This window comes from Eublepharis macularius, chromosome 18 (assembly GCF_028583425.1).
Source record: "Eublepharis macularius isolate TG4126 chromosome 18, MPM_Emac_v1.0, whole genome shotgun sequence".
Classification (NCBI taxonomy): domain Eukaryota; kingdom Metazoa; phylum Chordata; class Lepidosauria; order Squamata; family Eublepharidae; genus Eublepharis; species Eublepharis macularius.
The window spans coordinates 36,015,177-36,087,265 of record NC_072807.1 but is presented as its reverse complement, the minus strand read 5'-3'; the positions used below and the strand labels follow the sequence as shown (position 1 = coordinate 36,087,265).

The 72,089-nt window shown below is 46.3% G+C and overlaps 1 protein-coding gene across 1 annotated transcript; it reads left to right on the top strand.

The window, feature by feature from the left end:
- The first annotated feature begins 42,791 nt into the window (after positions 1-42,791).
- On the top strand, positions 42,792-51,323 carry ODF3L1 (outer dense fiber of sperm tails 3 like 1). The gene is made up of 4 exons (XM_055002210.1): positions 42,792-42,912; positions 43,092-43,202; positions 47,946-48,059; positions 50,839-51,323. Exons 1-4 carry the CDS (start codon positions 42,792-42,794, stop codon positions 51,321-51,323), a joined length of 831 nt encoding a protein of 276 aa, XP_054858185.1.
- Positions 51,324-72,089: the final 20,766 nt, after the last annotated feature.

Below are 72,089 nucleotides of genomic sequence, written 5' to 3'. Positions count from 1 at the left end.
AGCGCATCTATATGCTGATTTCTCACATCGGGTTTGTTGGTGGGAAGGAATCTCGTTTCGTTTATACAGCTTGTTGGCTACGGGCCCCAACTCTTTTATAAACAAGCGTATCATTTTATTAATGCCTCTTCTCTCCTTGCGTCTCATTAGCTTCTGTACCCCTTGTGGAGGAATGGGAATATTTTTTTTTGTATTTTTCTCTTTGAGAGGATAACCTGAGTGGGTTTGGACCTAGAAGTTGGGACATTTCTCCCAGCTCCATCAGTCAGGCTTGGAACCACACAATGGCTCAAGGCTGAAAATTCAGTATGAATGAGTTGATGGTTCCTTTCTATTTCTTGTTAGCATTTATTTATATTTTTTGTCCATGTTCTAAGATCTCTGTTTTTTTCTGGTGGTTCTGTGGATTTGTTTGCATTGTGTACGAAGGTTTGATATAAAATTCGTACCAAACAATGATCGGATCTATGTAAAATGCTGCTTTATTGAGGTATTGAGGTGCATGGGGAAAATGTGAGGAAAGAGGAAATAAAGAATCACAGGTTCAATTTGCACAAGGAAAAAGCAAACCCACAAACAGGGTTTTAAGATTGAACCTGGAAATCATGCCTGTGATTCGACTTCAAAGAAGGGAGTTTGCCAGAGGAATAAAAAGGGAGCATTTGTGGGGGGAAAATCTCTACAGTCTGAGCTTTGAATGAGGAGTACAGATGGGCACGAACCGAAATACGAACCAAAATTAAGCACTAACCTGGCTGGTTCATGGTTTGCGAACCACGGTTCATCAGATCCCTTTTCTGACGAAACACCATGAACGTTTAGGCTGGTTCGTTTGGTTCATTTTTTGGTTCATCACTGCAGACAGCCTGGCGCCAATCAATCCATTTCCTAGGCAATAGGGGATAGACTTCCTGCAGACCTTTTGCTGACCCGGAAGTGAACTTTTGCTGGCCTGGAAGTGACCTTCTACTGACCCAGAAGTGATGATTTTCTGTCCTGAATGTGACATTTTCATGAACCAAACGAACTGGTTCATGAACCAGGGGCAGGTTCATGAAAGTTCATGGTTCATGAAATTTGACATACCACAAACGTCCTAAAACGTTCAGTTTTTTTCTGGTTCGTGCCCATCTCTAATGTGGAGAGAAGAGAAGTCGACAGTGAGTTGGTTGGAACACTTTGGGTCCTGAATTATCCAGCAAGCTTCCATGGCAGAGTGGAGGATTCAAACTTAAGTGCCCCAGATTCCAGACTTCTCCTTCAACTACACCATACTGCTTGGGGAAGTGGAAAGTATGTTTATGTGGGCTGGGGGTATCAATAGAGCGAGTGGCATTCTTAATCCCTCCCCTGTCTCAGGATCTTCTAAAGGAACCCAAAGTCTAAAGAAGGCTATGGTGTAGCACCGTTTGATCTGTGATTAGATTTAGGTACCATTGGCTTTCCAAGTTCAAGCTCAATGTGGTCACCAAGAATCACACACGTTCTCTCCAGTGAATGGCTGCAACCACAAATGGAATGGATATAAATAGCTTTAACCACAAGCCGCCATGAATGTAAGCGAAGAATCATACAAAGAAACCACATCTCCCTTTGGAGACAGTCATAGTTACATCCTTTGCAAACCTGTTCAAATCTCATTGAATCCCAAGGACTCAACCAGCGGGGAATCCTGTACAAAATCCAGAAATGTTGGCCCCCTTCTAGGTCTCAGTCTGGTTTGCATTTACACAGCAAGGAACGTTTCTTCCTCTGACTGGGAGACTTGCATGGTATTTCTTGATGGGTGGGCCACACACTTTGCCAGAGGGAAAGTGGGAATCGGATTGCTGTAACGATTCCTCGGGTAGTAGGGAAAGCCAGTGTGGTAAACAAGATGGATGTCCTGGGCTCAGCTGTAGCTTCAAATGCCGAGACCTTTTGGTTACCTTGGCTAGTTTCTTCCTCTACTCCACAGGGTTGTTGTGAGGCTAAAACACTGTTCTGAGCCCCCCAGAAACAAAATGCAAGTACGTGATATGTCTAAGCTCTGCGACCATAATTTATATTTGATTGGGGTATATCAATCTGCATTAAATATTCTCTAATTTCAATATTCACTTTGAATGCAACACATTTGAGGCAGTGGAATTAATTACTGGGGGGAAAATACTCCTCCTGCTCAACAGTTGCAGTTTTCAGGGCTGTTTGGAAGACTTCTGAGATGTTTTCCTTCTTTGCCGTCACTGATCCTGACTTCATTTGCCTTCCCTGCATTTTCATCCCATTAGCTGCCACCACGACTCACTTATTTTCTTTATAAGCCCTTGTGACAAGTCGTGTCAGATGTGACATCATCACACCATTGGGAAAAATAATCATTTGGGAGGCCTCACTTAATAGGATGAAAGAATGATCCTGGTAAAGAAGGTCAAGGACAGTGAGGGCAAAGGAGGAGGAAAATGGTGCTGAGAAGAACAGCACTGAAACAATGCAACTTTGCTTGCAATGAGCTCAAAACTCTGTCAAAAACGGGAAGTACCGTTTGACCCTACCAAAATTAGATGTAGAGTCTTAGCTCTAAGAGTGAATGAGAGCAGGTAAAATACTTATACTAGTTTAGTGAGTGTGGGCAAGACATTCATTGTATGGTAATAAGCAAGCCAAATGAGCAAGCCCCTTGCATTTCAGTTGCCTGCCCCATATGCTTGTGAACCTTCAGGTGGGCCTGAAGATCTCCCAGAATTATAGTTGATTTCTAGACTAGAGGGATCAATTCCCCCGGAGGAAATGGGAGCTTTGGAGAGGGACTCTATGGCATCACGTCCCTGCTGAGCATCCTTCCTTCCCCAAACTGCACCCTTCCCAGGCTCTATTTCCAAATCTCCAGGAATTTTCCAACCCAGAGTTAGCATTCTCTTCTCTAATCTGCAAATGGCACCTGTCATGTGAGAGACACGTGCCATGGGGGGAAGGTTGCTGTGATGCCTAGAAGTTTGGGATGCTGGAGGAAGGCCCTTCCTGTACACACCACACCTCACCTCACACCACACCTCATTATTTCAAAATTATGTCCAAATTCTGCTGCATAGCCAGTTAACTAGAATTCCCTCCCTGCACACTCCTACCCTCCTGAAAGATTTCAGTAAAAAAATGTGGTATTTCAAAACCGTGTCCCTGTTTCAACACACATGTACATGAGCATGCAGACACATTACCAGCCTGTTACCATTCCACTTGTGTGTGTGTGTTATCCTAATAAGTAGCAGCAGACAACAACAGTCTATGCCTCCCTACCAACAGGTCCCCAGGGACCAGGAGAAACCACCCGGCCTTGTCCCACAGGAGCAACATCACTGGTAGGCTGGCTCTAGATCTCCTGGCATTTCGATCAGTCTCTCCTGCATGGGCTGGGAGTCCAGTGCCAATGCAGAGTTGCCAGCTGGCTGGGGTGGGGAGACAGAGAGAGAGAGAGAGAGAGAGAGAGAGAGAGAGAGAGAGAGAGAGAGAGAGAGAGAGAGAGAGAGAGAGAGAGAGAGAGAGAGAGAGCCAAGCTACAAGTGACAAATGACACTTGAATGGCAAGTGAACAGACTCATGTGTATTCCTCCATGTTCACTTGTGTTCCGCTTGCACTCCACTTGATCATGGAGAGAGAGAGAGAGAGAGAGAGAGAGAGAGAGAGAGAGAGAGAGAGAGAGAGAGAGAGAACTGGTGCACCTTTGATGAATTAATTTTTTTGGTTGGTTCTGCCCTTTCTTTCAGGGCTCATAGCTTTAACCTCACTAATCTCCACCCCTTGACCCCACTGGTTGTGTTCCTGGGTAGATGAGCTCAGGGCTGGAGTAGGGTTGTCATCTTGGGTTTGGGAAATTCCTGGAGATCTGGAGGCACTGCCTAGAGTTGCCAGCTCCAGGTTGGGAAATTCCGGGAGATTTCGTAGGTAGAGCCTAGGAAGGGTGTGGTTTGGGGAGGGGAGGGACCTCAGCAGGGCATAATGCCATAGAGTCCACCTTCCAGAGCAGCCATTTTCTCCAGGGGAACAGATCTCTATGGCCTGGAGATCAATTAATCTCCAGCCACCAGCTGGAGGATGGCAACTCAAGTACTGCCTGTGGAATGGGAAACTTGTGGAGGAATTGCCCCTAGAGTCTAAGGTATGCCATAAAGCCCGCTCCTCCAAAGCAGCCATTTAATCTAGGGGAATTTATCTCTGTAGTCTGGAGATCTGTTGTGATTCAGAGAGCACACTAGGCTCCACCTGGGGGTTGGCAAGCCCCTGCCAGATTTGAACCTTCCAAGTGTTGGCAACATTACCTGGTGCTTTCATCATAAGGTGTGTAATTCCTGGAACAGGCAAGTGATCAGTGAAAGTGGTGCAGAAGGGACTTGCCCGTCACTCGTTTAGACTCGAGAGAAGAGAGCTGCCCTGAAATCCCACCCCAGAAATAGCAATTTTCACTGATCACCAGACATTTGCTTCCGGGATGCCTTGAGAAAGGATGCAGCAGAAAAGAGCAAAAGTCCAGTAGCACCTATAATTTATAGGCTATAAGATTAACAAAATGTGTAGTAGGGTATGAGCTTTCACAAGCTAGCTCACTTCTTTGGATAGCTTCATGAGAGCTCCTACCCTGCCACAAATTTAGTCTTATAGCTGCTACTGGACTCTTGCTCTTTTCTATTGCTACAGAAAGACTAACACAGCTACCCATCTTGAGAAAGGTTGTTCAGTTCTCCAGGGACGAGCTCGAAGCCACAGCCCACACCTAAAATAATAAAATTTCCTTCTTTGTGCACCCTGCCCACAAACAAAAATCAGCAATCAGCGTTTGGGTCAAAAAAAAAGAAAGCCACAAACTTCTCCGCTCAGCTTTACAAATGACTCATTAGCCATCCGAGCTCTCTGTGGAAAGAGCATGAGTCACGGATGGTACTGCGTGCCAGGGAGGCTGCCCAACTTCACTTGGCACATGTGCTTGGAATGCCCCCTTTATTCTTTCTTCAGCTAGACATACATTGGTGGCCCCTCCCTTGTTCCCTCCCTGATCTTTGCTTCTCTACAGCCTCTCTCTTCTGAGAAAGAGGCAGCTTTTGGCTTTTGCTCTTGCTGTTCCTGCCTATCTGCAGGGCCACGGAGGACTGGTGATCTGCCACGGGGCTGTTCCCGGTGGGATTGCAAGCTGTTCTGGAAAAAAAAAAACTGCAAGAGAGTCCTTTGCCTTACAAGAGAGGAGAGATGGAAAATATGAAATCTCTTTAATTGCTGGATTAAAAATAATCTAGTCCCCTCCTCCAGTAGGAAAAAACATTTCTAAAAGAAGAGAAGGTACTGTAGACATTTGGGGAGGTCTGACCTATCTCCCTCAAGGAACAGCTGTGAAAGTGACTTAGGTCTCAACAAAATGCTTTCTCACCTTCCTTGGCCATAAGCACAGGCTTTTGTTTTCCTTCTGTAAGTCTATCCACCTGTCCAATCACCTTCTCATCAGGAGGTATGGTTGTAACTGAACTTGGCCCCATTTACCAAAGGCACTCCCCATTTTCTGGCATGGATGCAACATGACTGCTTACATTGGTGGTGCACCAGAAAAAACAGTTGCTCCATCATGGCTCAGAAAAACACCACCCCCATACAATTAGAGGGGCCAGTGTCCATGCCTCCTGGGTTTGGTTACCCCTTTCCAGGGCTCATTTCGAGGGGGAACGCACAGGAACGCAGTTCCAGCAGTTCCCCAAAGAGATCACATGGCAGGTGGCCCCGCCCACCGGACTCTCGGCCATTTTGGGCCCGTTTCTGCCTGTATTGGGGCTGAAACGGCCCAGATCAGGCCTCTGATGGGTGGTGGATCACTCTCCCACTCAGCAGCGGCCCAATCCTGACCATTTTGGGCCCCTTTTCGGCCATTTTCAGCCCCTATTTGCCATTTTGGGCCCAATTTCGGCCCTGAATGGCCAGGATCGGGTCGAAAACAGCCAGGATAGGTGATGTCAGGGGGTGTGGCATATGCAAGTCAGTCATGCTAATGACACACTTCCGGTGATATCAAGGGATGTGGCATAATTTAATGAGTTATGCTAATGGGCTCCTCCAGCTCTTTTTCTATGAAATGACCTCTGCCCCTTTCCCCCTAGTCTTAATTCCTCACCCCAAGAAATAGAGGAGTGAGAGGGCAAAAAGGCCTCCATAGTGACACTCTAGGAATTTCACCTACTCTCTACGTTCTTTAGTATAGATATTAAGGGGAATTCCTAGAATGTCATCTGGAAGTGACATCACATCCTCCTCAAACTCCACCCTCGCCAAGCACCACCCCCAAATCTCTGGTCTGATTCAGACAATCAATCTTTGTCTGATATGTCTTTTGTGCAGGGTTGCTGTCAGCAAAAAACAAAAAAAGGTGGCAGAATAGAGTGGGTGGGGCTCTGTGATTAGTGGTGCATGCTCTAAACTCAGTAGCGCATGAGCTGTGCGTTACTGGGGCTATGCCTATGTTTTCCGGCAACTTCCCAGATATGTCTCTATCCCTCTTGTGTCCTGAATTTTGTCTTTTGGAGATGCTTTGTTAAAACAACAAAGATTCTTGTGGCACTTTGAGGACTCCCATGAGTTTATTATGGTACACAGTTTCATGAGCCAGAGGGCACTTCATCGATGCCACAAAGTGTCAATGTAGGCATCGGAGTAAGGGTCTCTGGCTCATGAAAGTATTTGAAGCCAGGTTGGCATTGCTCCAAAAATTGCTCAGCTAGGGCAGGCAATCTATAAGAAGTGATCTGTACACAAAAATTAGGAGACAGTTTGTTCGTCATGCAGACCAGCCATAAATATATCTCGTATGGTGTATTTATTCCAGTCTGTTCTCCCTTGTTGATATTTGTGTGTGTTGGTTGGTTTAGCCTCATTAGTTCTGCTCAGTTAGTTCTATTTGTTATTTATAGTTGTGAATAATAATAATAATAAGAATATTCGATTTATATACCACTCTTCAGGCCAACTTAATGCCCACTCAGAGTGGTTTACAAAGTATGTCATTATTATCCCCACAACAAGCACCCTGTAAGGTGGGTGAGGCTGAGAGAGCTCTGAGAGAGCTGTGACTGACAAAGGGTCACTTAGCTGGCTTCAAGCAGAGGAGCAGGGAATCAAACCTGGTTGTCCAGGTTAGAGTCCCGCACTCTTGATCACTACACCAAACTGGCTCTAAACTGCATGAACTTGTTTGTCCTGAAACTGCTTGCTCCTATCCCTGTAACTCCTTGGTAATAAATGGATGTTGCATTGATAACAGTCGTCTCTGCTGTGTGGACCCAAGTGAGTCTCATATTCCTAACTTACAAGCTGAAGGGAACATTGCACCTAGTTCTACCCTCAGTCTTGGGTGGCCCAGGCTTGGCTTGTGATGGACTGTTAATCTTTCCTGCCACTGAAAGATGGCATGAGTCAAAACCTCATTTCCTTCCCGCGACTAAATTCAGACCTCTTTCTTTAATCAGCTTTGTTTCATGTTGCCAGCCAGCTAGCAGGCCGTGAGGCCAGCCAGAAACCGAGGGGGATACTTCTGAAGAGAGCCCGTTTGCCTCTTCGCGTGGCAGTTGAGTCTCCATCTTTGGAAAAAGGCCTACTGTTTCCATTGTTTCTGTCATGTTGGATTGACAAGGGGCAATTGGAAGGACAAATGAGATGCAACAATCAGCATTGGGATAAAAGGAAATGATATGCTTTGGCATGGCTTGGTATGAGAAAGGTTCTGATGGCCACAAATAACTGGTAGCGGAAGCCAGAACCATTTAGAAGGATCAGGGTGTTTTCAAGAGCTGGGATGGTTGTGCAACATGGGAGCTCTCCAGAAGCCAGCCATTGTATTTCCAAACTTTGGCACTTGGAGAAAGAGAACCGAAGCCTACAGAGTCTCCTCAAGCCAGTAACTTCCATGTTGGAATCACCCCAGGAAAAGAGGCAATCATAAGGAACACACGAAGCTGCCTTATTCTGAGCCAGACATTTGGTATACAAAGGCTAGACTGGCAGCAGCACTTCAGGTTATCAGTACACAAGTCTTCTAATGGGAAATGGCAGGGACTGACCCTGGACATCCTGTGCTCAAAGCAGTCACTCTCCCATTGAGCCAAAGCCTCTCCCTAAAAACAAACAGGAGTTTTGTGGTCCCTTAAAGACTAAAGTCTGGTACCATTTGAAGAGGTGGAGACCGAGAACTTTACAACAGGAGCAAAAACCCAACTGTATTAAAACACCGCTAAATTGTACAACACAGCACAGTGCAGATGCTTTTTAACAATGGCCGTTTCCACATGTCCTAAAAAGAGCACCCCACTCATCGAATTCTGGCGGCTTTTGCACGGGATTTCTGACATCTCCGTTTGCAAAACAGATGCAGGCAGTTTTTGCAGCGCCATGAAAACGGAAGCAAAACTGTCTACCTCCGTTTTCATAGATCCAGGGAAGTTAGCCGTGTTAGTCTGCAGTCGCTCACAAAATAGTAAAGAGTCCAGTAGCACCTTTAAGACTAACCAACTTTTTAGTAGCATAAGCTTTCAAGAACCAAGCTTATGCTAATAAAAAGTTGGTTAGTCTTAGAGCCAAGCTATAAGTGACGCCTGACACAGGTTGGACACTTGTCAGCTTCCCTCAAGTTTTGATGGGAAATGTAGGCATCCTGGTCTTGCAGCTGTAATAGAGAGCCAAGCTGTGAAACCAGATTGCCTACATTTCCCATCAAAACTTGAGGGAAGCTGACAAGTGTCCAACCTGTGTAAGGCGTCACTTGTAGCTTGGCTCTTAGAGCCTTGCTACAAGTGACATTTTACACGTGAAGGATAAAGGATCATTTTCGCAAGTCTTTCTGGGAACTGAAGTTCCTCTCCCCCACCCCTTTTCCTTCTGTTCCTTCCCCTCGCTGCCTGAAAAGACAGAGAGAGCCTACGGCAACATCAGCTTTTGCAAATCGTCTTGCTGGGGGGTGGGGAATGCTCTGGAGAAAGCTGAGAAAGTTGCAGCTGCCTGCCCCCAAAGATCATTGAGAGCAGGCTTGTGACTGGAGGAACGATTTGCAAAAGTTGCTCTTGCCGTAGGCTCTCTTTGTCTCTTCAGGCAGAGAGGGGAAGGAACAGAAGGAAAAGGGGTGGGGGAGAGGAACTTCAGTTCCCAGAAAGAGTTGCGAATATGATCCTTTATCCTTCACGTGTAAAATGTCACTTGTAGCAAGGCTCTTAAAGGTGCTATGGGACTCTTTACTATTTTGCATCTATTTTGGAAATGGAGACGTCAGAAATCCCACGAGAAAGCCGCCAGCATTCGGTGAGTGGGGGGCTTTTTTTAGGACGTGTGAAAACAGCCATTGTCGTGGTTATTTTGTAGTGCTAGTTAAAACTTTTACCCCCTCTTCTCCCACTTCTGGAAAAGCACACAGCTTCTAAACACAAGCTGACTTTCTTTAAACTGAAGCTGCTGTATCACAAATTCAAGATTAATTAATTAATTAATTTATTTATTTTCTTTGGATTTCTATTCCGCCCTCCCCACAAAGGGCTCAGGGCGGATTATAACATATTAAAACACTTCAATTTATACAGTTAAAACCATGAATAGATTGATTAAAAACATAGTATATTACAGCATATTTCACATATAAAAATATATATTCAGATATACATTTAGATGGCGGCAATCGATAGCAGCAGATACAACTCGACACAATAAGGTGGTGGACAACCTTTGCAGGGAGGGTTTCAGATTATATTTTCATCATTTCCTCCATTTTTCAGCTGGTGGAGGCCAGGCCTGACCTCAACCATATGCCTGGCGGAACATCTCTGTCTTACAGGCCTGGCAAAATGATAACACATCCTGCCAGGCCCTGATCTCAGTAGACAGAGAGTTCCACCAGGCTGGAGCCAGGACCGAAAAAGCCCTGGTTGAGGCTAGGTGGGCCTCCTTAAGCCTGCTTTAGTGTAAAAAAAAAAATGATTCCTTAGGTGGGGCTAATCAGTTGCCATTAGGCACCCAAAGATTCTACCCTGGCTATAGGCCTGCCTCAAAGCTCGGTTAAACACCTTGTCTAAGAACCAGGGCTTTTTTTCTGGGAAAAGAGGTGGTGGAACTCAGTGGGTTGCCCTCAGAGAAAATGGTCACATGGCTGGTGGCCCCGCCCCCTAATCTCCAGACGGAGGGGAGTGCCCTCCGTGCCGCTGAGTGGCGCGGAGGGCAATCTCAACTCCCCTCTGTCTGGAGATCAGGGGGCGGGGCCACCAGCCATGTGACTATTTTCAAGAGGTTCCAGAACTCTGTTCCCCTGCGTTCCTGCTGAAAAAAAGCCCTGCTAAGAACCACCTTTGAGAACTGTTTCAAGAGAAGCTTCCCTCTCTACAACCTCCTACATCTTGCATCTGGAGCACTTTCCAAATCCAAATGTTTGTTAAAGGATTGGCAACGTCTCCGAGTGCACTGTGCAGCTGTGCTAAGGAACCTTAGATGTGTGCAATGTGTCAACATCATGGGGCAACATTGTGCAATGGCAAGAGGATCCGAGCGTGGTTGACGTCAAGTGGGAAAGCGTCGAGTCCTTTTTACCAGAGAAAAGTGAAAAAAAAAAGTGAGTTATAGCAAGGGCTAAAAGAAATGTTTATTTAATGGGGTTCAGTTACAGGAGGGTAGATTTTGCCTTGAACGTTAAGAGAAACTTCTCAACAGTTAAAGCAGTTCAACCGTGTGTTGTTAAGTTCAACAACTAGTGTTGTTAAGAGAAAGACTCTGGATTTCTCTTGACTCGGTTTCTTCCCGAAATCCAATAGGCCTTACCCTCTTTTTAGGAATGTGGAATCTGTTTTTGGATCAATTCCATCCTGATCAAAATGAAAATCCAGAGAGAGGAGGGGCAGGAAGGGGGAGGGGTTCCGCAGAATTTCACTCTGTAGATGCTCAGAAGCATCTGTTGTCCCAAATCTTCCTGTCTTCCTGCTAGAGCACCATTCTCTGGTGTGTAACATAAAACAACCTCACGGATTTAAAGAGAGTAGAAAGAGTCAGCAGCTATATCTAAAAAAGTGTATTTCAGAAAAAGAACCCCCCCACCCCGTAACGATACTACATAGAGCCAATTCCCAGGGATGGGTTCCCCCTTGCTGGAGTTCACCAAGCAGAGGATAGACAGACGTCTGTCATCATGAAAGCTGTAGTTTTGGATTTTCTGCATTGGGCCCAGGGTCAGGCTTGCTTGAGACCCTGGAAATCCTCTTCCAATGCTGAGTGAAATGCTCCAAAGGTACGACTCCGTGTATGGCAGTTGCATGTGCTCTTCTGTCTAGAGATTCTTATTGTCACAGAAGGCCTCGTAAATGGTGGGACTTCCTGTGAGTTCTTTCAGGGATTTCTCAGACCTCAAATGTTTCCTGCACCAGCATTCTTGGCTGGGAGCCTGATATAAACATCCTGGGTCGGGTCAGGTCATCTCCGTCTTTGGACATGGTGTCCTCCACTCAGCACATCACTTATCCCAGCTGATTAGGCTGAGATCTGCCTCGTCCCTAAAGAAGGCGCCGTGATGAGGTTGCCATCTTTGAGTTGGGAAATTCCTAGAGATTTGGGGAAGGTAGGGGACTCAGCAGGGAGGTGATACCACAATACAGTCCACCTTCCAAAGCTGCTGTTTCCTGCCAGGGGAACTGACCTCTGTGGGCTGGAGATCGGTTATAATCCTGGGAGAATTCCAGCCCCTATCTGGAAGTTGTTGATCCAATAGCATGATAAATCCCAACAAGCAATTGGTGGACCCATCATGGCTTCCAGGTGGTTTTTTTGGGTCCCTGATACTTCACAGAAAAAAACAGGAACCCGACCGACCAACCATCGTCTGTCTGTCTGTCTGTCTGTCTGTCACTGAGGGCCAAGCTACACATGACGAATGACACTTGAACGGCAAGTGTATTTCTCCCTGTTCACTTGCCCTCCACTCAATCCACTTGCCGTTCAAGTGTCATTCGTCATGTGTAGCTTGGCCCTGAGATTCAAATCGGGTTACACAGTGCAAGTGAAATACAATATAATCAACAACGAGGGTATTTACTGAGCAAAGTTCAATGATGAACAATAGTTAGGACATTTAGTGAACAGATACAACAGGGTATGGTAGCAGAAAACTTGAAAACAAGCTTAGAGTTGAGCATCTTTCAGAAAGAATGCATAATTTACATGGCATGTCAAGCAACATGGAAACTTCTGGGCAGGGAGCAGCGGTCACTGTGTGTGAGTGTGTGTGGGGGGGAGGTAGTTGTGAATTTCCTGCATTGTGCAGGAGGTTGAACTAGATGACCTTGGAGGTGCCTTCCAACCCTATGATTCTATGATTCCCCAGTGGTGCACATCTGCATCAGCAGACAGTACCCAATAGCATAGCATATAGTCTCTGTCCCTACAAAAGCATCCCTCTGATTTTTTTATGGCACAGCCTTATAACATGGGCAGAAAGCCTACTTGAATAATTCAGTCTTGCATACTTTGCAGAAAGCCAGGAGAATGGGAGCTTTCCTGACACACATCCCGGAGTCGCGGTAAACGTTCGCTAAACTTCCGGACGTATAGCGTCTTTCTAGTGCGATTTCTGACTCATTGCACAATGAGTCAGAAATCGCGCTAGAAAGACGTTATACTTCCAGAAGTTTAGCAAATGTTTACTGCGATGCCAGGATGCGCCAGGATGTGTGGATTTGCCCTTTCTTATGACACTCTTCTCCTTATGTTAGGGTTGCAATCTTCACAAATTATGGGTTCCAATACTGAACATGCCCGGCTAGTGTAACGACTGTTTTCACTCGAGTGGAATATGCTTGTATCGATTTATTCACTTTTAAAAATGAACATTGTCCTGAGTGCATGTGCCCTTTTGCATATGAGCCCTTGGCTGATTTTGTGCCTATAAAAATGCATTCAATAATCACAGTAAACTCAGACGCCAAAAAACTTCTTATCCTAAGATTAACCCCAGTTCGGCCCCACTTAGCGGATGCAGTTCTGATACATTTTCTTGCCTTTTCCAAATATAGAAAGAGGTAAATATATTCCGGCTGGATTCCCACGATATCATGTTGATTCTCTATGATCCCCTCTCCTCTCTCCTGATTTCTTTCTCTCACTGTTTCCCATCAGCTGGAAGCTTTTTAGGATGCTTTAGAACTCTGGCCTGAAAACATGTGGAGCGCTGAGGGGGTGGGTGGGCGGAGGGGAAGGCATCCATAAATCATTTAGATTCTTCCGATGAGTACGAGAAGATGTAGCCAGTTCTACTTCCAATTGTTTGGCAAGGGTCTTCCCCTCTTTGGATCCTGGAAGGAGGTTCCCAGCTTTCGGGAGCCATAAGGCCCGTGCAAAGAAGCTCTTTGTTCCACAAAGGTGGCCATTGGGCTGTGCCTGCCTGCAAAGCTACCTTGACTGAAAACTCTGGCTGCAGCTACAAAAGCCGTGTTAATAGCTGAGCGCTCCGTTCGTTTGTCCAATCAGTAAGGAGGGAGGCAGACAATCCTATTTTAAGGGCTAAACTATCTAGTCAAAATGTCTTGATTTTAAATGCTAGTGCTGGTGGCACCTAGATCACAGCCATGGTAGAGGGGAAGGGAGCTAACATTCCCCCCCCCCCATGATGACCTTTTCTATTATTTTATTTATTTATTTATTCAATTTATATACCGCCCATCCCCAGGGGCTCTGGGCGGTGAACAGTTAAAATTGATAAAAACAAAAACTAAAATCAATATACAAATAATAAAACAAATTAACAAGGTGCAGTGGTGGGGAGAACCTTCCCCACCCCAAAGGTGGGAGGCCGACATGGCACCGCCCCCTTCAATCACCAAACGCCTGGCGGAACAGCTCTGTCTTACAGGCCCGGCGGAACGATAATATGTCCCGCTGGATGAATTATCAATCTCAAACTGAGGGCCAAGCTACATATGACGAATGACACTTGAACGGCAAGTGGATTGAGTGGAGGGCAATTGAACAGGGAGAAATACACTTGCTGTTCAAGTGTCATTCGTCATGTGTAGCTTGGCCCTGAGACTGCATGGCAAATGGTTAGAGTGCCAGACTGGGAAATAGGAGACCTTGATTCAAATGCCAGCTCAGCTATGAAGCTCACGGAGTGATCTTGGACTGGTTGCACTTGCTCTCTCAGTCTAACCTACCTCACAGGGTTGTTGTGAAATATGTACACAAGCTCCTTAGAAGAAGACTCAGTTAAACATATAGATAGTGGCTGCGGGGGAAGGGATGGAGGATAGAAAACCAGTGCAGAGGGAAAATGTTTACTTTGCTCCCTCCGTGCCGCAGTCTTGATCCGTATTGGTTCTCACACAGCTGCTTGTATCATTAAAAAGAAACATAGGAGACAAATCTAGTTTGGCCTTAAGAGAGGTGAAAATGAAGTCAAAAGAGTTTCACTTCCCTTGAGCACTCACGCACATTAATTTTGTTCCAACGCTGCCTCTGGTCAAATATGATCGGCAGGTTTTTAAAGCATACCTTCTAAACCTGTTAACCACATTTACCGGTGCCCCTTATTTCTCTATTTTTTCTCCATCCATCCACTTCTCTCTCTGTTCAAATTGTGATGGAAGAAAACAGAGTTGTCATGAATCACCGTTTAAGTCACAGAGATGATAATTGGAGATAATCACTGCCAATGCTGATTTTGGGGGGTGGCCTCAATACGCCTGAGGACAAAGAGAATCTCAGCGCCACTGCTGCAGGAGGCCCTTGGCTTGACTTGAGTTCTTGGCAAACACTCAGCCTTGCCAAACCCTAGATCCGGCCCTGTGCACCAAATACATAAACCTCTCTAACACGTCGAATGTTGAATGCCACCTTTAGTATGAATTTTCATCACTGAGAAGAGCATTTGACGTACGTGTGGCCTTGCTAGGAGTTGGAAGGGAGCGTGTGCGTTTCTTCATTTTAAATACGAGCTTGCAAAAGTTACAGGAGCAGAGGTTTAAAAGCTCCCCTCCCCACATGCTCAGCGTCTAATTCCATTTCGTAATGGGCAGCACGCCCAGCTCCTGAGCATAAATGTCGCCTGCTAATCTAAACAGGAGTCTCGCCGCCCCGCTTTGAATAACAGAAGCCTCCTGTGTAAAAAGCTGGCCGGGCTCTTTTAAAACATTCTTTCAAAGTATTCAGTGAGTTGCTGTTGCCTGGGGAGACATGAACTCCTTCCTTGTCTCTTCCTTAACGAGTATCATGATTGGATTAGGAAGTCTGTCAAGTGAGCTTCCCCACCCCAACAGAGCAATACAGGAGGCTGTGTGATCCTGCAAGATGTTGGGCGGGGGTCTTGAAGCAGGAACTCTGCCAGAGAGACCCAGACTCCCTCAACAGCACTTACAAGAGGAAGGAACTGCTGGCTTTCTCTGTGGCTCTTTGGCGCCACCATAGTAAATGGTGAGAGGGGGTATTGCAGTTGCCCTCAAAGGACCAAATGAAAGTTCTGACTTTTTCTGACAGCTTGGATTTCTAGGTGGAACAATTTGTGTACAGGGAGAGGGGTCTGGCCTGAGGCTGAGCTCACAAGAGATTGAGCCCACCTGCCTTCCAGCTTGCTTGGCTTCAGATTGATAGAGATGGGTAGCTCTGTCTGTCTGTCTGTCCGTAGCAGTAGAAAAGAGCAAGAGTTCAGTAGCACTTATAAGACTAGCAAAATTTGTGGTAGGGTATGTGCTTTCATGAGTCCCAGCTCCTTCACCTGAAGAAGTGAGCTGTGAATCACAAAAGCTCATACCCTTCCATAAATTTTATTAGTCTTATAGGTGCTATTGGACTCTGGCTGTTTTCTACTGACTTCAGATAATCAGCTATAACAACTCCATCACTTGTGTGTGATGATTTATGAGAGTCCTCCCCCCACCCCGTTTGGCCTTTTTTTTTTTTTGGTGAGGGTCACTTAACAGGACTTGGAAGCTTGCCATGGGTCTAGGAGGGCATAACCGACTTGACAATGTTGATAATTCACCTTAGAGTTTCAGGTCTGATGCTAGCAGAGGAGAAAAAACTTCCCCCTTGGAACTTTGCACTTGCCTAGTGTCTGCTTTAAAACAATGCTGCTGCTCTCGTGTAGTGGATCCAGGGAATGAGCTTTGGCTTGGCCACACCACATTTAAATCGAAAAGGAGACACTGGTGAGAAACTGCTGAGTCAGGATTCATCTGCAGATTTAATCTAACAGACTTGGGCTCAATAGGACACCGGGAGGGGATTGCTTCCTATAGATAGTAGCTGTTGCTCCTTACAGGTTCACGGATATCAGTCATCTGACTTGGCCAATTCATCATCGGTAGTTGGGTGTGGTCCATACCCACAGTGGCTGGGAAGGTTTCCTCTTTTGGATTGGCTCTTGCTGTCATCTGAATGTGTCACCATAATGCTTCAGAATGCTGCTCCTTCTCTCCTTCTTCTGCCTGTATTTTTGAGTAGGCATATAAATCTTTGCCAAATGAATGTAACCCTTCAGGCTTCTAAAGGTCTGTAAATATGGTTAATAGATGACCAGTTTATGCATTAATACCCTTAACACCCATTTACCACAAAGTTTAATTTAGTTTATTGGGTTGCATCCTGCCGATCCTTTCCACTAATGGAAGAGAGATGTGATTTTTATCAATTCCCACCTTCATGGAAATCAGTGGACTGCAGTGGGAGGGGAAAGCAGGGGATTTTTTATCAGTGGGCAGACCAAAAGTGGCCCATTATGGGTTCATGTTGTGGTCTGAAGAACGTGTGCTACAACTAGAGATGGGCACGAACTGAAATTCAAACCAAAATGAAGCACAAACCAGGCTGGTTCATGGTTCACGAACCATGGTTCGTCAGATTCCATTTCTGATGAACTGCCACGAACTTTAGGCTGGTTCATTTTGGTTCGGTTTTTGGTTCGTCACTGCAGACAGCCTGGTGCCAATCAATCAGTTTCCTAGGCAATAGGGGATGGACTTCCTGCAGACCTTCTGCTGACCCGGAAGTGAACTTCTGCTGGCCTGGAAGTGACCTTCTGCTGACCCAGAAGTGATGATTTTCTGACCTGGATGTGACGTTTTCATGAACCAAATGAACCGGTTCATGAGCCAGGGGCAGGTTCGTGAAAGTTCGTGGTTCATGGTTTGTGAAATTTGATGAACCACGAACCACATGGTTCAGTTTTTTTCTGGTTCATGCCCATCTCTAGCTACGGCAGACTGTTTTGGATGCCATATTATGGCCTTTTCCAATTGGTTTCTTATCTGCATCAGTTTTTCCTCTCCTTTACACACAGTATCATTTGACTGTTGTTGCTGTCCTGACCACCCCCTCAAGTTTTCTGAAGAAGTGGTCTAAAAAACAGTCAAAGCTCAGTGAAAAACTGGGAAAGCAATGACAGACCAACAATGCTGTGTATAAGGGAAGGCAAAACTAGATGTAGTTAAGAGGGAAAATGAGAGCAAAAACCTGATGTGGAAAAGTCCATAGTTGAAGTATCACTTAGCATTATCTTTGCTCAGCTGACTGAGATTTCCCCAAAATTCTTGGCCCCTGGCTTTGAGAACGACATAGCAACCCAACAGCTTTTGTTACTTTGCATGCTGAAGACCACATGGAAACGTGCTGCTACAAGAATCTTCCTGTATGAAGCTGAACTCATGGATCATAGCAGAACTTGCACTACAATTGTTGTTCTGATTGGAAAGGGAATCACTGAGTCGATCGGCCTCTCCTAGCTCCGGGGCCACATCTCGTTTCATCTCTTGCCATCCTGTGGTTTGAGCAAAGTCTGCGTCTGAAATTTTATCTCCTTTGCCGACAGGATATTCTGCAACATATGGTCAGGATGTCCTACTCGTATTAAAGGCAAGTTGGCACCCCCCCTCCACATCAGAAAGACATGAGAAACACTGACTGAATTTCATCTGTACGTGCTCTGCTAGATTGAACAGTCTGGTGCTAGTGCATATTTTGGAAATAATGCATGCGGTACTATAAAAATGTACAGTTGGTGCCAGAAGGAAGGGACTGTCACCCAGGCCAAAGAAATGTGCAACAGCATGTCTGATTTGATCTCTACCTAACGAGAAAAGGTCCTAATTAGATGGGAAGAGACAATTATACTCTCTGACTGTGCATGTGTTTTTTTTTCTATTTTACCTGCAAGACGCCGTAATGTCTAGTTGAGATGAATGAATATTGCACTGGAAAGGGACATGACTCAGTAATAGCCCATTTGCTTTGCCTTCAGAAGGTCCCAAATTCTGCACATGGTGTCTCCAGCTAAAAGGACCAGGCAGTAGATGTTGTGAAAGACCTCACCCCAAGACCCTGGAGAGCTGCTGCCAGTCAGAGTAGACAATATTGATCTTGACAGACCAAAGGACTGACTCAGTATAGCAGCTTCATGTGTGATGGCTTGGTGAAAAGTGATGTCTTCAGAATTCCAAGGTATATTAAAGAATAAAGCCATGAAATGTTGATGATGCCCTCTGAACTTATAAGAACTAATAAACTCAGAAGAGGGAAGCAGAAGAGAGGAACTTTTATATTGGTGACTATTTTTGTCTTTATGAAACAAACAAAACCTTTCCTTCTATTTCCCCACTAGGATTTATTAACTTTTTTAATATATAAACACGACTCACAGAGTTGAGTCTGGCCAGCGTTAAAGTCTTATGACTTTTGTTTTTAGAATGAGAAATCTTTCCAATTTCTTGGAAAACTGTAAAGAAGAAATAACGACCAGATGTATGATTTGGTGTGAGTGAGGTCACCCGGAAGATTTTTTGAGTTCCCTAGAAAGTTTGTACTCAGCCCCCCATTTCTTTGCAAAACATGCATAATATGCAAGTGGCAGTACTGCAGCCCAAGCTCTGCTTCCGACCTGAGTTCGATCCTGGCGGAAGCTGGGTTTGAGTAGCCAGCTCAAGGTTGACTCAGCCTTCCATCCTTCCGGGGTTGGTAAAATGAGTACCCAGTTTCCTGGGGGTAAAGTGTAGATGACTGGGGAAGACAATGACAAACCACACTGTAAAAAGTCTGCGACGTCCCTCCATGGGTCAGTAATGACTCGGTACTTGCACAGGAGGAATGCAAGTGTTAAATATAAATGATCGTGTTAAATAACATTCTTGGTTAATGAAGATACCCCCAAAAACATGACTACAGATGAAGGTCTAATATTCTCCGAGCCCTAGGTATTATGTAAAAACCATACTTCATCAACCAAGTACACATTAATTCCTCAGCTACAATGCTTCCATCAATTCAACATTATTTTTCAACAGAAAAATGAAATCCCTGCTAATTGGGCTCATTAAATAGATAGCAAACAAAATTATTAAAATCCACTTCTACGCAACTCATTCTGTTATTTTAAATGTCACAGCACACCAATCAAAAGAAATATTTCCCATCCATTCAAACAATTAACCAGTGATACAGCTCCCTAATTAAATTAATCCTGTTAATCCTTGTCAATCACACACACACATGCAAAATGATTATAATGTTGAGTTACCAGTTCCTTTATCCACACAAATGCAACAAAATTAGCTTATTTACTGAAGTGTTAATATATTGAATCAGTTGGGTCAAATATTAACTACTAATTCAGAATGCATTTCTAATATCTAACAAGTTACTTTCAACCGGATGCAGAGCTCAAAGACAATGCAGACCAAACTTGGATATCAGCGAATAGGCCACAAGTACCAATTGCATTACCAATTACCCATTTGTTTGACAGGAATTAGCAGCCAAATCAAATTCATTATACTTCCAGTACTCTTCGTCCATTTATCAAACTGAGAACACCTGATTTATGGTCTATGGATGGGGAAGGGAGAAGAAAACGCTGCATACAACTTGACAGCTTTTCCATTTGGGCTTCCTTCTTAGCTAGGATTGCAAATCTCCAGGCGGGGCTTAGCACTCTCCCACAATTACACCCGATTTCCATCTTACAGAGATCAGTTCTGCAGGAGGAAATAGAAGCTTCCAAGGGCAGATCCCACGGCATTACATCGCTGTTGAGCTCTTCCTCCAAACACCACAATTTGTGATTGCATTCTGTTTCTGTCCTCTTGCAAAATGGAAAGGACTGGAGGAAGGTCAGAGCGAAAATGTGAAACTGGAAAGGTGAATTCAGATCACTCTTTAGTCTCACCCTGGAGATACAAGGCACTGAAGCCTTCACCATTTCCACCTGCAGGGAGCAGCGGCTTGCAGAATGTGTGGTTATAGGAAGTCCTGGAAAATTGAGCAGGGGCTGCTTGCTATGATTAGAGATGGGCATGAACAGAAAAAAAATGAACATGATGTTCGTTGTTTGTCACCATCCACGAACAGGGACTCACGAACAACCATGAACATGGCCCTGTTCACGAACATGTTCGTGGTTGGCTGTTCGTGGGGGCCAGCAGGCTCTCCTCCAGCCATCATCCAAGTCAAGATACCTACTGCACCACTCCCAGAAACCTTACCTGAGCAGGCAGCAGGAAAAGTACCAATAATAAATAATAGCTTGGCCCAGAGCCTGGCAGCATCCCTGGAACTTGAAGGGGTAGACCCCTATCCCACCATACATAAAGAAAATTCAACCTCCAATGCACTCTCTCTATCAAAATGCCAGCAGCAACTCTCTCCCTCTCCACTGTCTGCAAATTAAGCCAGAGCTGGGAGCCCCCCTCCCCCCTGCTCTTTGCTCCCTTGTAACAAATTTGGAGCTCCACATTGAAAGGAAGACCTGCCTATCAAGATAAACTGGGCTTAGATTGAGGTTTCCAAGGCAACAGCAGGAGTTCAGACAGAGTTCAGACAATCCCTGCCTAAGTTGCCAAGGGAATTAATTGCAGGTGCCGGACTGTCTGGCTTGACAAACAGCAACAAACGAGGAGGCTTGCAATGACCACCTATTCATTTAGAATGGGGCCTCACGAACAGCTTGTTTGTGAACAGTAGATTGGGATGTTTGTGGCTTTTTTTTGTTCGTATTGCTGTTCGTGCCCATCTCTAGCTATGGTAACATTGCCGTCCATGCAGAAGAAGGGTCCACTCATAGAACCAATGGGAAGTTTCGATTAGGGAGCTGGACTAGGAACTGAGAGGCCTGGGGACAAATCCCTACTCAGCCCTGAAGCTTACCGGGTGATCTTGGGCTAGGCATACAGCTACCTTGCAGGGTTGTGGTGAGGATAAAATAGAGGATATCAATGGATGCTGGCCTGAGCATCTTGGAGGAAGGAGGGGATAGAAGATAGAAAAATGATAGATGATCAGACTAGCCCCAATTCCATCTACCACCTCTGCGGGAAGTGCAAGAATGTACCCTGTCAATCACAGAAATACCTAGCATCCGCCAAAACTTGATAGCGAGCCTCCTCTCTGTAGCAAAGAAGGTTATAGCCTCAGAATGGAAAGAACCTAACCCACTCTCACTAAATAAATGGTATAACTATGGGAACATTTAGCTCTTGAAAAGATCTCAGATAGTTTGGTAGATTCAGAACCTCATAAATCGGCTTCCAACTTCTTTAACAAGTGGTTTCCTTTAATTGAAAGAATGTCGTCCAACTCAGTTGAACCAAAGTACTGTAACAACCACATTCTTCATATGATATTATTGTATTACTAAATCTTTATTTTCTTCTCATCCATCTCTTTCTAGTTCGATATAGTATATAAATAAGAAACCTGTTATATTGCCATGTTGTTAGTTCATATTTATATATTTAATTTTTATTTAATTTTAAGTTTTATTTTACTTTTTATACATGACTCATATTTGTAACAATCACTTATTTGGTTAAATTTGTAATGTTCAGATGTTATTGTTAAATAAAATGGTTTTAAAGCTGGAGAAAAATACCCTGTCAATCACGGCAACATTTAGAAGCAGCTAGGCACTTATTATTGTTGTTGTTATTATTAATACTTGTTCCTATATGGAAGCGATGGCTTGGCTAAGAAGCAGCAAGCTTATTCTCCGCCTCTAAACCCACTGCAAATGTTTATTCTGAAACGGTAGAGGTGGTGGAGGGAACCCATGGCAAAACAATGACGAAACAGTGCAAAAGTATCTCAGAAAAGTGAAAGATCTCTATCAAGAGCTATCCTTAAAAATGAGCCCACCCCTGAGCATGTCAGAAAGCATGCGAGACCGCATGAAGCCAGCCTTCTGCTGTGGCCAAGACGGGCGAGGCTGCCGCTTCTTTGATTTACGATTGCCCTGGCAGAGAGAGAGGGCCAAGGATGAAAGAGAAAAGACAGAGCAGAGAGCATGAAATTTGAGCCAGACAGGATGGCAGGGCTATGGGTGCCAAAGCTCTGAGGTATGCCAAGCACCCGGGTGGGAAAACACAGACATCGCCCTATGGAAATCGGTCAGTGTTCCATGTTCCTGTTTGCCTGGCAAACTGCACTAACCCTCTGGGAATGAATGCGGCTCTATTCCGTCTGCCCGTTTGGTGTCCTGTCCAGGTGGTGCCACCTGATCTCAAGGAAAAGTACATTATGGTTTAGGGCATCTACAAAGCTCTGTGAGAGACACCTGGATATCCTGTTTCTTATGGGATGGGGATTGTGGATAAAACGGACAGCTAAACTCCCCATCGAGTCGAACGTTCTATGGATTTCAGAAACTAGAAAGCTTTAAACATTCTATCTGGGGAGCTGATCTGGGTTGCTGTTCATGTAGGGAACCTGATGAATCTTCCATTGCAAGATGAGCAGCCCTCTGTGCCTTCGGTTTCACAGTGTTCCCGTGGTTTCAGAGTTACCTTTTACCAGGGCTTTTTTTCTGGGAAAAGAGGTGGTGGAACTCAGTGGGTTGCCCTCAGAGAAAATGGTCACATGGCTGGTGGCCCCGCCCCCTGATCTCCAGACAGAGGGGAGTTTAGATTGCCCTCCGCGCCGCTTAGCGCAGCGTGGAGGGCAATCGAAACTCCCCTCTGTCTGGAGATCAGGGGGCGGGGCCACCAGCCATGTGACCATTTTCAAGAGGTTCCGGAACTCTGTTCCCCCGTGTTCCCCCTGAAAAAAAGCCCTGCCTTTTACACTTCTTTTGGGATTCTAATTTAGATTTGATTACCTTTTTACATTACTTGTTAGACAGAAACTCGGGATCCAGCTAAACATGATATTTGGGACCTGAGACCAGATCTCCGATGTGTAACTTAAGTGCAAAAAGCAGGCTGAACGGTCCTATTAAGCTTGGTAGGTGGGAGGGATTATTGATAAAGTGATATAAGCAACTTGGGTATATTCTGAATTCTGTCGCATTTTGCAACTGCATAACCCATCCCGATCAGAGTGAATGCAACTTAAGCACACTGAATGAGAGACCAGAAGCTGTGACCACTTGGTTGAAATTAGTGAACTGTCCCTCCTACTCCATGTGGCCTCCTGAGAGATGTGGCAGTCACAGCAGCAGCTACAACTGGCAGAGATCCCTTAAAAGGCTCTAGACAGCAGACTTAGCAACCATGTCCCTTGCTACTCCGTCCGCACATCTCTAGCATTCCTGGCCCCCTCCCTCCCCCTCCACTGTCTCTCCTGCTTTTCATTGCAGTGTTTCTTCACAGTCCCCTCTGTGAATAGCTTCATCTGGATGCAATTTCCCATCTCTCTGCCCTTTTCCTCAAGCCACCTTCCCTCTCTTCAGTTGCCTTTCTTCTCAAACTGATTCCCTATTCTGCATCTTTCCAGTAGCTTCCTTGAAAGTAACTCCATTCATTAACTCTCCTACAGCCTTGGATCCCCCTTCCTCCCAGTCCGAAGACTGTTCCACAAAGCAAGCGTGAGTTTTGAATCCCAGCCAAAATGACAACTTCCCCTCCTCTCAGAGAAGATGGACTACAAACTGCTCTGTTCCCTGAGCAACGGAATGTTCTGTGCCATCACGCCAGCTCAGCCAATCAGGCCCGGAGGGTTCCCCACCGCATGCAATACAATACAAATAGATTTACTGAATCCTCCCAGTGAATTCCCACTGTCAAAGAGTCATGGAGAACATTTAGAAGGGCAGAAAGACAAGGATGTTTTAACTAAGCAGGATGCTGAAGTCTTGCTCCATCAACACTGAAACACCCAATGAGCTCCTTTTAACGTCAGAGCCTTTAGCAGGTATTGGCTACACAGTTAGGTTTCCTCTATATAGTCATGTCAAGATCTAGGACCATGCTTATTTGAAACTATTGTTTGACATTCTCAGGAATCTGCTCGGGACCCACAGTGGGAAACTATGTGGTTGTGTAGCTGTGGCCATGTGCATTTCCAAACTGCCAGTGTTGGAGAAAATCCAGCAAGCATGTAGAGTTCCGAAGATCAGGCCGCGCAGACGCTAGAGTTGCAAAGGTGAAAAACCTGCTCGGCATACATAACGCTCGTGCTCTCGGTTTGTTATCAATGATGGTGTCGAGGGCTTATGAAAGTCCCTGTTGGGCCCTACTCTGGAAAAGGTGATGTACCTGTCCAAAAAGCTGAGCACAAAGAGAGGGAGAGAAGTTTGCTCTCCAACTGCACCCTCTGTGGAAACAGCTGGAACAGATGCCAACACACTTTCCCATTTGTTAGCACAGCTGCCTTGCTCTTCAAATTGCTCTTCCATCCCATGCATTCCTCTAAGTTATATCCCACCTTTCTCCCATCACACACTCAAGGGGTCCCACCTGCACTCCACAACTGCTCTCTCATCCTGACACTGACCATACTAAAATCTATTTAGCTAGCATCACACACCTTCAGACCCCACCCAGGGACTCTGAACAGGCAGCCAAAGAAACCACACTGAGTTCCACCGGTGGAGCAGATACAGAGGTTTGCTTGCAACTACTTCTATAAACTTAGGCAAGGACATCTTCTTTAGGATCCATGATGCCAACCCATCAGAAACAGAACTGATACTCATATTCTTCATACATCCTGCTTCATTTCCAAAAGAAGCTGTACCTGTCTACTGGAACTCCAGTCTGCTCCACCTTCAATACCTCCCAAACAAGAGTCTAGAAGATGCACTACTTCAATGGCACCTCACCTGGCTCCATTCTAGCATTTCAGAGGCTTGGACTGAAACCTGTGAGCATCTATGCTTTCTGCTGCTGCTCTCCCAACACAACACTGCAACTATTTCCTTTTTCTTGCTGGGCTTTGGGACAGTCTCCCAGTTCTTGTCCTAACAAAGTAGAAGCCTCTAGACTAACACTGCAGAAATCCACGCCGCCCTGTCCTTGTGCATGCGTCTTGCCCATGCTTCTCCTTGGCAAGATCTCCTTAAGTTTCTTTTCCATTCATCCTCCGCATGAAAAACAGGGCGAAACTTCCAAAGGCAAGAAGACTTACCCCCGGACTCTGGGTTTGCATGTAGCGGCAGGAGAAACGAGAACAGTAGCAGAAGCGCCGATGGCTTGAAAGGAAGGCCGGACCCCATGATGTTGCCTAGCATGGGATAGCAGTTCTGACCATTCCCTAGGCAATGAGACCGAATCAAGCAAATGAGGCAGGAGCTACAGACAGAGGCTGTCTGTTTTCAATTGAGGGTTCAGCTACTACTATATTTAATAAACTTGCTGCCGAGGGAGGGACATTCTGAATTTCCCCACCAGTCACAAACTAGGCTGGTTTAAAACAAGCTTCTCTCAGATTACAAGTCAGTTCCCCTTCTTAAAGGGCAAGCGCTCCCCCAACTCCCCCCCCCCCATCCATTTCCCTTTTTAAAATACCGTTCATTCTCTCCCCCTTCACTCCCTGTCATAACTGTTTTGGGCCCTGGCCAGGTCTCGAGCTGCTAGCAGACTGTTTGGATGTTTCTGTGTGAAGGGACAGGGAAGAATTTCTTGGACCAGAGGTAGCCAGCGTTTGGCTTAACTTTAGGAGGTGGGCCCAGGCGATGTTGCAATTCTTTTAAGATCCAGAGGCTCTCCAGTCCAAGCCCCTGGCCGTTCTCTTTCCCCACCTGTTATGGGATGAAACCGGACCATTGCAAACAGCGGCTTATGGGTTGTATAATACTATTTCTGAAAGTCTGACAAGCACGGCGAGTTTGGTGGCAGCAATACTGGCATGGGCTTCTGGACTGGCAGTCATGGTCCCCGGAGATACAGCAGCAGTAACGTTTGGAACAGGGACATGTACTCATGTAACGCAATGGGCACAAGCAGGTTTCCATGGGGAACCTGGGAGATGCTATGTAAAAGGGGCACAACAAAGGTTTGGATTTGCAGGATTTTGTTTTGAAAAGGGGGGGAAGGTCAAGTATTTTTCCGGACCAATGCTGTCCTTGCAAAGGGAATGAGGGAGGGGATTGAAATCTGTGAATATTTGCAAGGTTGGATGACTGTAGTTGCCAACCTCCAGGTACAGCCTGGAGTTCTCCTGCAATTACAATTATCTACAGATTACACAGATCAGTTCCCCAGGAGAAAAGGGCAGCTTTAGATAGCACACTCGATGGTAGAGTATAGTTTCTAGGTGAAACCTCTCTCCAAAATCCTCTCTCCCTGCACAGGCACCACCCCCAAATCTCCAGGAATTTCCCAGGCTGGAGTTGGCAACCCTAAATGAACACACTGCTTTCTTTTTTTATTAATCATTTTTTTTATTTTTACCAAGCAGATAAAGGGGTACAGAAAGGAAAAGGGGGACGAGAACAAAAATTACAAGAATTACAATTAAAAGAAAATTAAAGATATGCATTACAAGGACTATCAAAAATGCAATAATAACCATCTAGCCTTTAAAATATAGTTTTCAGATATATAACCGTACTAAAAAATGTTTCCTTTTTCCATTCTGATAGATCTCATTATTAGATCATCTATCAAATATTTTATGTTACATGTTAAGATATTTTTTCAACAATGTATCTATCCAAAAGATACGCTGATCCTATTAATCAACGTAGCTAACATATATATCCGTATCACACCCTGCTCTTTGAATCATGTTTTGATTACAAATTGCAAAGCGCACACCGAAATTCTCCAAAAAAGGTTCGTTGGATCACATGTTTAAAGTTGTTCTAAACTGCATCGCAAATATTTTGTGTTCATTCCTTTGCATGTTGTGGCTGTCCATGCCACTTACTCCCATCCACCCAGCCCACCCAACAGAAGAAAAATATTAATGGCCAACTGTCCAGCCATTGTGCTGAGAACCGTGAATAGCACACGTGCAAAATTATTCAAGACACTGGTTTTTTCTGTATTGAACACTGTTGCCCTCTTGGTCTTTTGAGGTCAGCGTAGTCTGCTCTGCCAGGCAGCATCTCTCTAGCGTTTCAGGTCACCTGCTACCTGTTCCATCTAACTGGAGATACCAGACATTGAATCTAGGGGTTTCGACGTGCAAAACAGACGTTCCACCAATGAGCCATGGCTCTTCCCCCATACCTGGCACTTTGAATCAAAGAACCACAAGCGCCTTGAGATAAGTTCATTTGATTTTCAAATACCCTATTTCTGAAAAACCCAATCCCCCATAAAAATCCATCTCAGTTCCAGTTATTTGGACACAGCCACAGCCGGCTTAGTGGGTGGACGGCCCTGGGATACCTTTGGGTATATACAGCTTCAGGGAAGTAGACCACCTCAAAGAAAGAGGCTGTTATGTCTGCATCGTTGGCCTCCGAGTGTATAGCACAAGGTTGTATTGTAGAACATCTGCTTTTGCAGCTGTACTCCCCCACAACGCAGTCAAACCAGATTGTTATCACAGCCTCAGTTTCAACAAGACTTGCCTTCTCCTCATTTGGCCAACTCCATTTATTGGGCTTTCTTTGCAGCGCCAAATCTTATTTGCTTTGCTTCCCATTGGAAAGGAATTGTTCGGCCTTCATGCAATTTTACCCCCTTTCTGTTGGAGTTCGCAACACTTCCTAGTTTAGCAGGAACAGCAAATTTAATGAATGTGTGTTGCTTATTCTCGCTTCCAGATCGTTAATAAAAACATTAGATAAATCTGGTGTACGCCTGGTTCTTGTAGACTTTTATGACTATGTCCCAATGGTTCAGTAAATTAATTACCTAATTCTATTAGGACGATGGGATATCATTTTACCCAGACTTGCTGATTTGGACAGATTCAATTTCACAAAATATTTTATTTCCGGCTTTTCTGGCTGCTAATTTACAGCTGGCACGAGGTTGCTTCTGAGTTTGCTTTTCTTCCTTTTTGTTCTTGATAAAAAAACAGACTGAAAAATTAACATTTGAATGATCAGCATAAGAGTACATAGTCAATCCAAAGGGCAACGATCAATGAAGGTAATGGTAGAGGTAGTACAGTGTAGTGGTTAGAGTACTGGACTAGGCTACACAGGTTCCAAGCCCCACTTTGCCATGAAGTTCACTGGATGACTTTGGGCTAGGGCTCACAACACTGTCTCTGCAGATGCCAAGAGATTTGAGGGAATGGTGCCTGGGAAGGGATGGAGTTTGAGAATGATGTGATGTCACTTCCGGGCCACTCTCTCTCTCTCCTCATCTCTCTACCATAGAAACTAGAGGAAATCCCTAGAGCATCTCTATGTGTGCACCATTTCCCCCATACTCCTCAGTATTTCAGGGGCAGTACCTTGGAGAGGTAATTCCTCACCCCAGGTGGGTAAATGGGAGTCCTGCTTTAGGCCATTCACAGCCTAATTTACGTGACAAGGTTGTTACGAGTGTAAAATGAGGTTTTTAAGAAGAGACTAGAGGGCTACCTAACAACAATACTGATTCTATGACTCAGTATGAATTTAGGCAGATCAGGAGAAGGAGGTCAGGAAGAGATGAGCCGGTGCTCGGCTCTCATGGCCCTTACATGCCCAGGGAAATGCCAGTGGCCACTTGGGGGCCAGGAAAGAGTTTTCCTTCAAGCCAGATTGGCAAGGGATCCTGGAGGCTTTTTGCCTTCCTCTGGACATAGAGCAGGATTACAGGGGTGGTGGTGGTTGGGTGGAGGTGAACAGGGTAGCTGCCCAGCGAAGCCTACCCCTGAAGCCAGACTTATATAACCCTGTCCTATTCTATCTCATTTCTCTTTCTTAAAGGGCTCTGTCATTCTAGCCTGTCCGTCGCAATTGCTTTTGGAGCAACAAAAGGCCTGAATAGCTCCAAACTACACGTGATGCCGAGTTAGCTATAGCTTTTTGCCGGAGGATATTAGTTAAAAATAAAAACCCAACCATGGAAACTTCTGTTGGAAGCTGAAGGGATTCTGAATGCAGGTCCCTCCTCCCCACCCCGCATACATGCTGAAAATAAAACCTCTCAAGGTGCTCTCTTTTTCTCTGAGAAAATGTTTACATTTGGAGAGAGAAATATATATACAGATATCTTTTCTTGGCGTGGGGGAAAATCAGGGTGAATGTGTTGGGGGTGATTTTTCAGCAGAATAAACAGATTAGGAAGGGCCTCTTCCTTGCATGTCTTCCTTTACAGCCTGCAGCCTCTATAGCTGTGTTTTAGTTTTTTAAAAATGTTGCCGTAAAACTATATACAGCTTTATGCATTGTGTGTATTGCTCTGCTCTACACTTGTTGAGAACTGATGGCTCGAAAACAATACTTGGCCTGGAGGTTGATTCCCCTTTCCTGCCCCATGTGCAAACATGTGACTCTCAGTTGCTGATCATTGCAGAGCAAGACTGGTCCTGAGCACAGCTTGTTCTACATTCATCGAGAATTTGATGCTGCAAGTAAACACATTGTGTTTGGAGAAGCCGTTCCAGTGCCATGGGGCAAAAAGATGCACCCCGCTCAAAGGAGGAGGGAGCTGGTGAAGACATTAGCCAACCCCAGAGCAGCTGAGTGTTGAAGCTGATGTAAGTATCTGGCTGCGCCTGGCGTAGACCTTTGGGTCTATTATGGAGTCCACAAGAGAACATTTCTCTTCCATCGTTTTCGTTTTGTGCTCATGAATTCGGGTTGAAAATTTCGGCCCTGTTCTAAATTGCTTTGAAGACTGAAACGTGACATCTCTGATGACTGTACACAACATACATGGCAACCATGATATCCCTGTCAGGATCCTGGTTTATACTTCCCCATTGTGACATCACCACAAAACCATGTGATAGTCACAGCAGCCCCATGTCCTTCTAATGAATGTAGGACAGGATGGAATTCTTTTCTTCCATGGCAACCAAAACTTGTCTCCTGAGAAGGATGCCTCATCTTACTTCATGGCAAAGCCACCTTAGAAGCAAACTGGTGTGTGTGTGTGTGTGTGTGTGTGTGTGTGTGAGAGAGAGAGAGAGAGAGAGAGAGAGAGAGAACTGTTCGGTGCAGAATTTTCGTAATCCTCCAATTTGCATTGCAAAAAGGGCCATTTTGTAGGAATTTTCAGTCTCGCTGGTTCAGAGAGTAATTAGAGACAATAGTTGGAATGTGTTAATGCCTATGGAGTTTAATTGATTTATTCTTCCTTACCCAAAAGAGCTTGGAGCAACTTGAAGACTTGCCATTTGAAGCAGCATCAGGGGGACTCTCCGTCACGTCTCGAGGAATTTTCCTTTCTTTTTTTAAAATTTTTTTCTTGTTCGTGTAAAATCCAGCCCAATGAAGAGTTCTGATGAACTCAAAAGCTTGCACACTGTTACGTGTCATTTGGTTGGTCCTAATAAAAGACACGGCATAGATTGTATTCTGGTTTTTTTTCTCCCCAGTTTGCAGGCTGGCGCTAAAAACATTTATGCCCATTTTTCTTAATCATTGTTCAAAGGTCGATGAAAATTCATCTGCCTTCCACGTCCAGATATCTTCCCATACTTATTCCCTGCCTTTGTTGTTCTGATCAAATGCTGTTGCACTGCCAATTTCTTTCTTAAAAAAAACAACAACAACTTGGAATGTCATTTCTGTACTTTTGAAAACCTTCACGGCTTTGATCTGATCCACATGCAGATATACATTAAAATATGCTGTTTAATAAAACTTTTCCAGAGCACAAATGCACACCCGTGCCTGGATTTTAATGGGAGAAGTCTAGAAACCTCGCCTCCCCCAATATTTTTTTGTGTTGCTGAAACTGGAGAGGTACACGATGGGATGCAGAAGCATGTTCAAAACTTGTTCCCACTTCTGCACAAGCGCTACACAGAATAATCTTTCACATTTTTTAATTTCGCCCTTTCTCCACGGAGCTTAGATCGCTGGGCATGCAGCCTCACTCCTCAATTTTATCCTTGCAACATCCCTGGGATGTAGGTTAGGCTGAGTGGGAGGGACTAGCCCAGGATTTGTGGCTGAGTTAGGTTTTGAATACGGGGTTTCCCACTCCGAACCCAGCACTCAAAGCACTACACTGTACTGGCTATCACCATACTATAAGTGTGGCCCTTATTGTGACTAGAGATGGGGATGAACAGAAAAAAAAAAGCACCAACATGATGTTCGTTGTTCGTTGTTATCCACGAACAGGGACTCATGAACAACCACGAACATGGCCCTGTTCACGAACATGTTTGTGGTTGGCTGTTCGTGGGGGCCAGCAGGCTGTTCTCCAGCTGTCATCCAAGTCAAGATCCCTACTGCACCACTCCCAGAAACCTGACCTGAGCAGGCACCAGGAAAGGCACAAGTAATAAATAATAGCTTGGCCCAGAGCCTGGCAGCAGCCCTGGAACCTGAAGGGGTAGATCCATATCTCACCACACACAAAGAAAATTCAAGTTCCAATGCACTCTCTATATCAAAATGCCAACAGCCGCTGTCTCTCTCTCTCTCCAAAGCCAGAGCTGGGAGCCCCCCTCCCCCCTGGTCTTTGCTCCCTTGTTGTAACAAATTTGGAGCTCCACATTGAAAGGAAGACCTGCCTATCAAGCTAAATTGGGCTTAGATTGGGGTTTCCAGGGCAACAGCAGGAGTTCAGACAGAGTTCAGACAATCCCTGCCTCTGGTTGCCAAGGGAATTGATTGCAGGTGCCAGACTGTCTGGCTTGACGAACAGCAACGAATGTGGGTTGCAATGCCCACCTGTTCATTTAGAATGGGGCCTCACAAACAGCTTGTTCATGAACAGCAGATTGGGCTGTTTGTGGCTTTTTTTTGTTCGTATTGCTGTTCGTGCCCATCTCTAGTTGTGACTCTCTCAACACCACACTAGTCCTCATGAGGATGCTATTATTGCAAGTGTCCATCTCTCGTGAGCACACTGATTGAGCCAAGATTCTGGGAAACATTCATCCTAGATCTGCCCATCAAAGCAGCAGCATTTGATCAGCTGAAAGGATTTGGGTCCTTTTTCAGACAGCCCAAAGGATTCGATTTGTAATCCTGATGACATTGAACTTGGGCAAGGGCTCTGCAGAAGAACAAAAAGACTGGAGCCACAGGGAGAGAGAAAAGTCAGCTGCTAGTTTTGATAGGCTTTGAGGTAGGTAAAAATACATTTTCATTAGCTAAGGGCAGCTGCTGCCTTTTAAAGTGTTGGAAACACTTGTTAATCGGATGTTGCTAACAAAATGGACAATGGCACAGAGGAATTACAGTATAAATCCCTTCCTTAATTAACTTTCCTTATCAAGCCCCTTGGTCAGCAGAAGTTACTTAGTTCCTTCTGTGAACTGATATCATGCCAGAATTAGGTGTTACATCAGACCGAGTGATGCTTTAAAAACAGCAGCCCCAAGTCTCTTCCTCCTTCCTTCCCCTCGTGATAGAGAACTGTCTGTGCAAGAGCCCATGAACACATTCCCATGTGGTCAGAAGCCTTCAGGTGACAGTAGCAGTGTGACACTTGCTACGGCTAGCCCCAGAAAGCTCCTTCCGAGTCATTTGTAGGCCCGCTGTCTGCCAGTATTTCGCTTCTTGCAGTGTCTGAGAAGAACAAGAAAATGGAAGCAAAAAAAACGTCCCCAGGTGCCTGTAGCAGCTATTGGGTCTGACAGCTGCTCTGGTCACCTGGAGGCTTCTGATCATTTGAAAGATAGCAGCATGAACTGGTTCAAAGATCCAAGCCCCATTCCTTGTTAGGGTGCCCAGATGCCGTAGAAGAAAGAACCTGTACCCTTTACTGACTGTGTAGAAGAGTAGATTACTGCCGGTTCTGCTCTAACTGCAATTCCACACAGTTATTCAGTGACCAGGAACCCTGTCTTTCCTGACATGTATTTAATCCATGGCCCACAAGTTTAAACCTGGATTCCCTCCAGGCACCTATGTGGACACCGTGCCTGCCTCTCCTCAGCCTTCATCAGCCGGTGGTTACTGCAGCATATATACCCATCGTTCTTACTTCAGTTCCTGACTGAGTACCATTTCTTGTGCTCCTTTTCCTTAGAAGAGAGAGGATGATAAGCAGAACAACTGTGTGGTCTGCTATCAACACCCAGCGCGGCTGAATAGGCTTCCAAAAAATTATTAAATCCCATACGGCACCATCAAGGGAAAAGGGCAGTGCTGCCTACCACGAGCCCCTGGCAACCTGTTCCAGCATTCCAGGCAGAGACAGATTGCGGCTACTGCCACAGCAGCGAACTACACCCAGCTGACGTTGCTGAGTCACTACTTAGTCATGCTTAGCAAGTTTCCTCTGCCGCTGCTGGCTCTGCCTTGCCTTTTATGAGAAAAGCAGCTGGAAAGGCCTCCCGGGAGTCAACCAGGCCGGCTTGCTCCAGCAGTTGGGAGGCGCCCCGTACCTTTGAAGGGTCACTTTTCAAAGGCACACTGTGTATCTCCCGTGCGGCCAAATGCTTGGACAGACAAACGCCAAAGAGAGGGCTGCTCACTCTCAACACACACCAATGCATCCACGTCACAGTATCTATCAAACGGGAGGGGTGTGTGTGCATCTTTTGACCCTGAAGGAATGCACATCTCCTTGTACAGCCACAAGCTGTCACATGTGGTCACTTGCACCTGATTGAGGGGCCACAAACTTCATGGCGAACATGTTCAATGTCATTAGGTTGATGTGCAAAAGGTTCGGGACAGATACGGCTTCACTCAACAAGCAATTAAATTGCGGAGTCCTCCGCCAGTGGACATAGTGATGGCCGCCAGTAGAAAGGGCTTGCACAAGGGGGTTGGCTCCAGTTGCCTCCTGCCACCGTGCATTCCAATAGATTCTGACAGTGACCTCTAGGGGAGAAGCCACGGGTCAGTGGCCGAGCATCGGCTCTGCATGCAGAAGGTCCCAAGTTCAATCCTGGGCATCTTCTTTTAAAAGGCTCAGGTGTTGATAATGAGACAAATTTTCCCAGAAGATAGATCCAGAGGAGTTAGCCGTGTTAGTCTGTAGTAGCAAAATCAAAAAGAGTCCAGTAGCACCTTTAAGACTAACCAATTTTATTGTAGCATACGTTTTCGAGAATTACAGTTCTGTGATTCTCAAAAGCTTATGCTACAATAAAATTGGTTAGTCTTAAAGGTGCTACTGGACTCTTTTTGATTTCCCTGGAGAGCAGCTGCCAGTCAGAGCAGACAATACGGACCTTGAGGGACGAAGGGTCTGACTCAGTGCAAGGTGTCCTTGTGTGCTCATGTGACCGTGATGGCTCCACGTATCATCGTGAGCATTCGCACGGTGCACCTCTGCCTGCATTTCTTTCTCCTCCTCCCGTATCAGACAAAAGCAGTCTCTTTTGGAGCGCTGAGTAGCACATCCCTTCCATCATACGAGTCTCCCAGCACCTGATTAATCCCGCGCCGTAACAGAGCAGTCTCTCTTCGTTAAGACAGAGGGGTCATTACAGGATGCATCTGCAACAGTTTAGGAAACCAAATGGATCCTGGAATTCCTCAACGGAGAACAAGCCAGGATACTGAGGCGTGCCAGGTGGCCTCCCATTCAGACTCAGAGCCGATCCAGGGCCTGCAGTCCTTTCTTTACAACAGATCTCTTTGTCCTCCTGTCTGTCAGTCACTCACATTTTTACCCCACCCTTTCTCCAGGCAGTGTGGTCCTCTGTTTAAACCTCACACCAACCCTGCGAGGCAGGTTAAACTGAGAATAGGGCTGCTAACTCCAGCCTAGGAACTTCCCAGAGATTTGGGGGCATTGCCTGTGGAGGGTGGAAGCTGGGGAGGGATTTCATCTAGAATTTGGCCCTCTGAAGTTGCCACTTCTTCCAGGGGAACTGATCTTTGTAGTCTGGATATCAGGCCCTGCATGGAGGTTGGCAGCCCTAGCTGAGAGCCACTGGCTCAAGGTCACCTGGCAGATTTCATGGTTGAAGAGGTGGGGAGGGGGAACTACAAGAAATGAGACTGATTGACCATGGATGCTGAATTTTATGCTTTCAACCCACGCCTTGGGCTCAGACAAACTGTGAGCGACGAAGCCAGCACTTCAAATCTCACAGCAGCTATGAGCTCCCTTGGCAGCCTTAAGCCTCTCTCTCTCTCTCTCTCTCTCTCTCTCTCTTCCTCTCTCAGAGCTCCTGCATGTGTCCTTGCATGACACACTCAAGACACACAGCCTTCCCAGCAGACATCTGCAATATACCACCAATGCCCACATTACCTGAGTGGGTGTGCGCTCTATGACAGAAATGCATGCTCTCAAAAACCAAGCCTGAATCAGGTTGACTTCCCCCCACCCCCGGCTTGCATTCTTCTGGCAGCGGACACAAATCTGGTTGGGCTAGTAACATTCAGGAGACGAGCTTCAACTCAATGAATTTTGGGAGAGGGATTCTTGCAAGGGATAGAACAAAGTTTGCTCAGCATGCGCCCCCCCTCCCTTGACCGAGATGTCATTGGAGGGTCTCAGCCGGCCTTGAGAAACTCAGAAGACGTCTTTTGCTGGCAGATTTGTTTGCCTTGCGAAGCTGAGCGTTTGTTTTTCTTTCCAGCTCAACATCTGGATCGATGTGGGGGGAAGAGTAAACTGTGGTGGCTCCACGCTGCAGAGGAGCCTTTCCGGTTTGACTGAGGCCTCCCAACCGGCCTCGCCCTTAAAAAGGACGTTGGCAGACAGCCCTCCAAACCTTTGCTGCTCCCCTTTTCCGAATTCAGAGATTCACAAAATTTATTCGTCGTATCAACCACTTTCTATACACTGGAGGTGTTTAGCGTCCTAGAAACTGCAAGGTTTCAATGTATTCTGATTCTTTCCGCCTATCCGGCTTCCTTCTGATGGAGACAACGTGAGACATTACTTGACTCCTCAGGCCCAGCCTTACCTATTCCTCAGGCAGCACGTGTGATGCCTGGGCCCTACACAATGGCCTTCCCCAAACTTACATCCAATAAAGACTTAACACCCCTTTCTTTCACTGGAGGAACTCCTCGCTTCCTCTAAAGGTGAGAGGCACCAGGGACAGCAGTTTTCAGCTTTCCCTTGGTTAACGGAGCATCGGTACCTTTGTACAACAACTCCACTTACAAATAGGCAAGCGGAGAGGAGACAGTGGCCCTCCAAGGTAACCGATGTGCTGCCCCACATCTTGCCCTCTTCAAGAGGCCCTTCACCCCAAAGTGATTTGCCAACTCAGTATAGATCCACACATTGTCTAATTATTCCCTTCCTGGATGTCTCTGTGCGGCCAAGGCAAGGTGAGTGGTTATGATAGCACAATCAAAAAGAGTTCAGTAGCACCTTTAAGACTAACCAATTTTATTGTAGCATAAGCTTTCGAGAATCACAGTTCTCTTCGTCAGATGCATGGAGGGCCAAAAGAAACTGGTCAGATATAGAGGCGGAGAGGGGAGGGCGGGGTAGATGCAAACATCTCCTTCTGATATGGAGATCAGTTTGCTTCTGTAAAGGTTCAGAGGAGTTAGCCGTGTTAGTCTGTAGTAGCAAAATCAAAAAGAGTCCAGTAGCACCTCCAAGACCAACCAATTCCACTGCAGCACAAGCCTTCGAGAATCACAGCTCTCCCCGCCAGATGCTTCTGATGAAGAGAACTGTGGTCCTCGAAAGCCCACGTCAGGTGCCACTGGACTCTCCCTGACCCCGCCTCTGTAAAGGAAATCAGTTACCTGTGATAATGAGATAACCATTCATAGTCCCTATTCAGTCCCAGCTTGACAGAGTCAAATTTACATATGAATTCCAATTCAGCAGCTTCCCGTTGGATTTTGTTTTTGAAAGGTTTCTGTTGAACTACAGCGACCTTTAAGTGTATGATAGCACACAGAGCAAACAGTGCCAAGGGCCTCCTTCATCCCTTTGCCCACCACCAACCTCTCTGCTCCCTTCTTGCATGCCCCCCACCTGCCTCTCCATCCTCCTACCAGCTGCACTCACAGCTGCCCTCACTGCCTGCAGCTGGGTGTGTGGGTGGCAGCTTGCTTGCAGGAGAGCAGGTGCAAGAAGCATAGATAGGCAGATGTCAGAGGAAGTACATGGGCAAGGAACCAGTGGCAGTGGGCCCCATGCAAAGCCCTGCTCCCCAAGAGCTGCCCCGTATCTGATGGTATGCTGATGCTGACTTTGATAGTACATAGGGTTGCCAGGTCCCTCTATCCTCTCAGTGGGTGGATAGGGACCTGGAATTTACCCTTGCGTGTGTGCTCCGGCGACGGTATGATGACATCACTTCTGGAAGTGACATCATTGCGCCGGCTGCGGGAGTGCTCCTGTGCTCCGATTTGGCTGGTTTGGGGCCAAATCGGAGCGCAGGGATGCTCCTGCGGCCAGCGCGAGGGGTAGGAGCGCGCACACACTGGGAGTTTGCCCTCTCCCGCTGATCACTCAGCAATCAGTGGATAAGGGGGCAAATCCCCAGGAGTTTACCCGCCACCGGCGGGCACCTGGTATCCGTAATAGTAAAGCATTTTGCCTTGTGTGGATCCAGAAGTTGGTTGAAGGCAAATTGTCTTGGGGGCCAGGGTGTTTTGCTGGGGAACTGAGGTGGCCAGGTTTGGGGGATGGAAGGAGCTGTGGTGGAGGGGCCCATAACCCTCTGCAGCCCCCTGACCCCACCACACCTTTGAAAGTAGGTTTACCATTTGCTCAGTTTGCCAGTGGCAAACTGCCTTCTTTCTCTGTCCCTTGATAATGTGAGGAACAAGAGGAAAAATGGAAGGGTGTCAATGATGACGCTCTATGAATTTCCCCATGACTCTATGGTACACAGAGGGGATTCCTAGACCAGCACCTGGAAGTGACTTTGCATTCATTGACCCTCCACCTGGAAGTGGCATCTTATCCTCCATGCCACTCTAGGCATTTCCCCAATCTCTATGGTAAAGATTCCCCACAGGTACCACCCTCAAAACCTCACAACATTTGCTGGCGCAGGACTGGCAACCCTATTTGAGGACTGCCTCTCTGTAGGGTTCTGCCTGTCCCTTTCCTCCAGAGAAACATGAGAGCAAACCCCGAGCCAATGCTCTTGGTCAAGAATAGTCTGCCAAACATCCATTTTTAGGCACTTCTCAAGGCCTTGCAGTTTCCTGGCCGCCGCTGTTACAAACTATTTTGAGGGCTAGCTATTTACATCAGGCTACAATCTTCCCCTAGATGACCGTAAAAGGGATTTGGGGGTGGATAGCCCATATAAATATACATTTTTTTTTCTTTCTGCCGTCCCTAACCGTCAGGACATTACAGCCTCTGCATAAAGCATCCATTCCCTTGAGGTCTGGGATGCTTTAGACTGATGAGCAAACCCGTGCTTGAGGTGCCAACTTCGGGTTATAACCTACTCCATTCAGGTGGCAATTGAGGCCCAGTTCTATCTGTTGCAATGGTTTATATATTTTTTTTCCTCACTGAGAAGGTAAAACAGTCTCTGGTCTGCCAGTAGGACTCACTAGATAGGAATGATGTAAAGAAAATTGGCAGCAAATCGTATATACAAAGATCTGTCTTATACCAACTGCATTAACTCCGTCCCAGTGTGTTTCTGAGCCTGACAGAAAGGGCTAATCTTAACCTTTGGAGCTTGAAAGAAGGCCCTGGAGGGAACTCCTCCTCTTGTGTTTGCTTGCTTAGTTTCTGAGGTAATCCAGGGAGAGCTTGCTGTGCGGGGAATGCTAAGGTTGCCAACTCCAGGTTGAATAATTCCTGGGGATTTGGGGGTGGCGCCTGGAGAGGGCAGGGCTTGGGGAGGAGAGGGTGTCAGGAGGATCTCAGACGGGTGTAATGCCATAGAGTCTACCCTACAAAGCAGCCATTTTCTCCAGGATTTGGGTTCAGAACCACTTTAAAGATCAACTAGATTTCTAGACTATGAGCTTTCAAGAGTCGAATCTAAGATCTCTAAGGTGCTGCTGGACACAAATCTTACTCTTTTTCTACAGTAGCAGAAAACAGCAAGAGTCCAGTAGCACCTGTAAGACTAACAACATTTGTGGTAGAGCATGAGGTGTCTGAAGAAGTGAGGTGTGGCTCACAAAAGCTCATACCCTACCACATATTTTGTTAGTCTTATAGATGCTACTGGACTAGGGGTGCCATCCCCTGCTCCCACCTCCCCCCTTGCTTGGCCAGCAGGGGGGGGGTGCGCTTCCCGGGGCGTGCCCACGGGCGGCGCGGCATACTCCCACGCCCACAGTGGCCCGATTCAGACCGAATTGTGCCCTGCAGCTGGCCCATCTTGGGCCAAATTGTGCCCCGCAGCAGGCCCATTCAGCCCCTTGGTGAGCACGAGAATGCTCCCAGGCCACCCTTTGACCCTCGTGATGATGTCATCACGCAAGCCAGGAGCAAACCCCCCCCACACAAATGCAATGAGGAAAGTGCTAAGTTCCCATCTTCCACCGGGAGAGTCAGGGGACCTGGCAATCCTATACTGGACTCTTGCTCTTTTCTACTTCTACTAACACAGCAACTCATCTTGATCTTCTTCTGCAGAGACTGCTACCCACCTGAAATCGTTTTCTCCCAGGGAACTGATCCCTGTAGTCTGGTAATTCCGGGAGATCTCCAGGCTCCATCTGGAGATTGGCAACTGTATGCGTGCCTTCCCAGCTGCCACTCCCAAATTGTTGGCACACTCTGCCCCACGGGTTATGTGTTTGTGACCTCCCAACTACAGGCCTTCTAAAGACAGTTACAGACCTTTGTATTTCAGAAGGCTTTTAAAAATTTAATTCCAATACTGGTTTTAAATTATGGATTTGCAATTTGGTTGTGATCTTTTGTCTTTACGATTCCACAACTGTAATTATTCTGTGCTGGGAATGGCTGCCTTGGGAACTGCTTGAGCCAGAAAGGCAGCCTATAAATGAACTAAAAAAAATTATTCTGAAGGCAAGGGCCTCTGGAACTATTTGGCATCTGGATGAGAGGACACCTGTGGACAATGCTGTGTATGCCCCGGAGGAAGGGAAGGTGTCGTGTACTGATGGTTGCTAAAAATTGAATATTGCACGGTATACATGCAAGCATTGGGGATGCAATGCGAGGCGTACCTTTGAAAATTCCGCGTGGTGTTCTGAGAACAAACATTTCAGGGGCAAGAAAGCCCTGACATTAGACACACACCACAGACACCTTTCATTATATTCTCGCCACATCCATAGCAATCTGGAAATAAACACTGCTTCTTCCAAATCGACATCATTGTCTCCTTGGCAACCTCGGAGCCAACTGGAACTTTAGAAGCCGTTGACATTCCAAAAAAGGAGACAGAAAAGCAGTTCGAGGAACGTTTTGCAGAGGAGTCGGGGGGCCGGTTTGAAATTTGCCTCCGCTGCTCCCCGGCCTGGTGGAGCAGAAAAGCGGCAGCACAGGTGACTGATGGAAAGGAGTTGGGGTTAAATGGACAGCAATGAAAATGAGCTAATTTCATGTCGCTCAGATTGAGGGGTGGGGTGGGGGAAGAGTATCTCATTCAAGGGCTAGCCATCCCCTTACCTCATTTTAATGTCACTACCACGGCCCTCCAGGAACCCGAAACTGCTTCCTTCCCTTAGGAAGGATGGGGCAGCATGGGGGAGTGGTTACAGCACCATATTAGGATTTAGGAGACCGAGGCCCATATCTCCACTCTGCCATAAAAGCTTAATGGGAGGCCTTGTATCAGCCTCTCTCTCTCTCTCTCTCTCTCTCTCTCTCTCTCTCTCTTTCCCTTACCTACCTCACAGGGTTGTTGTGAGAACAAAATGGGGAAGGGAGAATGCTTCAAGTGTGCTACTTAAACTCCTTAGAGGAAGGGCGGGGTGAAGCTATACATGTGAACCTTGCTTAGTTCATCTCTGTTCACATTCATTTATTTTGGTCCATCGTTTTGCTTCTCTGCTTTTCACTCTTGGTTTTGTTGGTAAGTTTGTAAGAGTACAGGCATTGTACAGTTTCTGTTATGACTCCAGGCATGGTGGCGAAAAGGAGCTGCTCGGATCCAGAGAAGAACTAGAGCGTAAGAGCTGACGCCCTGAAAACAGTCGATCCAGCAAGATTCCCCACCTTGCTGAAGGCTTAAATAGGCTGAGGGACAAGCTACACATGACGAATGACACTTGAATGGCAAGTGTATTTCTCCCTGTTCACTTGCCCTCCACTCAATCCACTTGCCGTTCAAGTGTCATTCGTCATGTGTAGCTTGGCCCTGAGACTCACCCTGATGGGGCTGACTTGGGGGCAAGAGTCCTGCAAAGGATTACAGTCACTAGCGCTATGGTCATAGATCCAGAAGAGTTAGCCGTGTTAGTCTGTAGTCGCAAAATAGTAAAGACTAACCAACTTTTTTGTAGCATAAGCTTTCGAGAACCACAGCTCTCTTTGTCAGATGCATCTGATGAAGAGAGCTGTGGTTCTCAAAAGCTTATGCTATGATAAAGTTGGTTAGTCTTAAAGGTGCTACTGGACTCTTTATCATTTAGCATTATGGTGTAGCTCCAGAGCTGTAGGGCGGGACGCAAGCCTGCCAGTGTGTCTCCTGGCACTGCTTGTGTCTGGGCTCGTTGTCCCTGCTGCTCTTGCAGATGCACAGCCTGGAGGGTTGGTGGTTCCGCTCTTAGCCTGTCTGCTGGATCTCCTGGTGGTGAATTCTCAATGGCAGGCTCAGGAACTGGGGACTCTAGGGCTTCCAGTGGCAAGGGTTTGAATGCCGGCTCTTGGGGCATGGCTTTGGGAGCTGTAGTGTTAGGGGAACTCCATGTTGCTGGGCCTCAGGATCTGCCTCAGACAGGAGCCCTGCCTCTTCCTGGAGCAAATCTGGGTCTTCCTCTGAGTCTAGGGGTTGCCAGCCTCCAGGTGGTGGTTGGAGATCTCCCGGAATTACAACTGATCTCCAGGCCATAGAGATCAGTTCCCCCGGAGAAAATGGCTGCTTAGGAGGGTGAAATCTATGGCATTATACCCAACTGAAGCTCCTCCCCTCCCCAAACCCCACCCTCTACAGGCTCCACCCCCACAATCTCCAGGGATGTCCCAACCTGGAGCTGGCAATCCTATCTGAGTCCAAGCCTGGCTTGGTAGGGGTCATGTCAGTTACTGTATGCTGTCCGTAGGGCATTTAGATGCACACTATAATTTTAAAGCCCCAATTTATGTATTACATTGGTTTATTGAGGCAGAAAGATATTGAAAAAGGCCTACATTTTAGAATGGAACCCAACATAGAGAAACACGGGTTTAGTTCACACAAAAGAGGAGTAAAATAGAAAGTGGAATGGACAGGCACAAATGAATCTACAAAGACAGGAGCAAAGAGCAAAGAGCGGTGGATCAAAAAATATCAATATACATATCAAAATCAAAGAAAGAAGAAAATGTGCTCATTGCAAGTGTGCGCGCACATGTGTTTTCTAAACTATACACTCCTGATCACTTTTGGGTTTGCCCTGTGTCTTAACACCCCAGTCTTGCAAGTGCTCTTGACTTAAAATGTGTTTCAACTGACATATTCCTAGGGCTTCTAGTGGCGCACTATAGTGGCCCCTTCTTGCAGTGACACTGCATTCACCCCAATGGCGACTGCCAGATGGAAAAGTCCTAAGAAAATGGGATATCCCCACATTCTCCCAAAGCTTCCAGCTGCAGCATCGACAGGCAACAGACAGTATGCATCCATCAGTGCCAAATTTAAAGGTGAGTGGTATGTTGTGGAGATGGGTAGAAAGATCAGAATCCCCGGAATAAGAGAATACCTGAGAACATGCCATATGCAGTATTTACATAGGCTGTGTAACCTATAGCCACGCACATATCCTCGAAGGGAATGCCCAAAATGTTTTCATTGAGTCTTTGCTGTTCTTATCCCGTTTCAGGTCCAGGGCCTGGGAAATACGGCCGGCAGCCTTGTACCGGCATTAAGGATCATGACTTCACCAAGTTTGCCGAACCAGCCTTCACAATGCGTGTCAGATCCTCGGAAAGATGTAAGGGCAAGAAGGGAGAAAGGGTTGTGCGATGCCATTTCTGGGCTGGAGGTGGAGACTCGCGGCTTTGACGGTGGGCACAGATGGGTAGCTGTGTTATTCTGCACCAGCAAAACAAAACAGGAGTCCAGAAGCACATGAAAAGCTAACACCCTATAGTTCGGTATAAGGCAGTGTAAGCAAAAGTGGCATTAAGTGACTGTGGGATGGGATTGGCTTGGGAAAAAAAGTGATTGAAATAAAACTGTGTTGACCTGAGAAAGGGTAACCAAACATCTGAATTCTCAAGAGATTCCAGAGGTGAGGGATCATGGTATGTGTGGAGCTTGGTGCCATTAAATGAGCAAAATCTATCACTCCTAAGAAAGACTGAAATAAGGTCTATGGATCTCTTTCAAACCTCCATTCTGGCTGTATTGTATAGGTCTAACCCCACAGTGAACCATGTAAGACGGGCAGCCCTATGACAATTTTTGGCGCAAGGAATGATGCTATGTTGTCGAAGGCTTTCACGGCCGGAGAACGATGGTTGTTGTGGATTTTCCGGGCGTGGTCTTGGCATTGTAGTTCCTGACGTTTCGCCAGCAGCTGTGACTGTCATCTTCAGAGGTGTAGCAGCAAGAGACAGAGATCTCTCAGTGTCACAGTGTGGAGAAGATGTTGGCAGGTAATTTAGAACCTCCTCAGGATACAGTGAAGCCTCCCTCCATTAGCATTCCACACCCTGGGAAACTCTTAAAGGATGACTCAGCCCAAACCCACCTTCCTGAGTAGATATAAATACCTGCCAACATCTTCTCCACACTGTGACACTGAGAGATCTCTGTCTTTTGGTGCTAGTCCTCTGAAGATGCCAGTCACAGCTGCTGGTGAAACATCAGGAACTACAATGCCAAGACCACGGTGATACAGCCCGGAAAACCCACAACAACCAATGATACTCATTTTTTTCTGTACTTTTCTTTGTTGGGTTTTACCAAAATGTTTGAGAAGCATTAGTGCGCTAAGAAGATCCAATCAAGGGGATTTTTGGAGTGGGCTCCTTGCCCAAGTTATAATGTTCCAGCCTTGAACTTCTCATTAGGTAGAAATACAGATTGATCCCTGGGAACTCCAGCTAAAACCAATCTCAGGTCACAGGTATTTGGGGAAAATTAGCCAGCACAGCAAGTTCGCGGCAGCACCAGTAGACTCACAGACATTCTAGCACAAGAACAGGTATATCGAGTAGAAATACATGTTCTGTCTAGAAGTATACAAGAGATTTAAAGGAATGAAGCAGGAGCTATCTCAATGCACATAGGAAACACTTTGAAATGGACATCAAACAATTCCTAGTAGGGTGAACGGTCACCAGACGTTGACCTGTATAAGCGATGCCAACACTGTTACCAAAGAGATCTGCAACCCCGGTATGCATTGCATTTCATAGCTTCTTTGAAAGATATGCTTCTTTGAAATGTATGCTCTTATGAAAGATATGTTGCCTTCTACATTCCACCCGGCGTGTTACAAGAGAAGCACAGAAGGTATTCTTTGAAGCCTTCTGTGTTTTCCTTCAACCGTCCAGAACTGGGAATGAAGAAGTGCATCAGATTATGGTTGAATTGGGGGCGGGGGGAACATGCTGGGTTGACTCGAAGAGGGCTCATAACAGAGGCTCACGTGGTTCTGTTGTGCAAGATCTTTTGAACGCCTATCACATGCCTTATCAATTTTGGCATCTTAAGCTACTAAAACATTTTGGCGATAAGCTGAAGCAAAAAGCAGATAGCCATTATCTTCAGCAGTGGCATGGTTAGAAGCAGCTATAGGTTGAGCTTTCGACAGAAAGAAGCTGGTATCCAAAACATGGCGTCTTCCATTGTCATGAAATTGTAAACGTGTCTTAGGGCTAAAGCCACTGAAATACCAAAGATCTATGGCTAAGTTCTTCCATGTTTGTTTTTAAAAGGTCATTAGCAGCCCCGGGGATTTATTTATTTAGATATTTATACTCTGCTTTTCTCCCCAAAGTGGCTTACATCATCGTTCTCCCTTCCTTTATTTTATCCTCACAACAACGACCCCTGTGCAGAAGGCTAGGCTGAGAGTGTGCGACTGGCCCAAAATCACTCAGTGAGCTTTCATGGCAGAGCGGGGATTCAAACCTGGGCTCCTCAGATCTTAGCCCTAAGGGTAAATCACAACACCAATGGCTCATCATCCTCACCCTGAGCCTGTTCGTGGGGAGGGTGGACTAAAAATCAAATCAAATCAAATCAAATCAAATCAAATCAAATCAAATCAAATCAAATCAAATCAAATCAAATCAAATCAAATCAAATCAATCAATCAATCAATCAATCAATCAATCAATCTGGATATTCTGAGAAAGGGAATGTCTCCTGGGAAGAACCAGGGTTTTAACCCTTTCCTCCTAGCCCTCAAATAACCCTTTTCTATTGTGTATTATTATTGTTGTTATTAACAACAACAACAACAATTGCACATATACACAGTTCTTCTAGACAGATTAGTGCCCCACTCAGAGCGGTGAACAAAATCAGTGTTTTTCTTATCCCTAAAATTCAGCTGGGGCTGATTGGAGTGGCATACCCAAGGCCACCTGCTGAGCTCATGGCAGTAGTGGGATTTGAACCAGCAGAGTGGTGATTCACAACCCAATCACTTAACCACTATGCCTCAGCAGAAAAAGATGGGTGCAAGTATTTGAACCTGACTTCCCACCTATGTAGCTAATTGCACCTTGGGAGGGGCTATTTAAACAGTGGAAGCCCCATAGGAGGAAACGGGAAGTCTGCCCTGGCGAAAGGGGTGCTAAAAGGGTTTTATCATTGCCTCATGTTGCCAATTATGCTCTGACAAATGGACCTGTGAAGTCATGCTAGTATCCCCAACTTGGTCTCATAAAGAAAAGCTTCACCAGTAACAAAACGGTCTCGAGTTTATTGATTTCATTTTTCCTGCGGCCGAGACGATAACCACCAGAAGTTAGGAACTGGAGTCTCCCAGGACCATTACAGTATTTAACTGGGCTCCGGTTTTGTCCCTGGGACTCTCCGCGAAACATTTTGTTCCTTCTGTAGTGGTCAGCTGCTCTTCAGATGATGCAAATATATCTCGGTCTCTACTTCGGGCAACTCAGACTTTCTTCTTTCCATCAAAAGTTCCTGAACAATAAGTTCCAGCCACGCTGCTCTTGAAGATAACTCCTATCTGCATCCTTCTTCAGCTTATCACCAGAATGTTTCAATCACGTTTTAATTTCAAGATGCTAAATTTGACAGGAATGCGATATGTCTTCAAAACCACTTTTGTAGATCTCGGACAACAGGCCCACATCAGTGCCTGCTGGTTCTTCATCCATCCGGCGCACTTCTTCCTTCTTGATTATGGGCTGCTTAGCAAAAACACAGATGGCTGAAAAGGCTTTATGTGCCTCTCTCGCACTTTGCCACGCAGAACGCTCCATATCTTTTGAAGAAGTTGCTTCTGCTTTTTCCTCGTTTGTTGGGTGGCCTGTTGCATGGTAATGAAATCCACATCATTTTTATGGCTCAACATCTGGAGATCTGTCACATATGTTGCTAATGTTTTGACATCCATTTCAAAGTTTTCCTTTGCTTTTCTAAATAACTTCTGCTTCTGCTTCACCCCTTCCATGTTCTTTGTATTCTTTTAGGGGAAAGCATGCATTTGTTCAAATGCACCAGTTCCAGTGCTAAGTGTACAGGAATGGTGGTCGCCTTGTAATAGGTTGAACTGTGTTTGTGGAACCAAGTGTTGGCACTGATATTTTGGGTGCTGACGTGCCTTTTGAACAAACTAACGGTACTGCTGTGACATGGAACAAAGGAGGTGTCCTTAAGGAGGGAGCCCCAGGTTATGTGGGAATCACATGTGGACCCCTCCAGGAAAACTACTTTGAGGAAGGGCTTCTAAATAGAGATGGGCATGAACCAGGAAAATCCCGAACTGTGCAGTTCGTGGTTTGTCTCATTTCATGAACCACAAACTTTCACGAACTTGCCTTGGTTTGCGAACCAGTTCGTTTGGTTTGTGAAAACGTCACTTATGGGTGAGCAGAAGGTCTGCAGAAAGCCCATTCCCTCTGCTGCCTAGGAAACTGATTGATTGGCACGAGGCTGTCTGTAGTGATGAACCGAAAAATGAACCAAACGAACCGGCCTAAAGTTCGTGGTGGTTTGTCAGAAATGGGCTCTGACGAACTGCTGGTTCACGAACCACGAACCGACCCAGTTCATGACGAACTTTGGTTCATATTTCAGTTCGCGCCCATCTCTAGTTCTAAATAGAAGTAATAGGGTAGAGGGCTTGTTGACCATTTCCTCCATGTTGGTCATTTCTTTGCTCCAGTTCACTCCCCAAAGTGACCCTACAACCCTTCCATAGACCTCAATATGTGTGTTTGACCAAGTTTTGAATTATGTGTGTGTTTGTGGGAAGCTACCAAAGGGAAAGATTTGGCATGGACAGAGACTGGGTAAACGCCCTCTTCCTCTTCTCTGCTCAGACCTGCTCCCAGAACCTACTTTTCTTCTTGAAAAACAGCAAGGGTACTTCCATTACACATTTTCACCTAGCTGTAGCTAGCCCCTAGGAGACTGCTCTCAGCCATCATAATGGGGCATGCAGGGGAATGCAGTTGTTATAAGTACAGTAAAGAACATGAAAAGCTATGCCACAGCTCAGACGGATACTTCTTTTTTCTTTTACAAGTGATCTCTATAACGGAGAGCCCCGGTCCCTGTTACTACGTGGACCCTAGCATTTCTTACTTGGGAATATGGAGGCCGATATCCTACCGCATGGCGAAAGAGTCAAAGAGCACAAGTAAGTACAGGGGCAGAGTGAACAATAGTCGTCAACCCTGTGGTGGTTAGGATGGGTTTGGGTCCAGGGTATGGATCATTTTTGGAAAAGAGTTGATCTTCTAGATCCTGTAAAAGTACAAGGGGCTTGTTGTCCATTGCTTGGAATCCTTCCTGTATGTGAAGGGGCCAAGCCCATGAAGGCCCCGCAATGCGGCTCCTGTTGAGAACCAGAAAGGAGTAACAGAAGCAGGGGATGGCAACTTATTTATTTATTTATTTATATTCCACCCTCCCCATGCCATCAGGCTCAGGGTGGATTACAACCATATACAATTAAAACACATTAAATAATTGATACCAGTTAAAACCATAAAACAATCAAAGTTACACAGTTAAAAATACACATATATATATACACATAATCATAACGGCACAGCAACCAGCTGACCGACCTTCACCCATCTCTACAGCATCATACTGGGGACGCTTTGCTAGATGGAGGTACTGCTAGTAGGAAGGGCATATTCTGCAATCTACCAGCCAGGGGGCTCCGCCTAGTACCGCCCATACGCCTGGTGGAACAGCTCCATCTTACAGGCCCGGCAAAAGTATAACAGATCCTGCCGGGCCCTGGTCTCGTTAGACAGAGCGTTCCACCAGGCTGGGGCCAGGACTGAGAAGTCACATCATCTCGTCCATTTATGTGATGTGAGAAGACCAGGATGAAAAATTCTGGTGCTCGAAAGCTGCACAGTGGCAAAACCTGACCCCCTGCTGGAAAGCTAGGAAGTTGTGGAGCAGCAGAGGGTCCTGCTGTACAGCATTCGAGCACCAGCGGGATGGAATTGCGTCTCTTTTCAAGATTAGGACATCTGGGTGGCTAATCTTAACAGGCTGCTTGGCTTGGAGCATCTCCTTACTATGCAGAAAGTTCCAAGTTCAGTTCCTGGCATCGAAAGGTCCCATGGAACAGGTTTTGGGAAAGTCCATTCTCTGACTGAGATCCTCGTGAGCCACTGCCAATTAGAGCAGGTAGCACTAAACTACCTGTGCCGATAGCCTGAGTGTGCATAAGGCAGTTTCATGTGCGCTTCTATGTCATTGATTCCTTCTGCTCACCTCCATTGGATTTCTCCAAGGCAGAGCGATCACGTCATCTTAAATGATTTCTTTCCACCAGACCAAAGAGCAAGCACAGTTGCAGCATTAGGGGTCTTCATCGCAGCTGGGTAGATCTACAAATAAAGCTGTGAAGCTTAGCTAAATTCAAGTGGAAGGCAGAGATGTGGCGGGTTGTTGGGAGCCGACTCCTGTTTGGCCGATCAATCTGGAACGCCTTGGTTTCCCGAAGCGAAGGGACCCTGGGCTGTTGACGGTGTGACTGCCTGAATGAACAGGCAGTAAAGCCACTGAAATAACATCAGGGAAAACAAGAGGGTTATGTTGCTTTAAAGCCATAATCTAGAAAGTGCCTCAGAGGCGATGTTTGGAATTAATGCTAAGAGACGGCGAATTACTGTTAAGATCTCATTGAGGAGTTTAATGGAGGGAGCTCTAACTGAACGGGAGAGGCACTCTGTTGAAAACGACTGCAAGGTAAGAATCCTAGAGGACAGATAGAACGGGAGGGCTTCCACCTCTCAGAGGACACAGCTAGCCCCTCTTCTATGATAAGACCTGTTGTGCCGATTTTGGGGTTCTTTCCTGGTGGAGAGAAGCAAGCAATTTTCTTGAATAATGACCTGAATTGCTGAGCACATCATTACAGTACTGGCAAATAATGCAGTATTGTATTATTCACCTCCGGGATTTCCCAGTTCGTACATGAAAATCCAAGAGATGAATGAGGACAAGAGAGTACAGTATCCAACAATTCATGGGTTCAACCCAGCATGTTCGACCCTATGTTTCTCAGGGAAGCCCCTTGAAGACCTGTAGGAGAGCTGTGGCTCATTGGCACAGCACACGCTTTGTTTAAGGAAAGCCTCAAGTTCCATTCTTGGGCCCTCCAGTGAAAGCATTTCTAAGCAAGCAGGTGTTCCAAAAGACCCTTCTCTGCTGGAAGAGAGGCCCAATGCCAGTCAAAGTATCTCAGCTGCTTCAATTCGCTTTGACCCAGAGAGGAAAAGCCAGTGGCATTGTTAGGAAAACCAAACCTTTCCTTAGGAGGAAGTGTGGCTCCACGGGGGAAGAAATAATGAGGCCCGAAGACCTCACCAGTCAGGGAGCTGCCTGCTAATGTAGAAGGGGAGGGAGGAACTCAGGCAAAACTCCAACCCTACACATTTGAAATCAGCCTACTGTAGGAAAAGGGATGGAGAGAACCTCTGGAACTGTAGCATACACAAAACCCTGACTTCCTAATATAGCCTCCTGTGATGAAGAGGACACCAGAGGGTTGCGCAATATATGTGCGCGGCTGTGATGCTTTTTATATTTTTATGCTGTCCTGTTGATTTCATTCTTGGTTGTGATCTGCTCTGAGCCTGCTTGCAGGGTGAGCGGAATATAAATTGAAATAAGTAAATAAATAAGTAGCAAGGAAAGAGCAAGATCTGGGTCCAGTAGCACCTCAAAGACCAACTAGATTTCCAAGGGAGGAGCTTTTGAGAGCCAAAGCTACCTTTGTTATCTGAGGAAGGGAAACTTGACTCTCGAAAGCTCTGACCTTGGAAATCTAGTTGATCTTTAAGGTGCTATTGGACCCGGATCTTGCTCTTTGGCTGCTGACCCACGCAGCTATCCACCTGAAACTAGCAAGGGAAGGTAATCTCTCTCTGTCTGTTCTTGGCTTGCAGGTGAGATACCAACACCAGCTCCAAATGAGTATTATGTGGAGAAAATACACCCTCTGGAAGAGCCCAATGCACCAGCGTACACCATAGGTTTCCGCACACGCTATTGGGAGAGCAGCCCGTATCCTGCCCCTAACAGATACACCCTCCCGGCGACACTAGGACCCCAGTTACCTGTCAAAGAATCTGCACCCTGCCTCTCCATGGCTTCCAGAGCTTGCACGTGGGGCCACGCTACAGACCGGGTGAAAGGGCCCGGCCCGGCGATGCACACCTTGCCCCATCCGGATTTTTACCTACACTGCCAACCGTCCTACAGCCTATCCCAAAGGTTTTCAAAATCCACCAAGGAGTATACGCCAGGCCCCCCGCACTACAATGCAGACCAGGTCACCTTACACAAACCCACAGCTCCACGTTTCAGTCTCGGGATCCGCCACTCTGAATACACTCTTGGGACCCCCACGGCCTGTATAATCAAAGACTGAGTAACCAGACCCCAACTTGTCCCCTGAGACCTCATTTCACTGGAGCCTCCCGCAAACACGCCCTTGGGCTCCATGGTTTACCTTGAAAGAGACTTGTTCCCTTGGACAGGGTTTGTTGCCTGCCAAGATGGAGTTCCCAGATGACTCAATGGCTCTTGGCTCCAAACGGATTCCCTTGGCCCTGCCTGGTTGTGGCTTGGCATGTCCCCAGGGCAAAGTCTTCATTCCATTCTTCTGACGTACCCCGCTAATACGTTTTTAAAATAATAGTTTTTGACACCTCCTATTGGAAACAGCTTCTGAACTGCAAGAAGTCTGAGACGGACTTTTTGGAAATGGCACGTCACGCTACTGAACGAAATGACAATAAAACCCAAATGCTTTTCTGAATAAATGGAATGATGTCTGTATTTTGCTGCCCTCCTGTTTGGGGAGTGGCTGTGGCTCAGTGGTAGAGCATTTCTTTTCGTGAAGAATGCTCCAAGTTCAATCCACAATATCTGTAGTTGATACGGGGGTATTCCGTATAGGGATAGGCTGTGTGACTGCACTCTGAGGGAACCCGATTCAATCTCACATAATTCTTTTTCGCTGCCCCAAATATTCTGTTATGCGCAGTTTATTGATTCGTCCTCTTTTTCCTGTGCAGAGGGATTTTTTGGATAAGGATCTAAAATTTCTCTTAGCTGACAAGAGTCCAGCAATAACTCTATCCGTTGCTGAATTCCTGGCTTATGTGTGGAAGTCAAGGGTAACATTTTATAAAGCCCCCTATGACTGTGCTGTATCCTGAGATAATTTTGCTGTCTGGGGACACGATTGTGCTCTCACTCTTATGGATTCTAAACACTGAAACTAAGAAAACTATTTTGCTTATTACTTTTGAAGTATTATGTTCTACCAACAAATTTTACCTCAGCCATTTCATCCCGACTGACCATATTCTATCCCTGCCTGTTCAATGAAGTAGCTGTTTCTTTTGAGAGTTATTCAATCTTCAGTGGCATTTCATGAAAAGAAGACGACTCCTACGTTTCCCCTATCAAGTTTCTGGGCTAGGCTAAGAAGCCAAAAATATGACTGCTTATCGGGGTGGGACAATAAGAACTTTCAAACATAAACAGAGACATGGTACTTGATGCTGCTCAGCCACAATGAGCAAACTTGGATTTTGGCAGGAACATCTGCCTCAGAGTGGGGGAGTGAATTTATTCCACAACATTTCTCCTGTTTTGTCTGTATTATTTATGCCAATAAAGGTTGCTGTGGCTGTGAATATCTGTAGTTAAACAGGTGACAGGTGGTTTGGAAGACCTCTCTCTGAGTTGCTGCCAGGCTGAGTAGGCAATCCCAACCCCGATAGACCAAGAGTCTGACACTGCATTAGGCAGCTTCATGTGTTCCTGTGCAACTGGAGAATACAGAACCGGTCAGAATGACAAGGGGATTGATGCATAATCTTTGGGCCACTTTACAGAATGACTGGACCAAACATTTGCTGACCCTGCACTGGGCAGGGGGTTGGGCTAGATGGTCTGTATGGCCCCTTCCAACTCTATTATTTGAGAAGATGATGCTGGACTAGATAGGCCATTGGGTCTGACCCAAACAGGATGTTCTCATGTTATCACTTTCACCAAATTTGCCGTCGTACATATTTAGAATAGCTAGTGCGCTTCACACCTATCCTCTTATCGTTCAAGTTCAGCATCTTCACAGGATGGTATGAAGCCTCATTTCAGGATAGTAGAGAGTCCAGTAGCACCTTTAAGACTAATCAACTTGATTGTGGCATAAGCTTTTGAGAACCACAGCTCTCTTCGTCTCATGCATCTGACGAAGAGAGCTGTGGTTCTCGAAAGCTTATGCCACCATAAAGTTGGTTAGTCTTAAAGGTGCTACTGGACTCTTTGCTATTTTGCAACTACAGACTAACACGACTAACTCCTCTAGATCTATGACTTATTTCAGGAGACACAGTTTTTGCGATCTGGACAATGAAGACTAGCTATCAGCCCCTCTGCTCCATTCGTTTCATTCCCTGCCAACGGCAGTAACTCTTTAAATAGTCCTTAAGGGTATTTAAATTTTTTTAGAGTTAGCGCAAATCTGCCCGTGCCCTAATCTTTAGAAAGAGCAGCAAGAGAAACTGGTTATTGCTGTTTTTGTGGCTCGTGGTGGGAAGAAAATTTGATTTTTCTCTGCCCTTGCTGCTCCACTGTTCCCCAGAGACACTCTTGGTGGTTTTTGAGCAATCGATTACAAGCAACAAAACCCTCAGATTTCTTTTTTTTCACAAAACTTGTCTCTGGTTCATGTCTACAGCTGAAACATGGCCGTGGGATGGAAGGGAGAAAAGACAGCCCCTTGAGGGTAAGTGAGCTTCAGCCATGTAATAGCAGGTATCCTCCACCCGGTGGCAGCACTACACTGCATTTCCCACATATCTCCCAGCAATGGCCGCCTCGAGCGCATTATGCTTCTTGCAAACTTTAGGTGGCGGCAATTCAGTAACACAGAAGGGGAAGGGGGAGGACACTAGAATCTGTGGCAACTATTGCATGCCACAGCCAAGCAAGAAAGAGGGCTATGTAGCTTACGCATCACATATGTTATGTGTGCACACGCATGGCCAAAGCATACATTCTTGAGGCCCATTAAAAACATGTAACATGCCCCATTGCTGTTCTATGACATGCCCATAACTTTATGTGCCACAAATGATAACCAGATCTATGTACATTTCTGGAATATCTTCAATAGACCTTCAACCAATGTATCCTGGAACAGTGTAGGCATCTCTCCCATTCTTGGGTCTTGTGCACATGGAGACATGCCTCTCTCGATGTACTGAATCGCCACACTCCTGGCAGCAATGTTCCATACAGCAACATGCGCCATTTCCTGGCAGATGTTCAATTTTATGAAAAGTTGATGCCCCAGAGCAATTCATGAGCAATGTCAGAGTTGGTCTCAATATTTACTGGGAAGGGTTAGCTGTATCTTATCAGATGGTTGTGTTTGACTTCACCATTCATCGCCACTTGCACTCTATATAGTAACATGGATGCACTTATTTCCTAGGTGGTTAGATCTTCTAGCTAAAGAGAAGAATGGCTTGGAGTGTATGTAGTATGAGCAGAAACGACAGCCACCAGACTCATCTGGGGGCCAGATTGCGGTCTTCAGGCATGGAGAGGGATGGAGCATGGCGGCCGCTATGTTGCCTGCTCGCCCAGCATCCTCTGGGTGGGCCCGTGGCCCAATCAGTTTAAAGTTCCCTGGCCGTCCTATCAGGAACGGCCAGGGGAGAGCTGGCAGGGGGTGGGGTCTGGTTCCGGACCTCAGGGAGGCAGTTCTCCCTCAGGTCCGGCAGCTAGATATATATTAGCTCTCGGCCCCGCTCCCCGGCACTTTGCTCTCGGTCAGCGACACCCACCCACCTCTCCCTTGTTTCATGCTGTTGTTTTTTCCTTTGTCAAAACTTGTTGGGCAGTTTGTCATTGGACTGGATCCTTTTTGGGGGGAAGCAGGGCCTGCGTGCCCAGTCTCCCCATTAAGGGTGAGTTATGGAGGTGCAGGCCCAGCTCAGGGGCTGCCGGGGCATACTCACTCCCAGGTGGCAGGGGAATCACGCAGGGGTGTACACCCAGGTGATCTCCCCCCCTCAATGTCACTCCTCGGTTTCCCCCCTCAGCTGTGGTCTGGGGAGGGTGAGGGGTCATCGGTTGGCAGGTGGGTCAGCCGATGTTTTGGGGTCTGACCCACATGCATCGCCAATGCTCCTTAAAGCTGTACTCAATAAAGTTGTGGCCAATTTGATACTCCAGCTTGGTGTGGGTTTGAGTTTGTGGCCTGCCGTCCCTTTCCCTGCCCTCAGTTGCCATCCCTTTCCCTGCCGTCAGGCTGCAACTATGCTACACAGACAGAGACTTTCACACCTCCCTCCTCCTCGAGGGGGCTACAATGAGAGGAGGGACCAGATGGAAAGTGCTCCCCCCCCCGCTGGTTCCATGAGCGAAAGTCCCTCCTATGAAGAAATCTAGGATCCAAGCAAAAGAGAGAGAGAGCAATCATGAGAAAACTTCTGGATTTACAGACTTAAAACAGCATGAGGCCTTATTTTGGAGGGCAAGGCGTAAGTTGTTATGGAGTCTTCCAGTTTCCTCTTGCTCACGTCACTCTCTCGGGGATTCTATCCTTCCTGTTCCAAAAACTGCCACCTCAGCTCAGAGAACTCCATTGGAAGCCCAAGTGTTACAGAAGAAGACTGGAGACAAACCCATGTTTAAGTGAGGACTTTTAAACCTGTCTGCTTATTAACATACATCTCATGGGAACACCAGTCTGAGAACACATCCGTCCTGTGCGGTGCCAGCTGCACTGGGTCCCAGTGGAGTTCCGGATCCATTTCAAGGTGTTAATCTTGTTGTTCCAAGCCCTTCATGGACTGTGACTGGCATATCTGCGGGCAGGGCTTTTTTTTAGGGAAAAAGAGGTGGTGGATCTCTCTATTATTGCATGTGAGTGCGCAAAGCGTGCGCATGCTGCCAGAAACACACGATGATGTCACTTCCAGGGGGCCTTTCCATGTGGGGCGGCTGAGGGGGAGAGCGTGCTGCCGAGCTGCTCCTTCACTGCCACTTACAGCCAGAGACGGTGGTGGCACCTCAGGAAGGAAGGTAAAGAAAGGGAAGAAGAAAAGACATGGGAAGAGAAAGGGAGGGAGGGAAAGAAAGAGGGAAGCAAGGAAAGAAGGAAAGAAAGAGAAAGGGAGGGAGGGAGGAAAGGAAAGCCGGAGAAGCAGGTGACCCGGGAGAAGCTCCACCTGGGGAGATGGCCCACGGGTCTTGGGGTGCCAGGGGCGGAGCCACCAGTCACATGATCTATTTTCAGAGGTGCCGGATCTCAGATCCTGGGAGATCCTGTTGAAAAAAAGCCCTGCCTCTCCCATTATGCCCCCTGCATTGTGTTGTGCTCTGCAGACAAGCAACTCCTGGTGGTCCCTGGCCCAAAGGATATCCGTCTGGCCTCCACCAGGGCCAGGGCTTCTTCTGCCCTGGCCCTGGCCTGCTGGAACGCTCTCCCACTGGAGATCCGGGCCCTGTGAGACCTGTCACAGTTCCGCCGGGCCTTTGGCTGAGGACCAGCGGGTGTTCTTTCCCCTTCAATCTAAGACCACCACCTTTTTCGTGACTGCCCTCAGCCATGTGTTATGCCCATATGTTATGGCTCATATGTGGACACCCAACTGCCTATTTAAGTAGCCATATATAGAAGGTGCCTGGACTATTTTCATGACTGTTTTAAATTATTACTGATTTTATAGTTTTTATGATTAACTTTTGTATTGCATGTATGTTGTGAGCTGCCCTGAGCCCCACTTGTGGGGAGGGCGGGGTATAAATCAAATCAATCAATAAAAATATACTTCTGCCCATCACCTGCTTTGAGCTCCCCCATTAGGTGATGAGGAGAAAGCCTTCCTTTTGCTCTACAAAAATCTTGAAGTAAATGAGTGTGTGTGTGTGGGGGGGGCGTGAAGTAAGGGGGGGAAGCTATTACGTCAAAGTTCACTGCATAGCCTGCCCTTTATTGTCAACTTTTTAAATGATGTAGGATCAAGCTAAATGTGCAGGTTTTAAAAGAATCCAGACTCAGCTCTTTAAAAACCCTGCGCGATCAGCTTGACCTGTAGAATATGCCTTGAAAAGCAAATGCCATTACTTGAGATTACTTGGATTTACACAATCATACAAATGAAAGTGATCCTCCTCCTTAAAAATATTATTTATCACGACATTTGTATCCACTCTTTCTCTAAGGAGTTCCGAGCGATGCGCCTTATGCTCCCCCTTTCCTCCATATTATCTTCACAACAACCCTGTAAGGTAGCTTAAGGCATAAAACCAATGACTGGCCCAGGGTCGCTCAGGGCGCTTCATGGCTTAATCGAAGATTTGAATCCACTCAGGGGTCATTTTGTAGAAAAAGTGCTGGAGGAACTAATTAGCATAACTCATTAGCATAACTCATTAGCATAACTCATAGCATAAGCCACACCCCTTGACATCACTGGAAGTGTGTCATTAGCATAACTGATTTGCATACGCCACACACCTGTCCTGGCTGTTTTGGACCCAATCCTGGCCATTCAGGGACGAAATTGTGCCCAAAATGCCAAAAAGGGGCTGAAAATGGCCCCAAAGGGGCCCAAAATGGTCAGGATTGGACCACTGCTGAGTGGGAGAGTGATTCACCACCCGTCAGAGGCCCGATCCAGGTCTTTTCGGCCCCAATCCAGGCTGAAACGGGCCCAAAATGGCCGAGAGCCAGGTGGGCGGGGCCACCTGACATGTGACCTCTCTGGGGAACTGCTAGAACTGTGTTCCTGTGCGTTCCCCCTCGAAATGAGCCCTAAATCCACTAACCATTATATCACAATGACCCTCCTCCATATTTTGATGTGGTATAGAACCAGAAGAAAAAGCCTCCAAGATTTGCCAGTTGTTCTGCTATGATCTGTGATATCCAACAGAGCCTCAAGGACGTATGTTGCCATACAGAATGTCCTCTTTTCCCAATAAAGAGGAAGCACTCAAAAGTGGAGGTCACACAAAGATTCATATTCTGATGCTCATCTCTGTGGAAACGGTTGATAAAATGCCACGGAGAGTTAAAGGATATGCTGCTATGATATCAATACAATTGTATAGATATCCTTTCAAATCTACTGCCTGAAATCAATCCCACACAGTCCTGTAGCTGCATAGCTACAGTAGTAAAGAGCAAACTAACAGTAAGAGTCTAAACAATGCATTGGACAGGGGAAAAGATACTGGCAAAACAAGCTTCTCTCCCTTTCTTTGGCATCTGGGTTAGGCAGTATAGTAGTTTGGGGGAGGGTTAAGCCCTTTCACTTATTTTTAATTTTCAGATTTTTCTGCAAACCTGAGGGCTGCCCCTGGGTTTGTACAAATACCGCCCCCTTTTGTACACGGCCACATGATGTGCAGGGCCGGTGCCAGAGGTTTTGGCGCCCGCGGCGGCGTGTGCGCGCGGGCGCGCCACGGACTGCGTGATGACGTCATTGCAGACGTCATCACACGCCGCAGGGGGGCTGGGCGGCGTGTGGAGGACCGCCGAGCGCAGAAGCTGCGAGCTGCTGCTGGAGCGGCGTGCGGAGGCTGCTCCGTGCGCCGCCCCAGCAGCAGCTCACGGCTTCTACGCCCGGCTGGGGCGGAGGAGCACGCAACGGAGCCAGCCAGCCCCGTGCTTCCACCGCCGCCGCCCCCACACGCCCCAGCCGGGAGCAGAAGCTGCGAGCCGCTGCTGGGGCGGTGCGTGGAGGCTGCGCCCGGCTGGGAAGTGTGGCGGCGGCAGCGGGGCTCAAGCGGCGCACAGAGGCTGCGCCCGGCTGGGGTGTGTGGCAGCGGTCGTGGCAGCAAGGGGCTGGCTGACTGGCTGCAGCAGTAGCTGCAGCCAAGTCATGCCAGCTTCGCTGCACGCGTCTCCACCCCCCAACACCCCTTCCAGCGCCCCTCCAGTGCCCGCGCGCCCGAGGCCACCGCCTACCTGGCCTCCATGGGCGCGCCGGCCCTGATGATGTGGATTCTTTGATCTGCATTTGGAAGCTCTGTTCAGAACTAGTTATGTAGATGTGTTATGCTGACATGGATGTGCTTTCCAAGAAATGTCTTTCCAAAATGCTCAGATTTGTTGTGGGGAGTCATCTTTCAATAGTATTCAATGTTTGGACTGCCCACCACTTTGAACTTGCTTGGAAAGGGGTAGAAGAATGCTACAAGTAGAAGCGTTACTCTAAAGTCTGCCATAAAATACCGACCGTGCAGTCGAAGATTTAAATGGGTGACGGTGATTGACTGCATGGAGCAGATGTTGTCTGTGAAGTGACCTTGCCCTTTAAACACTTTGGGCTTGATCCATGCTCTGTGGTTATGGCTGTGCCTCGTTGCTTGGCAAAGGGCCCTTTGTGCCATGTTTAAATGCCACAAGTTATTACTGTGACAGTCATTTTCTATATAGGCAGCAGATGTGGGCGTAATGGCAACCATCCGTCAACAGTGTGGTGAGAAGGGAAAGGAGGGGAAGAGTGAAGGGGACCAGAATGAAAGCTGATGGGTGTTGGGGGGACACGACAATCAAAATGCGCACCCCCTCTCCCAGTTAAGGGCATATGAATGTAACATTTGAGGGGTTTGGATTTTTTCCCCTACATTGTTAGTCCTCATTTTGCTCTAGTTGGTTACTGGTGTTCATTCTTTCTGTTTGCATTGTTTTGATGCCGTATATGACGTTTGCCGTTTATAAACAATGGGTACCAAAATAATGTTTCAACAGGAGAAATTTAATGCAAGGAAACAGAATACAGGGCAAAAGTAGACTCATGGATTCTATGTGCGCAATGGAGATTGTAATGGGAATTCCTGAGTCGAAAAGGCAGCAATGTTTGCCGGCGTCCTTGCCTCCCAAGGAGTTGACCTTCTCTGTTCTCCCTAGCCCCCTTCTTACAGTTGTCTGTTCACATCTCTCTCCCCCATTTTCAGTCCTCTCCATGTATACAGTAGAGATATGTGCAGAAACTTTATTGGGGTCCACCTCATTTTGTGCATTAAAACTTCTGTTTATGTTCTTGGGTCAAGCAATTTTGCAGCCGTTTCCATTTTTCTCAACAGACTATCTCTGGGCTTACATTTCCTTTTCATCCCAGTCTTCCCCCTCAAAGCAACCCCTCCTATAATTTTTACAACAACCCTGTGAGGTAGTTGGTGCTGAGAAAGAATGATTGGCCCGAGCTTCCGTGAGGACAGGATCCTGCATCTCTGATTCTCTGACTGTGACGTCACTGGAGTAAACAAAACAGGGTACACGTCCATGAAATTTGTGCAGATTGAAAGAAATTGAACACATCTTTTTGGGGGAGGGAGATTATGTAGCAGGAGGCATTAAATCACCAGGTCCACTTGTTACCTAGGAGGCAGAGGGGGAAATGTTTGGATGTCTTTTCACTGTGTGTACCAAAGCAAATGGTTGTGCAAGGAAACATATTAGACATTATTTTATAAAGTTAAAGCAGCAGCATTGGTAGCCGTGATTGCCGGGGAAGGAAAAGCAACACTGTGGGGTGATGGGGGAAAAGAAAGGCCAAATTCTCAAAGGCAAGGGAGGAAGAAAAGGAAATCTTAGAGGGAAGGAAATGGAATTGATTCGGGATGAACTGAATTGTGACATGACATGATCCAGCTACTGGATTGTCATATCCGGTGTGGGTGTGTATGTGTGTTAAGTATAGTACAGGCAAGAGGATTACTTGAATCTCTGTTTCACACCTTGCTGCTGGTGGTGGGGAGAATGCAGTGTGATTTCATGGTTTATTTTAACCGATCTCCAGTCAGGGAGGAGGGTGGAGGTACTGTTGTCTTCTCCCCAACCCCCTTTCTCCTTGCCCAAGGAATGTTACTTAATATTCTTAACTAAAAACAAATATTTACTTCATTTGGGCCTCATCTCTCTCCCAGTGAGCCCCGAACTGATTTATGGCATTCTCCTCTCTTCCATTTTATCCCCACAAGAACTTTGTGAGGTAGGTTAGGCTGAGAGACAGTGACTGGCCCAAAGGTCGCCCAACAACTTTCCATGGCAGAATAAGGATTTGAATCTGGGTCTCGCAGATACTTGTCTGATTATCTCACACTCGGATGTTTCGAACAACTAAGACCTACCATGCAAAACCTTCCAGTCTGATATTTTCAGCCACTTTTTTTCAGAAAAGATCTTTTTTCCATTCATCGCTGGCCCAAGCTGCTATGCCCAACTGTCTACAGGAATGAAGGCTGGGGTTTTGGTTTGTTCAGCCATGTCCACCTTGCTTCTTCGTTGGTATCTTTGCTCTCTAATGTTCCAGCTTGTATTTATTTTTCTGATTGCTCCTTAGAGGGCAGCTAGTTTTAACATGCAGAAATAAATATATATCTCTCCTGATTTATGACGCCGCTTCCAATTTTATTTTACTTTGTAGCCTTCTGCGAATTCTTTACACCTGAGCAGTTTTAAAAGGCCATTTCGCCAAGGCTCCAAGCCATACAATTCACTTCTCTATGACAGGGAACCCGGCTGCTTGGCACACAAATGTATATGTGCTCCCTTTCTCTCACTCTTTATGGCACACATAAACACCATATGCACACACAATGCACGTAAGCAAATAAGCAAAACTCTTTTGGATTGGGACCCATGTCCATCTAATCCAACAGGTCTGGCTCCAGGGATTGGCAGACCGGGACATCAGTGGAGGACCGCAGTTGGGTGGATGACCCACCCATGGCCAGAGATGCTGGTCAATCTCCCATTTCCCAATAGGTGTAAGCTGTCGGCCCGGCCGCCACCATCTTTAATAGCTATTTAATATAGCTACCTGTGATATAAAATTACAAGACCCCTGGATTAAAATGGCAGTTGGGATTGCAGCCAGGGGAAATTCCAGCTAGCAGTTGCTGAGTCCCACCCCAGGAGATCCAGGCATGGATGGAATGCTGCATGTGAATGCAGAGCGACTAGCAGTGATTAGTTTACAGTCTCCCCATCTCTGAAAGGAATCCAGAGCAACAAAGGTCTCACAGAGTCACCCCACTTAACACATTCCTTTTCCTCCTTCCGTGATGAGCTCTCCTGCCCATGCTTGAGGAGCAAATCAATTGGCATTCATAAGTATTTATAATTCGTTCCTGGGAAGGTACATTCCCCAACTAAATTCATCAACTTGGCTCCGGTGGACTCCATTAACAAACTGCCCCTTTTGTGCAGAGAGATTTTGCATTCTCTTTCACACGCCTCAGCTGCTAGCAATCAAGGTAATCAAACCTTTTGTTACTCCCAGGAACTGACCATTGGAGTTTTTGTTCCAATGGCTAGGTGGGCTCTCCCACCTCAGGGCACGTTTTACCCTATAAGAGTAGTGTCCTTGTCCCATTCAAATCATGCACATCGGATCCAAAGTGCTGCTCCCTTAAGGTTATCCTGAGCCTCTCGCTCTCCTGGCTGAGAATGCTGGCGTTTGAAACTCTCCCTCTGAAGACTTCCCTGCTCTCTGGATAGGTAATTATTGCCTTGCAATCCCTCAAACCTATTCCACCTTCACCGCTGCTTTTCCTAGGCCTCTTGTGTGTTTGTATGTAATCTTGTATGCGTGTATATGAATTTGCCCCTTGAATAAAATTACCCTTTAATTAAGAACACTGGCTTCATGCGCATCCTTGGGACAGGACCCCGTAAATTATTGGTGGAGATCCCATGGTTACCGCCTCTTGCATAGCCGTCCGTCTTGCTGCTAATTCCCCCACACTCTATTACTCACAAGGAGACCAGTTCAGGTAACATAGGAGGCCAGGAAAAAGTGGAGGAAATTGGTGGAATCCCTAGCTCTTTGGCCTAAGGGCAATAGTCTGTCTGTTAACCCACACTGGATTTATTTGGAAATGGTGGGGACTGGGTCAGATTTATTTAACTAATTTATTTTCATTTCTTTATGTTATTTGTAGACCTCATTTCTCACTAGGACTCAAGAGACATGGAGTAAGTCTGTACAATCACCAGGATGGTCTATCTGATAAATAGTGCAATAGGATTTGGACTGTAAAAGTCTTGAACTGATCAGAAATCTGTAGATGAACCAGAGCAAAGCATAAGGATTAAGCTGATGCATTCAATGATGCAAAAATTACACAGTAGGATCCCAATTACAGCAACAGTTAACAAAAGTGATTGGTGAAAGTGGTAGAGTAGGATGGGATGTCCTTCAGACGAAGATGCTCTTGGAGGGCCCATAACTGCCCTATCATTGACAATTTGTACTGGACTATGCCAGCGTGGAGTAGTGGTTAGAGTACTTGACTAGGACCAGAGGAAATCCCTATTCTGCCATGATGGTCACTGATGAACTTGGGCCGGTCAGCCAGTCATTACAAGGGTAACCAGATCTCTCATTATGGCCTGGTACAGCAGCAGGAGAAACTGGGAGGGATCGAATCATGTTGCAATAAAACCATAGAGTTTGAGGGGATTGCTAGAGTGTTGCAGAGATGCTGTGATGTCACTTCTGGTTATGGGATTGAAAGTGATGTTGTGGCATTGCATGCTGCCTAGCCCCATCCCCCAAAGCTTCGGGGGGTTGCCAGCCCTCTGCTCTCAATTGATCATCCTAAGTACTCCCTCTCAGCCTAACCTGCCTCACAAGATCGTTGTCTGGATAAAGTAAAGGAGGGGCAAACCGTGGACATCATTCTGAGCTCTTTGCGAAGAAAAGCAGGATAAAACCACATCGATAGAGAGGTGTATCCTGTGTTTCACTGGCATTATTTTCTTGGTTGAATGTTTATGTTGTATTTTTATATTTAAATGTTTGATAAAAGTTTCAGAGGAGTTAGCCGTGTCAGTCTGTAGTAGCAAAATAGTAAAGAGTCCCGTAGCATCTTTAAGACTAACCAACTTTACTGTAGCATAAGCTTTCGAGAACCACAGTTCACTCCATCAGATGTATCTGACAAAGAGAACTGTGGTTCTCAAAACCTTACGCTACAGTAAAGTTGGTTAGTCTTAAAGATGCTACGGGACTCTTTTCTATTTTGCTAAAAGTTTGTTTCTTAAAAAAAAAGTCTTTTGCACATGGCCCTTGGAGATCCTTCTAACCCTGGGCAAAGCACAGTTTATAATTGTTATTTCTCAGATCTCTTTAGCTATCTTAGGCCTGGGCAAGACAAGGAAGAGTGGTTAACACTCCCACCTAAAATTTATCATCTGCAACGCAGCGACAACCTGCCCCGGTCTTCCAGCGCAGAGGCCCATCCAATTATCTGGGGGATTTCAGATCGAGAGGAGGGGACAGATGAAGAGAGGCAGATGGAATATCTGATGTTAAAAACCAGACTGGGCGATAACATCCCTCCCCTTTCGTGTGTATCTTTAAATGACACCTGAGTTTTAATTGGAAGAGGAAAAGAAATAAACAGACAAAATTTCAAAGTCAATCTCATCTTTCCGTCGCGCTCTCCCAGGCAATTCTCCATGTCATTGTTTTCTTCCTGCTCAGGCTTCGGCAGATGAATTCTGGTCTCCTCCGAGGGACCCATCTGTCTTCTAGCAGATTAGAAAGTTGTCACTTATGTCGACAGAATCATTTATCATGGGCGGCTGGAGAAATTAGCGAAAGTCCAGGCAAGCAAGTTCGGGCTGGAGAATTTGGGCCTTCTCCCAGTGGTTTAGGAGAACCATTCCTAAGATAAGTCTACCCCCCTCGTCTAACCCTAGCTGTCCCCCACTTGACTGTTAGAGGGCTGAGAGAGTGAAAGGTCATTTATATTAAATTTGTGGCTTTGGCCTGACAAGTGAAAGCATTTGGGAACAAGGTTAGAGATAAGGATTCCATTCCCTTTGACAGAGTTCTGTAAAGAGCTTTTTTCCAAATGAATGATGGCATGCACAAAGGAAAACAGGACCTGATCCAAATGACAGGTCTGCAAAACCCAGAGGAGAAGTCATGTCCCCCGTTCTATTTTTCTCTCCCAAAGTGATAGATCTCTGCAGAGCACCCGTTAGCAGTCATAATTTGTTTAGTTCTGTGCGTGCTATCATCAGACACGATTTTCTGCTTTTAGTTGCTTACATCCCAGCTGGGAGTGCACGTCTTTTCCTCTTGCTGTCACGCTGCATCATGGGTTTTGTAGTCATAACTTTAGCCTCTTCCATCACTCCCATCTTTATCCCTCTCTTCTTCCAAATAGCACAGTTCAGTGACTGACCGAACATCATCAGAAGACTGGATGGCTAAATTGAGATTTTAACCTGTCTTTGCAAAATCTTATATATGTATGTTATATATAGGCCGTTTTCACGTTGCTTACCTGATTGCGCAAAACTCCCGCAACGACGTGCCTTCCTGGCATGATTTTCCACGATAACTCCGGTTATCGCTGGAAATCACACCAGGAAGGCGTGTCGTTCCAGGAATTTTGCGCGATCGGGTAAGCAGCGTGAAAACGGCCACCGTCTGCCTTTCTCACTGAGACCCAAGGCAGATTACATAGCGTGAGATTAGTATAGTCAATTTCAAGGACAATTCAATAAATAATGCAATAGAGTATATAAATGGACATTTGCAAAGATATAACATCAGCAAAAATCCAATACAGAGCCGAAGAAATGCTGAAACAGATCATAAGCAATTCTAAGATTGGCATTAAACAGCATAGAACTACCCAGTAGGATCATATTTAAAGCAACAGACAGTACATAGCAGTACAGAGTAGTGAAGTCTATGGTCCCTATCTCTTGAGTGAAGCATGTCACTGAGACCACCTCCTTACAGCCAAACCCTCCTCTCTGAGTAAAAAAACCATCGGAATAATTCAGTTTTGCATCGTAGCCAGGAAAGTGGAGGCTTTCCTAACATTTTCAGGTAGGCCCAAAACGGTGAAGGAATATTTATCCCTCCCTTTCCAGGATTAATACTTGCACTGCATAAGTGTGTCAGTTCTGACTGGCTATTTTAACTCCCCTCCCCCACCCCTGCTGCCCTGGCCACAACACCATGGCCCCGATCCCAGTTACTATTTGCTTTTTTTTTTTTTTAAGTTAGGATCTAGTGTGGCTTTCAGGTTCCAGAGGGGAAGCAACTAGCAGACGGCTTGGCAGAAATCACTCCCTTGCCACCACTTTCTGGGGGGTGGATTATCAGGAGCACAGGCAGGGAACACAATGCCAGGTCTCTGCTCGAGCCTAATGTCTGCAAGTGCTTCATCATAATGAAACAGAGCCTGGCTCCCCCTACTCCATGCACACCTCCGGCCTTTTATCTTGATACCATTGTTCCCCCCCCCAATGGAATGGCTGATTTCTGGAGACAGAAAGAGGTGGGTGCTTCCTCCAGTCCGTAGGTGCTTGATGAATGTTCCACTTAGCCATCGAAGGAGGATCAAAAGCAGTAATACCGAGGAAGACAGGTTGTGTGTGTTGCCTAAGCCCACAGTCTCCGGCCGCCTTTCCAGACTTGAAAATGTGGGATCGGATCAGAATCACATGATGGGAAGAGGTTACTGTCCATAGAGTTAGAACATAAGAACATAAGAACATAAGAGAAACCATGTTGGATCAGGCCAATGGCCCATCCAGTCCAACACTCTGTGTCACACAGTGGCCAAAAACCAGGTGTCCTCAGGAGGTCTGCCAGTGGGGAAGGGACACTAGAAGCCCTCCCACTGATTGCCCCCCCAAACACCAAGAATACTGAGCATCACTGCCCTAGACAGAGAGTTCCATCTATATCTTGTGGCTAATAGCCACTGATGGACCTCTGCTCCATATGCTTATCCAATCCCCTCTTGAAGCTGTCTATGCTTGAAGCTGCCACCACTTCCTGAGGCAGTGAATTCCATGTGTTGCCAGGTCCAGGTTGAGAAATTCCTGGAGGGGGGGAGGGCAGTGTTTGAGGGAGGAAATGAATCTCATCAGGATAAAATGCCATAGAGTCCACCCCCCCCCAAAAGCTGCCATTTTCTCCAGGGGAACTGATCTCTGTTGCCAGGAGATCAGTTGTAATTCTGGGAGATCTCCAGACACCATCTGGACTCAGTAGCTGAACCAGGATATGTACGGTGGTAAGGAATAGGTTAAAGATCAGAGAGATGGAGAAATCCCCTCCACTACGGAGTGACCGAACCTGCTGCTCCTTCTGGCATGCAAAGAAAGAAACAAGCCCAACACTCCTGGCTTTTAACACACGTGCCCTGGCATCTGGGTCTCCCCAAAGGCAGTAAAAATGGCAGGTCTGCAGGGGCTTGCAACCCAGCAGGTGGACCTCTGTGACCCACCAGAGGGGTCTGACCCATACGTTGAAGACCACTGATCTAAGCCCTGCCCTTCAGATGAGAACCAAAATGTAAATGCAAAAATGTAAAGGGGGATAGGCCTCTGGCTTGCATCTGTGCACTCGGGCACCATTGGGAAAATATATGAAGCTGAAACTCTTGTGGGCTACTGGGCTCCAAACTTGCTTATCTACTGCAGACCCACATAGCTACTCACCTCCTAGCTTATACTTGGCCCATCGAGGTCAGTCCTGTTTCCTCTAACTAGCAGCAGCTCATTGGGGTCTCAAGCAGAAGTCTTTCCCGTCCCCTGATACCTGATCCCTTTAAGTGGAGATGCCGAGGATTGAACCCGGGACCTTGTGTGTGTGAAGCAGATACTCTACCACTGTGTGCTTTCCAGTGACAGCACAGAAGGCCTTGAACTATGGGCAACAACACTGATTCCGGCTTGAAAACTCTGACAATTCCTACATGAGAACAGAATCTTAATAAGCTCCCCCCCAAAGATCTGTAAATACAGTTTTGGACCCGGTCCGGTAAGCAGCTTGCCAGATATCCCATTACAGCCATGCCAATAATCAGAATAATATGAAATGTGTCACTCAGAGTGGCAGCTCCCTGGCCCCAGTGAGGTGCCAGGGTCACGTTCATGCCCCCTTCTCTATTTCCTTGCAGTGGAGGGTTTTGCCGTTTCAGTTCCACCAGCACCAAACCATCAGGGAGGCCTGTCAGATGGTGACTGGGCACAAATAGAGCCGTTTTCCTGGGGACGGGCACAAAATGTCCTCCTCTGCTGTATATTTTATCTCAGCTTGTCACTGTCATCATAAAGGACACAGTCCGGGCTGTGCAAAGGATTGACTGCACAGATGAGAGACAGGAGCGGGTGGCAAGAGAAGTAAGCGTGCCACCAAATATGTGGCAGAGGAGCATTTAGAGGAGGGGGAAGAGAATTGCACATCGACGTGAAACACATCCAAACCTAAACACAAAGAATGAAACATGCTGAAAGTGGTTTAAGCTATGAGGGGGATGCATTTGGAATCCAACTAGAAAGTTATGGTGTGCCTGCCAACCATCCCTGCAAATAATTGTGGAGAAAGGGATAACCAATTGGGAATCCCAGTCTCCCCCTCTAAGACACTACAAACACTGATGGATTTCGGCAAACCAGCCTGCTAATCTCTCTTCTCTCCATACACAAGGTTACTGCAGGGCTGCAGCCCATTCGACCAGTTCTGGGCTTTGACGTTTTCATTTCCCTGCATGTGGGAATCGGGTGCTGATAGGTTGCTGTGGATCTGCATACTGCAGGGGAAATTTGGCAGGGGTGAATGAATAGTTTCCCAGACAACTTCTTTTGTCATTGCTGATTTATTTATTGAAGAACCGCCAAGAAGATGCTGCAGAATATGAAGGCTCCTTACAGTGGTGCATAGGTGGGGTTTTTCAAAAATTATTGCCTGCATAGTTGGGGTAACAATAAACCATCCAACCATCAACTGAGTAGGTCTCAATCACAGAATCAGCACCCAATCAGGAGCAATGTGATAAGAGCTGCGATCCACTTTAGCTTCCTTTGAGAATGGCTGGGGTAAACTGTCAATCAGAAGCCAAGATTGTAAACAGACAAGGGTGGCCAAGGTGAGGGAAAATGGAAAGAAAAGTTGAAATAAGCAATACAAGTTTTTTTTTCAAAAAACGTCTAAACTATTTGAAATAAAAGTCAGCTCATTACTGAGCCTGGTAAATGGAGTAGTGATTTTTTTTAAAAAAAGATAGATACCTGGAAGAAAACTGGTTTCTAAATTAATGCCTTTTAAATATTAAAAAACCCCACTCTCAAATCCACTTTTACTTCAATGAAGGGCATCAGAATCCTGTTAATAATAATAGCAATTATTTAGATGATGTCTGTACATCGAGGAACAGCTTCTGATAAATTTGGTCCCAGAAAACTTTCATTCAGGTGTAATCTTGTTTCACTGGGAATTTAATTATCACTTACTGTTGACATTGCTAACAGCATCTCAATGTGAAAACAAAATGTTGTGCAATCAGTTAAAAACATTTAAAAGTTATCAACCAAGAAGAGAGAGAGGAATTACCTGAAACTGACAAAGACAGATGCAAATAACCGTACAAGTATCCCCTCCAGAATTCATCAATGCGTTTGAGCTCGCATAGGGAATTTCGAAGTTCCTTTCAGACAGTTTGAAGAGCATCATCTCAAGGTGTGAAGGAGGGAGAGAGATTGTGGCACCATGGCCAGGGTGGTGTAGTGGTTAGAGTGTCAGACTAGGGCCTGGGATAGCCAGGTTCAAATCCCCATTTCGCCATGAACCCATGCATGATTGAGCTGCAAAAGACCAGTTTGTCTATCCAGAACCAAGCAACATTTAGCAGTTGGAGACTCTCATCTGTAGTCCCCCCCACTGCGTTTCAATTGCTGGATTAGATCAAAGAGACATCTTCAATAATGGTTAATCATATGTCCGTGAGAAACTCTCAAACAAGGCATCTTAATATAATCACAGGTTATGTGCTTTTGGACATTGAAGTCCCATGATTAGCAATTCTGGCTAATAGTTTTTCCCAAAGCTCCCAGAAAGTTATAGTTTGTTATTTATCACATACAATGTGACACTTTAAAAACACTGGTTAACTCATTAGAGGAATAGATCATGATGGGTAGCCATGTTGGTCTGTCTGTAGCAGTAGAAAAGAGCAAGAGTCCAGTAGCACCAACAAGACTAACAAAAGTTGTGGTAGGATATGAACTTTTGTGAGTCACAGCTCACTTCTGAAAGTATCTGAAGAACAGACATGGGCATGAATCGAAATACGAATAAAATTTCATGATGAGCCGATTCATGTTTTGCGAAACACGTTTCATGGGGCCGCAGTTTTCATGAAATTCACAACTTTTTGGACCAATTTGTTCAATTCATGAATGATTCGTGATGCCAGACAGGCTGGCATTGATCCATTGATCCCCTAGGCAACATTGGCCTGGAATGTCTGCAGACCATTTTTTGCCATTGGAAACCCCAATCTTAGCCCACGTAACCTTGATAGGCAGCTCTCCCTGCCAACTGGAGAGCTTCCATTCTGCCCTATACAGCAAGGAGCAGGGGGGTTAATCCCCTAGGCAACTGAGGAGATGGGCCTTCTGTAGCCATGGGAACACCAATCTCATCCCTCCAAACCCTATTAGTCAGGTCTGTCTGCCAAAAAGAGACCTCCTGTTCTGCTCTATGTGAGCATTTCTTATATAAGGCATAGCTCTTTGCTTTGTGGTTTTCAGTTCCAGTAGACAGAGGGAGAGGGAGGACCTGTTGCTGGTATTTAGAGTGAGAGAGTGGAATTGGGAACTTTTGGCTGGATTCGCTGCTGCTTTAAAAGAGACGGAAAAGCATCTTTCTTATTTTCAGCGCTTGGCCTTGCTGCGAAGGTCATTGGGTGAGGGTGCCTTCTTTCTTCCACCCCATCCAACCCCAGTCTCAGGGCATTGCCTGGCTCTGGGTCCTAGCTTGACTGAGGCCTACCTTTTTTTTCTTTCATTTTCTTTGCTTATATTCTTATTTAGAGCATTTGTTCTTACTGGTTTATTAGGTGAGGGTGGGTGGAGGAGAACCTGCTGAAGTCTCCCTGAGAGTTTGGCATCTCTGGGTATGAAGGGGGGCATTGAAGTGCCTTGGGTTCTGACAAATCACGAAACTAATGAATCGTTTCATGAAACAGGACAATTTCGTGAAAGTTCATGATTCGTAGAATGCGACGAAACATGAAACGCTCATTTCATTTTTTCCCACTTCGTGCCCATCTCTGCTGAAGAAGTGAGCTGTGACTCACTAAAACTCATATCCTACTACAATTTTTGTTAGTCTTATAGGTGCTACTGGAGTCCTGCTCTTTTCTACCATTAGGGGAAGAAAGAGGTTTTTGTTAGTGGTTGATGCATAACGCTGTGGGGGTGGGATTTAATGTTGTAAACAATGTGCATTTCTTTTCCCTACCATAAGCTTTTAGGACCGTTTCAGGCACAATAAACAAACAAACAACAAACCTGATGCTAAAAGAATCAGTTGACGATTTTCAGAAAACCTTCTGTTGAATTTACATTACATCACACAGGAATATAAAGCCACTGCCCCCTAGTGGCTGATTTTTTTTTCCAAACAGGGATTCATCAACCTTAATGGCATTGTTAATTCCACATCATTATACAAATGCATCACATTTAATTACCGCACAGATAAAAATTAATTTTCTGTTGCATGCAGACGAGCGTTTGTCACGCTAACACCTCCGAGTCCATATTACTCTTGGTTTTTCCCTCCCTCGACTGCCAGCCTACACAAAGAATACATTTGATTTTGTCAAGATGGGGCATGACCGGTGGTCGTAAATGTGCTGGGTGCCGTTCTAGCAGCACAGCTGCGGAGCAGATTCTGCAAACAGGCAACGAAGCTCAAAGGGACAACCCAAAAGGGTATTTCCAACCAGGCCTGGAAAATCAGCGCAAACAAGTGCCTGGAGGCTCTAGCTCCAAGTATTTCTCATTCTCCATTACATTATGTTTGACATAAAATTCCTTGTAGTGAATCTTGCTCCATACGTCTCTAAAAAAGCAGTGAGAGCCGGTGTAGTGTTAGTGTACTGGACTAGCACCTGGGAGACGTGGGTTTAAATCCCCATTTTGTTGATGACCTGGAGACAGCTGCTCTCCCTAAGTCAACCTGTAATGAAGACAGAAGGGGGGCGATATCTTCGTTTGCAGCCCTGAGCTTCTGTTTGCTGCCTGAAGCCTAGAAGAGATCGCCTGAGCTCTGCATTCTGCTTGAAATTTGCTGCCATTTGTGTGTTTGCCTGCACACACAAC

Coding starts and splice junctions, on each gene's coding strand:
- ODF3L1 (XM_055002210.1), top strand. CDS start 42,792: ATGGCGACTGCCAGATGGAAAAGTCCTAAGAAAATGGGATATCCCCAC. Junction 43,203..47,945: donor TGTCAGATCCTCGGAAAGAT/GTAAGGGCAAGA, acceptor TTCTTTTACAAG/TGATCTCTATAACGGAGAGC. Junction 48,060..50,838: donor GAAAGAGTCAAAGAGCACAA/GTAAGTACAGGG, acceptor CTTGGCTTGCAG/GTGAGATACCAACACCAGCT.